The 72089-nt window shown below is 38.3% G+C and overlaps 4 protein-coding genes across 4 annotated transcripts; 3 read left to right on the top strand and 1 right to left on the bottom strand.

The window, feature by feature from the left end:
- Positions 1–40: 40 nt before the first annotated feature.
- Positions 41–8493, top strand: LOC140239031 (beta-lactamase domain-containing protein 2-like). The gene is made up of 8 exons (XM_072318928.1): positions 41–183; positions 973–1136; positions 1942–2078; positions 2587–2818; positions 4687–4877; positions 6190–6273; positions 7499–7666; positions 8308–8493. Exons 1-8 carry the CDS (start codon positions 41–43, stop codon positions 8491–8493), a joined length of 1305 nt encoding a protein of 434 aa, XP_072175029.1.
- A 4563-nt stretch (positions 8494–13056) lies between these two features.
- On the top strand, positions 13057–24538 carry LOC140239016 (beta-lactamase domain-containing protein 2-like). Its single transcript, XM_072318914.1, has 8 exons — positions 13057–13199; positions 16033–16196; positions 17086–17222; positions 18457–18688; positions 19704–19894; positions 22499–22582; positions 23527–23694; positions 24353–24538. Exons 1-8 carry the CDS (start codon positions 13057–13059, stop codon positions 24536–24538), a joined length of 1305 nt encoding a protein of 434 aa, XP_072175015.1.
- A 15090-nt stretch (positions 24539–39628) lies between these two features.
- Positions 39629–59948, bottom strand: LOC140238810 (uncharacterized). The gene is made up of 16 exons (XM_072318709.1): positions 59743–59948; positions 58736–58772; positions 57514–57995; positions 54815–54957; positions 52602–52744; positions 51419–51504; positions 49598–49691; positions 48569–48674; positions 47917–48006; positions 47446–47533; positions 46159–46299; positions 44618–44757; positions 43700–43912; positions 42696–42793; positions 42013–42131; positions 39629–40422 (listed from the first exon to the last, which is right to left on the bottom strand). The coding sequence occupies exons 1-16, from the start codon at positions 59852–59854 to the stop codon at positions 39734–39736; spliced, it is 2781 nt and encodes a 926-aa protein (XP_072174810.1). The 5' UTR covers positions 59855–59948; the 3' UTR covers positions 39629–39733.
- Positions 59949–60356: 408 nt separating this feature from the next.
- LOC140238935 (spermidine synthase-like) lies at positions 60357–71460 on the top strand. Its single transcript, XM_072318833.1, has 8 exons — positions 60357–60552; positions 62056–62176; positions 62736–62828; positions 64572–64725; positions 65431–65514; positions 66387–66532; positions 70139–70261; positions 71287–71460. Exons 1-8 carry the CDS (start codon positions 60422–60424, stop codon positions 71329–71331), a joined length of 897 nt encoding a protein of 298 aa, XP_072174934.1. The 5' UTR covers positions 60357–60421; the 3' UTR covers positions 71332–71460.
- Positions 71461–72089: the final 629 nt, after the last annotated feature.

Raw genomic sequence — 72089 nt, 5'->3', positions numbered from 1 at the left:
CTGCCAAGTCATTGTAATGTGGTAACTCCTTGCTGTAATCATGGGGCTGATGAGAAATGCTGCCCTTATAGGTGTGACAGCCATCTTGGTGGTGTTCCTGCCAAGGTTCTTTCAGACTCCACCACCTGTCATTACAGGGGGATATGTAGCTCCCGGATTCGAAGACGTCCTAGAGGCTTTCAGGTGAGTCGTCGTTAAAAGTCTATTCGTCTGTCTTCCTGTTCAAAAATGGCATCAAGTTCAATGAGATTATAATGTGTTTTAAAAAGCATCTATTAAGGCAAAACAAAGGTAGATTATTTGTTCCACTGCGAAACGATGATTAAGCAAAATCTACAACACGTCAGGTGCTTTCTCATCGTATACATAAACGCATTAAACTGACTAAAACTAAGAAATTAAAATATAAGTTGAGTTCCGTTCAAAATAGTATTGGAGGTTACATGTAGAGTGTTATACTATAAGCATTTTAGAAAGACATAAAAAAAACCAAAATCCAAAGTTATACCTGCCTACTTCTTGAAAATACCAGCATGTTGAGAACTATCTCAATCTGGAACTATGAATATTTCAAGTCAGAGTAATTAACAGCTTTGAAGTGCTTACATGATAGAAGGGCTGTGAAATTATCTGAAATGGTGAATGTAAGGGACAACGGGATAAATCAACTTTTCTTTTTCATTCTGATCATATAAAATTCCACTCCAATCAAGATAATGAAGTGCAACGTGATAGCCTATAGCATCGACTCTTGGCAGCTACACTATAAAGAGAAAGGAGAAAGGATGAGCGTGTAGGTACAGCATAAGAGATCGCTAAAAGCACAAACAACGACAAGGAATCATCAGGAACGGAAACATTGATATGTAAATGAATAAGGAACAGATAGTTCCGGACTTTATTTCGTAGTTGATCTTTCATTCAAATTATAATCTTCAAAAATAATTAACTCTTGTTCTATCTTTGACACAGAGTAAACTTTGAGAGTGGTCGAGATCCCCGTACAGGAGGAGCGGCATTTGCTGCCTATCATCGGGGGAAGAAAGTCGTTGACATTTGGGGTGGATTCGCAGATTACGAGAGCAAGCAGAAATGGCGGCAAGACACTATCTCCATTTTCTTCTCCTCAACGAAAGGTGAATTCCATCTTTGCTTGTTTTTTTTTTCTTATTACTTTAATTATTGTAAACGTCAGTTTCAGGCACGATGATTATGGTAAACCTGTCTTCAAACTTGCTAACAGAATGACAAGAAGCTTGGTCGAAAATACTCCACGAGATTTATCAACACAGTGACAGACGTGAAACGACACAAATGATCAGATACTCTTGTTCTTACTTGTGTAGCAAGGTATTGGAGCAGGAAATTTAGATAGAGTAGAAAAAAAAATCCCCGTGACCCCTCTTTCTGTAAGATATTTTCATTATACACAATCATGTTGAACCACACACGCATTCTAATTTGAATAAGAGAGTAGTATCGTTCTCACAGTCACACAGGCGAAGTCCGAAGATGGAACGGGGGGGGGGGGGTCGCCCCGACGTCTCTTGCTGCGGATGGAGTGATTTGGCAACATACCAATTTCTTATTATTCTGGCAGAATTTCACAACTTTAAGATGAACTTATTGTTACGCAAAGCTATTGATTTTCCATGAACATTGATAATTCTCACGGAGTATTTTAAGTTAGTTCTCTCCGGCCTTTTGTCTCAACTTTGTCCTGGGGTGGAGGTGCGGCCCCATACTCCCATGTAAAACTGTACCTCTGGACTGTTATTTATTTATTTATTTATTTATTTTTTTTTTTAGGTAAGCGTTGAGTTTTCAGTTTGCCTTCATTTTAGTCACTGGATTAATCCTCTATCAATAATCAAGGAGATTATTACTACAAGCCTTATTTCCCGTATTGTATCTATCGTTTCATTCTTTACCTCGATGTAGGAGTTGCGTCAGTGTGCATTGCCATGCTTGTTGATCGAGGTTTGCTGGACTACAACAAACCAGTGGCCCACTACTGGCCGGAATTCGCACAGAAGGGCAAAGAGAAGATTACTGTCAAACACATGATGGAGCATAAGGTCATTAAACTGTTTGTTTGTTTGTTTGTTTGTTTGAGTGTTTTTAATAAGGAAACTTGAACGGCCTGGTTATGGTAAAAAGACTTAAAAAACTGAAAGGGAAATTCCTAACGCATCTATAACTTAGTCTGATAAGTAAGAGTAAAATTCACTTGAAACAACAGTGACTGATTGATAGAAATCTGAGAGTAAGGTGAAATTATGTACAAAAGAGTACATTAAAATGTAACCCCGGCGCGGGGAGCTGTAACATAGTAATGGGGTCGCTGCTGCGGTTAATTAAAGTGTTAATTTATTTTTGAAACACACTTTAACAAACAAACTTAAAAGAATGTGCAATTGAGAAATGACACTAAATTTTACAATGTACAGGATAGTAATTTTCGAAGTGCTATTACATCTTAATGATGGAATCCATTCTTACGTGAATCACTTTTACATAATGGCATGTATGATACATGTATGTGATTGGCAAATGATTGCAAGTAGTTTTACTTACCGTTTTAAGGCGGGGCTTGCTGTATCCGCACCACCTGGTTTGAGCCTGGACTTGCTACAAGACGTTGCCAAGGCGGGTGAGCTCATGGCCAGAACAGAGCCACAATGGAAGTATGATGGCCACACCCATGGTTACCATGCTTTCACATTTGGACCACTAACCAATGAGCTTTTGCGGCGAGTTGACCCTCAACATCGAACTCTTGGACAGTTTTTCAAAGAGGAGATAGCAGGGCCTTTCGGTAATGTCGATTTAATACATGTTCAGTTAGTCAAATTGAGTTCTTATTCAGAAAAGGGACGAAATGGTTTATCGTAATTCCGAAGGTTCGTTGATTGGAAAATGAAAGAAGGTTCGTTATTCCGAAGGTCCGTTTTTCCGAAAAACAATCTCAATAGGTGTGTTTAGATGGTCATTAATCCGAAAATGAAAAAAAAAAAACAATTGTTAATACGAAAATCATATAAGGTTCGTTATCGTTATTCCGAAGGTTTGTAAATCTGAAATAATGAAATAAGGGTCGTAATTCCCCCATTGAGTATTTTTACCCGAAAATGAAATAAGATTCGCTGTTCTGAAGGTTTGTTAATCCGAAAATGGCAAGAGGGTGCTTAGGGTGGGATTTCACGGAGCACGCGAACGATTTGCGAAGGACGCGAATGACAAAATCCAGCATTCGGAAAAGTTTTTCTCCGAATGTTTTCCGACAATGAAGCCGAAAACTATTCTTGCGCAATTTGTGCGAAGTTTCCGCGACGTATGTGCGAATGTCGTGTGTATCATTGCTAAAGTACAGCATGTTACGTACACGAACAACACGCGACGGAAATGCGAACAACGCAAAATTTTAAATAATCATGGGAGAAAATGTACTCAAGGAGAGGTGGAAGCTGTCTTGAGTTGAATTTTTTTCTTTCCTCTTTTTCTCCTTTCTTTTTCTCTCATTTTTCTATTGTGTGCTTGCCTACATTTTTTTCCTAGGACGTATCTCCACTAGTAAAGCATATGATCTTTTTTTTTTCTTTTTTTTTTTTTGCAGTTCCTCCAACACATAATCTCTATACTTCAAATGAAATTTTACATACTTTAGATTAATTTCAACTGTATTCTGCGATTTTTTTTTGTGTATATCAAACATTTCTTTCTCTTTGCTAGTCTTTAATTTCTTTTGTTACTATAGTTGTTAATAATTGTTTGATGTTTAGGTGTATGCTACGATTTTTGTTTGTAGAAAACGAATAGGTCATACATCCCCCAAACGTGCGCTAAACGTTCGCGAGAATGTCTCAAAAGGTACGCGAACAGTTTGCGATTACGTCGTAAAATGATCGGAAAAACTTCGCAGATTTCGCGTAACATACGCGAGACATTCTCCAAAGTTTCGGAGTCTGTTTGGGGTTTCACGAACATTTTGCGAATATCGCGCGTGTCTTGCGAAGGTCTTGCGCCTATGACGAAGCTTTAAAGACACTTTCGAGAACAATTCACGAGCAAATCCCGACTAAGTGTGCGGAAAAGGTTCGCAAAAAATTTCAAACTTTTTTGAAATTCTCGCCGAAGTAAGAACGACATTCGCGAACAATTGACGACGCTTCCGAACCCTCACGTCTGTTTGGCGATCTTTTGCAGACTAAAATGCGAATGCTGGATTTTGCCATTCGCGTTATTCGCAAATCGTTCGCGTGCTCCGTGAAATCCCACCCTTACTAACGAACCTTCGGACGAACTAACCTATTTCATTTTCCGGATTAACGATCATTTGGAATGATGAACCTTCAGAATAACGAACTGTATAAACCTAAAAGTGAGGCGAGGAACGGTAGACAGTGTTAAAAAGAGGAAGAAAATAAAATGATTAAGTGAGATAAAGAAAGGAGAGGGAGAGAGAGGGAGAAATTTGTGTGATTTTTTTTTTAACGCTAGCTTGGTGTATCATGATAATCAAGTCCTCAGGACTCATTTACTGTTCAAACTTCAATCTCTGTTTTGTTGTAATCCTTGGCATTTAAAAGTACAATGTCCATATGCCTATACAAGCACCCTCTCGCACGAACACATGCACAATTATTGTTTGCTAATATTACAGTGTTTAAATCTATTTCCCTTTAGGTATAGATTTCCACATCGGTCTTCCATTCGAAAGCAACCACCGCGTCGCCCGCCTTCTCGTAGACCATCGCCCGGTATTGCTGCAATTCCTAGACAGTATACAGACTTCGGATGGAAGACAAGTTCTAAAGCACATGATAGCCACCAACTCCTTGGGAGAAATACTGGACAATTTGAATGAAATGGCAGATGTATGTACACATGAACGTCCTCGCCCCCCCCCCCCCCCCCACACACACACACACACACAATGTAGCAAAGTTCGAGGATGCAGATTGTATACAAGCGTTCTTGCCCCGCTCTTTGTTACACTCTCGACTTTTTTCTGTTCAAAAAAACTCGATGTGAGATCGTACTGCAATATTGTTATATATTATCTGGTCATATTATGTCGCAATACAAAAAAAAGCCTCCGACTGGATCGCCCTATACCAGCTAACCCCATCACTCCCGAGTCTCCATATTATTTGTTCCACTTACGTCCCTCCTCTCTTTATATACAGGGCGTTGTTTTATCTTAATTCCTCAAATTATCAAAGAACTGTTTCGTACACACGACAATATAATACATAATTCGTATTTTCCCATTTCCGTAAGATTTTTGTTGAACCAGGTAATGTATTATTGACATTCATTTTTTTTTTTTTTTTTTTTGGGGGGGGGGCTATTATGAGTTAAGAGTTGAGATGTCTGTTCTGTCTATTTGCTCTACATGTTCATCAATACATTTCGGTACGTCTTTTACTGGGCAGTGTATTGCATTTTCTATTGTGTTTTTATACGTCTTTCAATGTTTTCCTTTGTTGTTTGGTTAATTCAAGATGATGATCAGAAGAGAACATTCTTAGCGTCAACTTAAAAAAAAACCGCCACGAAAGTCATTTGCATGGAATATAAACTACAATGTGTAGAGGTTTAGTCATGCCAGAATGTATGCAATCACTCTCTGTATACCATTGCATTATAAGCGTTGATATAAGGCAGTCCTGTCCGACACGTGTGGACACGTAATCTATATTTGGATATGAATACTGCACTCTACCTGTATAATGCAGAAGAAAAAATGGGAACACACCCCACACCCGGTATGATTATGTGTGTACACACGCATGTACTATACGTATAATTATCTGTATTTGTGTGAGTATGCATGACTGTCAGAGAAATGATCATTAATAACACCTTGCTTATGAGCAATTACCCGAAAATGGAAAAATATAAACTAAAACTAAAGTAATTCAAACCAGACTAAGCAATACGCTGATATCATAATATACTTCGAGTAGATTTAAAACCAATACAATAATCACCCCTTGATATTGTTTTTATCATTACATCTTCCACTTCACCTTACATAATTACCCACTTTACTTCACAACGTAAACATCAAAATGATACGTATCTGTTGTGGAAAATTGGCTGACGGCAGGACCCAAACATTGCCAAATAAAATCTAATAACAAAGAAAAGAGAGCATTAAAAACCTTTGTGTTTTTTGGACAGTTCGGAGTCTTTAACGATCCCGCGTACAGAGCCATCGAATTGTCCTCAGCCAACGGTATCGGGTCTGCGGCTGGACTTGCAAAGGTGTGTATGATGGCGGCAATGCGAAAAAGGTGGTGCAATCTGCACTCTGTCGAGATCTTTAAAGGGGATGGCTAGTAACTGATCAGTGGGAATCAGTGGGAATGCTGGGGGATGATTGTTCCCATTCATGTGAGATTCATTTAAGAGTACATTATATATCTATTGTTGTGTGAAAATTATTTGCTTCAGAACGGTCTCATATTCAAGTAATGTGTAGTTTAATGCCCCGTCACTGTACAGGCATGCTAGCCTGGAAACATTAAACTGCACATTATTTGAATATGAGACCATTCTGAAGCAAATAATTTTCACACAACAATAGATATATAATGTACTCTTAAATGAATCCCACAAGAATTGGAACAATCATCCCCCAGCATTCCCACTGATTCCCACTGATCAGTTACTAGCCATCCCCTTTAAAACTAATTCATATAGGTACACTGGAATTCATGCTAAAGTGACCAGTATGAATAGGATAATCCTGTTCATAGTGTAAAATGCCACATTGGAAGTAATTACCTAACAACATGAGAGATTGCACAATTTTACCGAAGGATTTCCGGCTACCTTACAATTTCTGTAAGCGGGAAAAAAAAAATGTTCGAATAGAAAGAGCTGTTTTCGGTTTTATTATTCCTCTGATATATAACAATTCACTGATAAATGGATGAAAGTAATTGCATAAAACGTTCAAATTCTATATCCTTTTTATTTTGTAAGATTTTCATTTAACAATAATGTTATTTGTTTATTAATCTGTTTTTCCTTTCTTTTGATTATAGAAATTATGTTATATTGCTATAAGCTATTGGATATACGCAGTGTAAATTAATACTTATTACCATTATCGATATGATTTAGTATCATTATCACTATAATCATTATTTCTTCATCCTTATACTCTTTTCACAAAGCAGTGGCGCATTTCAGAGGGCAATCGTTAATATGTCAAAAGCAAAGATAACTTGCACCTCCAAGTGACTAAACACACCATCATGAAAAGTAAAGTGATATCATGATGATTAATCGTTGTCTCATTTTAACACAATTGTTTGTTGCGTCCTTCATTTTCTGCCTGATATTCAGTATTTCAAACTTCTCTATTTTGCACCTACAAATTACTTAAACAAGATGGAAAATTTGATCCAGTAACGTTAATGTATTACCTTGTATGTCAATTTCCGGTTTTAAATGAAATAATGTGATGTCCTTCTGTTTTCAGCTCTACGGAATAATTTCATCTGGTGGCATAGACCCAGTTACTAACAGAACACTGCTGTCGAAGGAGAGAATCGACGATTTTTTGAATTTCGAGCCTCCTTCTGTCGACAGAACTCTTGGTCTTCCCCTCTCCTTCAGTCGCGGGATGATGAAAATTGATCAATTTGTGGTATGTTGCTGTAAAAGATGATCCATGTTGCATATAAAATCAAACCTGTCTATAGCGGCCACTCATGGGACACGAAAAAGTGACCGTTAGAGACAGATGACTGCTATAACCAGGGTCGTTGGCTTTTGTCTCTAAGGAATAGTTTTAATGGTCGTATACGGAAGGTGGCCGCTATAGATAGGTGGTCGCTAAGGCAGGTTTGACTGTAACTGGTTTCGCATCTGAACACAATGACACTATACCACAGTTTTATATAAGTGATTTCTTTTACAAGTCAAGTCCTGAACGAAACACCTCGTTCCACACAATACCGGATCATATTTTCTCCTCTTTTCTGCAACTTGATTGGCTAATGTTTAAGTTACACAGCTTAATTTTTTTATAACCCTCTCACAAACAATTCTGCCTTAAATGATATCGTACATGATACCCTCGCTATTTTTATTTGATGAGTCAAAATAATGATATATAACATTACGATAACTATTTCACAGGTGAACATTCCTTTGCTATAAAAAGGTTAAATTGTGTAATTACCCTATATAAATTTCACACTTCGTTTAACATAACTGAACTCATGCCCGAGGATCAAGTTATGATTTGATACGTCAACTGACCTGGCATTTTCCTTCTTTTTGTAGGACGGAGTGACAATGTTTGGGCACCCAGGAGCCGGCGGACAACACGGCTGTGCAGACCCGAGGCATCAGGTTGGATTCGCCTACCTCAGTAGCACCATGCTTCAATATCTTGTCGGTGAAGATCCTCGGTCTAATCTGCTCGTCCAGAGTCTGTACAGATGTGTCCAAAAGCTTGAAAGTCATTAACTTTTGAGGGGTTTTTACTTTTAGAAAAAGAATGTTTCTCTCTCTCTTTTGAATATCGGAGAAGGTGTTTGTACCAATTCCCTTCATCATATTGATCGAAATATTTTACAACGTAATACGCAACCAACAGTAGATTGACATGAATCTTTAGGCATACAAGAATTTGTAAGAAGTATAATATTTGTGAAAATTACCAAGGCATCCATATATTGGAGGAGGAGTTCGGTAAATAATTATATAAAACGGTAAAAATGAATCATTGAATCAGTTTGAGACAATAACAACAACGGAATTACTTCGTGATTAAAGCTTAATGGTTTAAAGGACATGTTCAACTTGATAAGCATGTGTATTGAATGTGTGCAGCAATATGATGTAGAACACATCAGTGAAAGATTGAGGAGAAATTTGAAGTTCCGTTCAAAATTTTTGAAGTTGTATAGTGCCATCATCGCTGGATAAGAAGACTATTCTACAGCTTGTGATTTCACATGAGTACAACTATACAGAAAAGATTTCTAACTTTCCTCAAACTTTTACTCTGTTTGACTGATATTATTGAATTCACTCAATGTGCAGTAAATTCAGATGATTTTTTTTTCTTTAACTGACAATAGAATGCAAAAAAGAAGGTGAATTCATTAAGTAGTAGTAAAAAAATACATAAAATATTGGTAAATAGAGTAGGCTTAAGTATAATACGTCTAGAGAAAATCTATCTGAAAATCTCCATATTCAATGAATCATGAATGGTGTTTTGGAGTTATATGCCACTTCCATAAATCACATTATTGTATTATTAGAAAACTATAATAATACTGTAGAATAAGGAAACTGTAACTTAGAAGGTAAGGATAAGATATCGGTTCGAAATAAAGTAGATATCGGTCAGGCTTCGTCTTGTTTTCCTGTGCTTAATATGTTAATTCCCTAAGAGTGCATGCTACCACAGTGGTATTACATCATCTAAATCGGAGAGGGTTTTACCGTTTCTAGCTGCTCGGAGACAAATGCATATACACCATGTTCACAGAGTGCCCATTTTACACGCCTACGATGAGTGATAGTACAGTTAGGCGTCATTCGCAATAACGTAACAGTAACGTGACCCCGCAATAAGGTAACGTGCTTTTCGCTTTCCTTTACTCTATTGCAAATTGGATTGGCGGAAGGTAGCATCCGACATGACACACTTCTAACAAAATGACGCCACGCTTTTTCAGAATGGGATTGTGTCCCATGGAAATGTGTATGTACGTATACGTATATCTATACATGCGTAATATATATGTACATGTATGTAAGACCCAAAATTGTGTCCTTCTCCCTACTCCTTACTTCCCTCAGTAACTGTCCTTGCAGTGCATTATGATGCATGACGCACTGGTTTATTTGGAAAGTGGTCAGTCCCTACTGACCCATTCCACCCACCTCTATGTGCCCCTCTGTTTTAGACTACTGGCTAAACACTTGACCAAACATTCCATCGTGCTAACGACCACTACAACAGAGTAGTGACTTCATTCATAAAATCTCATGACCAAATATGGTGTTAGAACTTTCCCCTTCCCAAATTTGGATTGCCCTTCTTAGAAATATCTAGCATAATTAAATGTATTAGTGAATAATAATCTCCTCCTTCATTTTATGCAAAGTACCAAACATATAATTTATTCACAAGTTTAAGTATAAAAATCCCTGTAAAACTGTGTTCTTGGTTCTTGTTCAGCCCGACCACTGGTTCTGCCAGTCCTCTTGCCACCCGGCAGAGGGATTATCCGTGATACACTCCAGCCCCGATTGGGAGCACAACAGGGAGTGCCAAGTGTTTATATTGAGATTGTACTTTCACCAAGTTTCTGTACTGCGACAAATAAAATATACATTCTGGCTGAACTAGACTTCATTCGCGTCTCTTCATCATCATTATCATTGTGTCATCGTAAATGCTACTTAACTGTTATACGTTAGTAACATGACCACCCAGTGAAGTGTTACATTCTGGTGACAACGATACAGTAACACTCGACCACAAGTCCACGCTTACCACAACAATCGATCTAAAATAAAGAGTGTTACATGTATGATAGATAATGCATATATATATATAATATATATATGGTGATATGTATACACACATACATACATGTGTGTGTGTGTGTGTCTGTGTGTGTGTCTGTTGGAGTGCGTCAGTCTATAATGATATAATCCGTACTCCAGTGACACTGAAGGCTAGAAAGAGTATGATATACAGAAAACAGCTGCTCGTTATGTTACCTGAAACTAAAAGATCTATACATCGGCTTTGTAATAATGGCTGTGTGTCTCCAGACACGAATGGAATCAATTGCACATGCGTCGTCTCCATTACAATAATAAGCATCATGTCCTTTAGAATACACAGAATACACCATCAGCTGATGGTCAGGATACATCTTCCCCACTTCATAATCCAAGCTCTATCCATCAGCTGGAGAGTATTGTAATAAATACTCAAACCAGGTGGTGTCCGCAAAACTTCAATAATTGACCACCCATGCACCCTGCCTATAATCACATACACTCTACACATCACCCCGTCATGACATCATGTTCCCGTGTATTCACTCCTCACTGATTGGCCTCTATAATACTGAAAACTTGTTAAACTCACCCACGCTTACACAAATATTTTACATAATAACACTATCATGAATATTCAGTTTCAGTTCAGAGGATAGATTCATAGATCCCTAGATCAAGGATTAAATAATGATGGACTTTTTTTTTCTTCATACAATGCTAGAGTAGGGGCATACGTCATAGGTATAATTATCCCCCCCCCCCCCCCCCGAAATCGGAGGGGAAAAATAGTGATTATTCTAGGCCTGTGCATGCCTCTATCTTTGTCAGACTGGACAGGAAGTCTTTTTTGTTTGTTTGTTTGTTTGTTGGCTGGTTGTGGGGGGGGGGGGTTGTCTTGTTTTTTAGTTTACATCTGACAAGATGGCTAGCTAGCCCATATTAAGTTGCACTATATAGCTGGTCTTCCATGGGGTCCGGTTGGGTGTAAGGCGGGGCCACTTCACCCGCCGGGCGAGTAAACACCCTGCTCTTTGATTGCGATGAATACATTAAGAGATATTCCATGCATGCATGAGTTGCGACTCTCTCACACACGGGACCTTCATGTAACGTCCTTTTTACGAGGGACAGAGCTTTCTGCCTGTTACAAGAGGGGACAGTGTGATTACACACAACATTGCTCAGTGGGACTCGGGAATCGTCCCTTAGATCGTGAGGCATATCGACGAGCTGCTGACTGAGCTAGCTTACTGCCCAAACATTTAACTTTAACTTTTCAAGAAGGCACACTCTCACACGCGCACAGACACACAGACACAGACACACGCATATATGTATATTCTCATTAATGATAGTAATAGTAAATTTTAATGACAATCACAGACAGTGCAATTCATTGTAAATATTCTTTGCTGAAAAAAAAAAAATCACAGAAAGAACAAGCGACAAGAATGCGCATGGTGCAGCAAATACTAATTCTTTTCTAAGTCAGAGTAAAGTCCAAAGTGCATACTTTGCTGATGGAGCTTCGTCCTGTTCCAAGGCACCCTCCGGGCAGATTTTTTTTTTTTTTTTTTTTTTTTTTTGCTATGTACATGTATACGGTGTACACTATGTACCCCCCCCCCCCCTCCACCACCACCACCACCACCACTACCACCACCACTGCAGGGCAAATGCATTAGAGGAGGTAAGATTTTTTTTTTTTGTACAACAAACAAATCATCCAAGATGGCAGCAGAATTACATGAATTAATATGAATTAATTAGCGTACCTCAGCGGTTACAGCATCGATTTTGATCAAATTTTCGCGAAGTTTATATGATTTTCTATCAGTTTTTACATGGTAATATCATTGGGAGGGTATTTACGGCATTTTCGTGAAATTATTCCACGGCCGGACAACTTTGCCTTTGACAACTCGGCTGATCGTGGAAGTTAAATTCCACGATCAGTATAATTATAGAGAGTTTGCCGAGAGTTTCCTATGTACTGATTGTGGAATTTGTCGACACCACCTAAGGGATTTTGGATGCAGTTAACACGGGCTGGTGACAAATTTCAGTACATAGGGCCTATAGTTTCCTATAGGGAAATACGTGTTGGAAATCTGTAACCGCTTATCTCTTGTGTGAGGAGAGCTTCGCAAGCACAAAACTAACAAAAGCGTTCGGTCTAGACATGAAGCTATTGTATGGTCTTGATCCATTCAAAATCACGGAAGTGTGCATGCGGTCTGATATTCGGGTACCGGTGTTAAAAGATAATGTCTCCACTGGCAGAAAACACGATATGGCCATTTACTTTCTGTACACGGTATGTGTATTCTGCCAGGTAGATATTTTAGACAAGTACTGTACCTGGTGAAGTCAAAAAAGCCTGTTCTTTGAACGGACGATAATACAGCGGTGGTCCTGACACTCCGTTCTGGTCTTGATCGTATATACTGTCTCACAATTCTTGGAGTGAGGTTAAAACTGCCAAGTAATACTGCAATCATGGGACTGATGAAGAATGCTGCACTTATGGGTGTGACAGCCATCTTGATGGTGTTCCTGCCAAGATTCTTTCAGACTCCACCACCTGTCATCACAGAGGGTTATGTAGCTCCTGGATTCGAAGACGTTCTAGAGACTTTCAGGTGAGTCGTCGTTGAAAGTGTATTCATTTTGCTTCCTGTTCAAAATGAGCATCAAGTTCAATGAGATCATGTTTATATGTGCATTTTTTTTTTAATTCATATGACCGTCAACATAAACCAAAGGCAGATTATTTTATTCCACTGTGAAACAATGAAGCAAAATCTGCAAAAGGTGCTTTCTCAGGAATTAAAGCACGGAAACTGCCATCTCTCAATTCCCTTACAAAAAGTCCAGTGGTAATTACCACAAGTATTACAGGACAGTACCACAGGACAGTGACCACAGGACAGTACCACATAACGGTACCACGGGACCGAACCACTGGAATTGTCCCGTGGTATTTTGGGGCGTACCACAGGGCAGTACCACAGGACATTACCACAGGGCAGTACCACAGGACCAGTACCACAGAACAGTACCTCAGAAACTGTCCTGTGGTATTTTGGGGCGTACCACAGGGTAGTATCACAGGACACTACCGTAGGGCAGTACCACGTACAGGAACAGTACCACAGAACAGTACCACAGCTAAGAACTGTTCTGTAGTATTTTGGGACATTACCACAGGACAGTACATGTACAGGTCATTACCACACATCCGTAATGCATTTAAGCATTTTTTAGTACTAACTAGATCATACTTTGATAAATTACACTTTCATAACAATATTTATGATGTTGGGAATAACATAACATTATTACACAATCTTCAATAAAGTTCAAAGTAAGTCCCATCATTAATACTTTGACTTTTAAAGTCTTTCATGTTTTGTTCTAAAATCTATAAATTGCTTTTTTGAATATTCATGAGTTACCGGTACGTAAAAATTTGTACCACAGGAGTACCACAGTAGTACCATATGAAACGTCACATGCTTTCAGCACTTACACTACGACTGTAGACTGTAGGTAAGACTGTAGGAGTATACGACAGGTTAATGAAAAATCAATTGCTATAATTCACAGCATAACTCATCTATCGATTAATTGAGGAATATGTTGGGTGTTTTTTTTTCAGTCGGTTCTGCCTTAAGATAGTTCTCTGTGGTACTCCTGTGTGGTCCTGCTGTGTGATATTCTCCTGATATGATAGTCATGTGGTATAAAATGTTAAGAAAAAAAAAAAAGAATATCCTGTGGTATTTTTCTGGGGTACTTTCTGTTGTATATGTGTTTTTCCTTCGTGATGTTGTGTGGTATTGCTATGTGGTATTACTGTTTAATATTCTGCAGTTAATTTGCTGTGTGGTACTTCTGTGTGGAACAGTACCATAGGATCTTCCTGTGTTATTTTGGGACATATACCACCGGACTACCACAGGACAATATCGATAATGTAGTAAATTGAGTGAGGTAATTGTAGTCCTAATGTCCAAAAATAACACAGGACAGTTCCCCTATATTGTCCTGTGGTACTGGACCTGTGGTACTGTTCAGTGGTTATGGCCTGTGGTATTTTCCTGTGGTAATGTCTTGTGGTAATGTCCTGTGGTACTGTCTTTTGGTACTGTCCCAAAATACCACAGGACAGTTCCTGTGGTAATTTCCTGTGGTACTCTCCTATGGTACTGTCCTGTGGTACTGTACTGTGGTAATGTCCTTTGGTACTAGTACTCTCCTATCAGTGATACTATCCCAAAATACCACAGGACAGTTCCTGTGGTACTGTCCTGTGGTAATGATCCTGTGGTACTGCTCTGTGGTAATGTCCTGTGGTACTCTCCTGTAGTCCTGTGGTAGGCCTACTGTCCTGTGTTACGTCCCAAAATACCACAGGACAATTCCTGTTGTACTAGCTGTCCTGTGGTACTGGACCTGTGGTAATGTCCTGTGGTTATGTCCTGTGGTACTCTCCTGTGGTACTGTCCTGTGGTACGTCCCAAAATACCACAGGATAATTCCTGTAGCTGTCCTGTGGTATTGTTCTGTCGTACTGCCCTGTGTGGTACTGTCCTGTACCACACATCAGTGATTGTGCTGTAATATGTTTTTGTTGTACATGCATGGTACTGAGAAGTACCACAAGGAGTACTGCACGAGCCTGTGACACTGTACCACACAGTTCCTATGGTAACATTTATTTGTGTGGTACATTGTGTGGTACCGACCAGTACCAAAGGGAGTACGATACGAGCCTGTAATACAGTACCACACAGTTCATGTGGTAACATAATTATAATTATTCATGTGGTACATTGTGTGGTACCGACAAGTATACTACAGGGAGTACCCTACAAGCCCAGGGTACAGTACCACACAGTACCATGTGGTAACATTGATTGTGTGTAGTACATTGTGTGATATCGACAGGTACCACAGGGTGTACCACAGGACATTTTTGTTAGACAAAGAAATAAAAAAAGAATGAGTTCCGTTCAAATTATTATTGGAAATTACTGTCACGAAGAGTGCTGTATACAATTGTAAATTCTAAGCATGAAAAGAAATGTAGAAAAACAACAACTAAATTTATAATCATCTGCCTACTTCTTGAAAGCACCAGCATGCTCGATCTGGATCTATAAATATTTCAAGTCAGATTAGTTAACAGCTTTCAAAGAACAATAACGGATTGAATCATCTCTTTTCATCCTGATCCTATAAAGTACACTCCAATAAAGTATTAGACTTCAGAAGCTATAATTTTATACACCCAAGAGAAAGGAGAAAAGATCACCATGTGCAGTTAGAAGAAATAGTTAAAAGCTCAAGGAAGCAGACACTGAAACGTAGGCATGTGAATGAGTAAGAAACAGAAAGACGTCGATCATATTCCGTATAGTTGATCTTTAATTCAAATATAATCTTGAATGAATTAAATATTCAATACAGAGCGAACTTTGAGAGTGGTCGAGATCCCCGTACTGGAGGAGCGGCATTTGCTGCCTATCATCGGGGGAAGAAAGTCGTCGACATTTGGGGTGGATTCGCAGATTATGAGAGCAAGCGGAAATGGCAGCAAGACACTATCTCCATTTTCTTCTCATCAACGAAAGGTGAATGCCGTCTTTTTTATATATCTAAAATCATTGGACACGTTACAGTGTCATACATGATGATTGTGGTAGACCTGTCTCGAAACTTGATACAGAAATGGGAAGAATCTTGGTCGCAAATATACTGCGGTGAGATTTATTAGCACAAAAACAGACATGAAAGGACACAATCAATGATCAGCTGTGTGTGTTCTTACTTGCGTAGCTAGAAAAACAGGTACTTTCATTATACACAAATAGTGCTGTGCCAAACTCGTATTCTGATAACCTAGTTTGGGGTTCCTCATTGAGATGGAACGGTCATTTTTATCAACTTGGCATGTTTTCAAAGTCTGAAGATGGGAGGGGTAACCGGAGGAGGAATTCACAACATTAAGGTGAACTTCGTTTACGCAAAGCCATTCATATTCCCACATTGATAACTATCAGTATCAGTTAGCTCACTCCGGTCCTTATCTCCTTTTAGTCAGGGGTGGAGCTTCAGAATGTTCGACATTGTAGAAATCAAGACGAGGGAGGGACGGAGAGGATGGAAAACTTACTGAACCTCGTGGGGTCAAGAAACAAAGCCCTTGCCCATTTCCGCCCCTTCTTTCCTTTGAGCCGGGACCCGGAAAATGGTGGAGTTCATACAGTGCCCATGGGTTGTCACTTTATCAGGTTTTGGGATACATGTACCTCCAAGCCCACTACCCCCCCCCCCCCCACACACACACACACACACACACACAAGCACGCACACACTTTTTTTTTTTTTTTTTTTTTTTTAGGTAAGCAAATTGTTTTCGATTTGCCTTCATTTAACACTGGCTATATCCCCTAACAACTAAAGGAGATTAGCCTTATTTCCCGTATTGTATCTATCGTTCCATTCTTTCCCCCGATGTAGGAGTTGCGTCAGTGTGCATTGCCATGCTCGTAGATCGAGGTTTGCTGGACTACAACAAACCAGTCGCCCACTACTGGCCGGAATTCGCACAGAAGGGCAAAGAGAAGGTCACCGTCAAAGACATGTTGGAGCATAAGGTTATTAAACTCTTCCATACTGAAACCTGAAGTGTCTGCTTAGAGGGATTGTACAGTTTTGGTTGGGATGGGGCTTGATATTTTTTCTTTTTTTTTGTTTTTTGTTTTATGAAGAATTTTGAGATAATGAGAAACCTCTCATGAAATATGATGAGAATGTATCATTCTAAGAGGAATGCAAAATCTATTCGATGAAAATTGGTTTTGAAATGGCTGAGATATTTTTAAAAAAGCAATCCAGGACCCACCTTTTATTAGGATCGCTTTGTTTTACTTTGTTTTTTTGGATGTCTCAGCCACTTCAAAACCCACTTTCTTCAAATGACGTTTGTATTCCTCATAAAATTGTATGCTTTTCAACATCTCATACCTGGTTTCTAAGTATCTCGCAAAAAAAAAAAAAGTTAAAAGCTAATCTCATGTCAACCAATACTATACCATCTCTTAAAGGCAAAAATCTAAAAGGGAAATTCCTGGAACATTTAAAAGTTGGTGTTTAATTAAGAGTTAATTATATAGAAAGAACAGTGACAGATTTATGCAAATCTGATGGTAATTGAATTTGTAAGTTAAAATTGTACTGTGAAATTATATGCAAACGAGTACATTATATTTGTTTTTGAAACACACATTCGCAAACAAACTTAAAAGAATATGCAATTTAAAATAACACTAAATAACTTCAACTTTATTTTCATTTCTATTGAATAAACAGGGAAAATTATATATAAAATGTATTAACAGAACATATTTGTAACAATTTCAAAGGAAACGTACATGTGATCACGAGTAACAACATAAATTCATTTTCTAAGGTATATACATATGCTAATAAGAATTGGAATTGAAATGGAGGGTCCCACTAAAAAGCAAAGCTTGTAGGGTATGGGACCCTCGGAAAATATATACACAAAATCAAAGAAACCAATGTCAACTGACATGAAATCAACTTAAGAAGGGAAAAAAGAAAAAAAGTAAAAAAGAAAAAAAGAACAAAAAAGGAGAAAAGAGAAAAAAAGAGACTATGGTACAACACGCGCCATCGTGGACACAAGCAGACTGGACTTCATGATGTAAGTGTAATGATAAAAATGATAAATTTTACAGTGTAGATAGTAATTGTCGTGCTATTCTATCCTAACGATGAAATCCATTCTTACGTGAATTATTCTCATAAAATGGCATGTTATTGTGATTGACACATGACTTCAGTGGTTTTACTTACCCTTCTAAGGCGGGGATTTTTGTATCCGCACCACCTGGTTTGAGCCTGGAGTTGCTACAAGACGTTGCAAAGGCGGGTGAACTAATGGCAAGGACAGAGCCACAATGGGAATATGATGGTCACACCCATGGTTACCATGGTTTCACATTTGGACCACTAGTCAATGAGCTTTTGCGGCGAGTTGACCCTCAACATCGAACTCTGGGACAGTTTTTCAAAGAGGAGATAGCAGAGCCTTTCGGTAATGTCAATTGATAGTACGTTCAGACAGTCAAATTGATTCCTTATTCAGAAAAGGGACGAAATGATTTATATTAATTCCGAAGGTTCGTTGATAGGAAAATGAAAGAAGGTTCGTTATTCCGAAGGTCCGTTTGTCCGAAACACAATCTCAATATGTGTATTTAGATGATCATTAATCCGAAAACAATTTAAAAAAAGTTTGTTAATAAGAAAATCATTAAAGTTCGTTATCGTTATTCCGAAGGTTTGTGAATCTGAAATAATGAAATAAGTGTCGTAATTCCCCGATTGAGTATTTTTACCAGAAAATGAAAATAGGTTCGCTGTTCTGGAGGTTTGTTAATCCGAAAATGAAAAGAAGGTGCCTACTTACGAACCTTCGGACGAGCTAGCCTATTTAAATTTTCGGATTAAGGATCATTTGGAATGATGAACATTCAGAATAACGAACTGTAACCTAAAAATGAGGGCTAGGAACGGTAGGCAGTGGTAAAAAGAGAAAGAAAACAAAGTGATCGCACGAGACACATCAAAGGGCCCCTGAAATCCAAATGCATGTTGATTTGTGTTGATTTTATGATACCCTCAACATCACTTTCGCGGGGAAATGTATATCTAGAAACATTCAACATATTTTTAACGAATTTCTCTTCTATTTTTCTTCAGATTACTTGGGAACGCCAACAAAACAAAAAAAAAAAATCCTTCGAAACAAATATTCCTCAAATGACCTCATCTGTCAATTATTGCTACTTTGCTGAAATGTTTAACAAAAGACATTGGTATACACCTTCCCCTCGACTCAACATAACTTGCGTGTTCCCTCACCATGTCTTTTGTTAGTCACATTCACAGAAACATGCAAGTTATGCTGAGTCGAGGGGAAGGTGCATAATTCCAATGTGTTGTTGTTGTTTTTTTGTAATACATCAATATGCCCTCACAAGCACACCCTCTCGCATGAACACATGCACAATTTCTTGCTAATGCTGATTAAATATCCTTTCTTTCAGGCATAGATTTCCACATCGGTCTTCCATTGGAAAGCAACCACCGCGTCGCCCGCCTTCTCGTTGACAATCGCCCGGTATTGGTGCTACTCCTTGAGAGTCTACGGACTTCGGATGGAAGACAGTCTGTAAAACACATGATAGTCACTAACGCCATACTAGAAATGATGGACAATGTGAATGAAATTGCAGATGTACGTATACATGAACATCCACTCCCCCCCCCCCCACACACACACACGCAAAATGTAGCAAAGGTCGAGGATGTGAAGGTTGTATACATTAAAGCATTCTTTGCCCCGCTCTAGTCACACCAAGGAGGCTTTATACATGGACTTCCCGCTGGCTGTGATTATTCAAACAGTTGTCAGATTGATGTACAAAAGAATTCCACAAGTGCACTTGTGCCTTTGATGATCGATGTTCGACGCCGCCGTCATGCAGAGCAATCTGAGGATTAATTTCGAGCGTTGTCATAATGTTGGCCATATTTTGCTTATTCATTTATTAAATGAAATGAAATTTCACTTAATGATAAAGCATGTAAAACAAAAAGTCAATTCCGTCAAGAAATTTGCGTAAAAGTGTACATCACAGCAGCTGTATCACGACGTCGTGAAAAAGTTTAAACCTGTACCATCCTGGAAAGCTGGTTTAATCACTTTTCCGCCTAATTTCCATTTAAGGAAACTAATATTGAATAATCTTCAAGTATACTTCTTTATTGATAGATATATCACATTAGTGTCCGGATATGCTCAGTCGAGTAATTTCAAGTTTCATCTTTATTTCAGCATTTTTCGCTCAATTTCTATTGGCGCATCCTCGTGTCTGTACCGCCTACCTCTTATAGGAGGGATAGCGAAAAGTAATTACCATCACAAAGAGATAGCTTCCTTTGAAAGTGGCTGGTGATTTTGAAATGGACACGAGTCAATAGATTGTCTTCGTATCTACGCGGCAGATCCTGTTTGGCACATGTTTCAAATATTTTTGAGCGGCGGCTTCGAACGTGGGATCAAAGCGAATAACACTGTTGTTACTCCATCTCTTGGACCTCCTTGGTCACACCCTAGATTTTTTGTTTCTTTTCAGAAAACTCGATGTGAGATCGTAACGGGTCGGTGCAATATAATGCTAACCCACACAATAGTCATTTTGAGATATTCGATGTTGAATGTTTGGAAACTCCATACATTATACATTAATAAAACATGAATGTATTCATTTTTGCCATCTTATTGGTTGAATTCAAATATGATATTTTCACGGAGGATAGAGTGAAGAGAAGGATTATGAAAATGCATGTAACTCAATTTTGACAGAAGTGCGGATTAGCACGCACCGACCCCCTCTATTGTTACAGATCTGGTCATATTATGAGAACGAAATAGATGAAAATGAATGAATGAATGAATGAATGAATGAATGAATGAATGAATGAAAGAATGCATGCATGCATGAATGCATGAATGCATGAATGTCGCAATACAAAAAGCCCTATACCAGCTGACTCCATCACTCCTGAGTCTCCATATTTGTTCCACTTACGTCCCCAACCCCATCCCCCCGCCCATCTCTCTTTCTATACAAATATATTTATACATAAGTAGTATTTTCTCATTTCCGTCAGATTCTTTATGAACCAGGTTTTATCGACATCTATTTGTAATGGTTTGTTTGTTTTTGGGTTGTTTTTTTTTTGGGGGGGGGGGGGTTACTATTAGTTGAGATGTCTGTTCTGTGTTATGTTTAGTTCTCATTTGCTCTACTCTGCATGTTCATAAATACGTCTTTTTCTGGGCAGTGTATTGCTATTCATATTGTGTTTTAATACGTCCTTCGATGTTTTCTTTTGTTGCTTGGTTAATTTAAGATGATGATCATCACTGATAGCGCTTAACTGCCGACAAGAGAATATTCTTAGCTTCAACTTCAAAAACACGAAGAAAGGCATTTGCATGGAATATAAACTCTAGAGGTTTAGGCATGCCACGATGTATGCATTCACACACACTCTCTATACACCATTTCATTAAAAGCATTTGACAGTTGACATTTTGAAGTTTTGGTAATTTCTGCAAAACAGTTTTTGTACAGTGGATATGACTATACATTGTACAAAGGAGTGAGCTAACCATGTCGTACCCTCATAAGTTTCCATTGATCGTGTGAAAAAGAACAATGAAGAAAAACTGTGATCAGTTAGAGATACGAGAATTTGAGTCTCGGGCATATTGCGCTTGAATGAAAAACTGGAAACTTCAAAATTTTATGTACAAACTATATCGTAAGTTGTGAGGGGATGACATGCTCACTTTGCCATTTGCATGTTCATAAAGATTGCTTAAGAACTGTTTCCCCCCCCCCCCCAAAAAAAAAAAAAAATAATAATAATAAAAATAAAAATTAATAAATAAATAAATAAATAAATAAATAAAAATGAATGAATAAATAAATGAATAAATAGATAAATAAGAATAAATAAATAAACTTCGAAATGTCAAAACTTTCCTATTTTTCGTCCGATTTCGATAAAAATTATACAGTTGAACTCGTTTTATTTTACTCTTTCTTTTCAGACTAGCTTATCTTTGAACTTGATTTCCCCTTTAATTTTTTTTTTTTTTCGTCATAGCATCTCCCACTTCAGCTAACATATGTTTTATGACCCACTTTGCTTCACAAACGTCAAAATGATACGTATCTGACGGGGCAAACTGCCTGACGGTAGGGCCCCAATAAAGCCCAATAACAACGAAAAGAGAGCATTGAAAACGTTTCTGTCTTTTGCACAGCTCCGAGTCTTTAACGATCCCGCGTACAGAGCCATCGAATTGCCTTCAGCCAACGGTATCGGGTCTGCGGCTGGCCTTGCAAATGTGCGTATGAAAAAAAAAAAAAATGGCGGCAATGTAGAAAACGTAATGCTATCTGCACTTGATATGCTAAAGTGTTCAGAATGAATAGGATATGATTAATATCATGGTGTAAAGATGCCACATAGGAAGTATAGCTTACAACATGAGAGATGGTAAAATAATTTTTGCCGGAGGATTGTCGGATACCTTTTTTTTTCCTGTATAAGCGGAACGAAAAAAAAAATATCAAGTGTGTAAATAGAAAGAGCAATAATTTTTGGTTCTATTATCCCTCTGATATATGGATTATAAGACAATTCACTGATAAATGGATGAGTGTACAGTTGTATCAAAGTTTCAAGAAAATATCATTAATATTTTGTAAGATTTTCATTAACAATTAATTCATGTTACTTGTTAATCAATCTATTTCTTTTTTCTTTTTCTTTTCTTTTCTTTTGATAACATGATATAATAATGGTATACGCAGTTGAGTATATAGAAAATGCGCAGTGTACATTCACAATTATTATCAATATATTATTGTTATTATTATTATTATTATTATCATTATCATTATTTCTTCATCCATATACTCTTTTCATAAAGCAACGTAATTATGTAAAGCAAAGTAATTTTGAGGATAATCGTTAATCGTTAATGTGTCAAAAGTAATAGCTTGCATCTCCTAGTAACTAAATACGCCATCATGAAAGGTAGCATATGATTAGCCGTTGTGTCTCATTTAAACACCATTGTCTGATGTGTCCTCCATTTTCTACCTAACATGACATTGTCATATTTTAAGCTTCTCTATATATTTTGCCCCCACCAATTACTTAAACAAGATGGAAAATATGACCCAGTACAACGTAAAAACATTTACGCCTATGTGTGTATTTGTGTATGTGTGGGTGTCCATTTCCGGCCTTAAACCAAATAATGTGATGTTCTTCTGTTTTCAGCTCTATGGAATAATTTCATCTGGTGGCATAGACCCAGTTACTAACAGAACTCTGCTGTCGAAAGAGAGAATCGACGATTTTCTGAATTTCGAGCCTCCTTCTGTCGACAGAACCCTTGGTCTCCCTATCTCCTTCAATCGCGGGATGATGAAAGTTAATAAGTTTGTGGTATGTTGCCAATCAGGCCGTAAGATATGACCATATAACTTATAAAGTCAAACCTGTCTATAGCGGCCACTCAAGGGACACGAAAAAGTGGCCGTTATAGGCAAATGACCGCTGTAGCCAGGGTCGTTGGCTTTTATTTCAAAGAATTGGTTAAATGGTCTTATACTGAAGGTGGCCGCAATAAATAGGTGGCCACCAAGGGAGGTGGTTTGACTGTAACTGGTTTTGTATTTGAACACAATGACGCTATCACAGTTTTACAGTAGTGATTTCTTTTTCAAGTCAATTCCTCAACGAAACACCTCATATTCCACACAATACGGGATCATATTTTTCCGCAACTTGATTGGCTAATGTTTGTATTATTCAGCTTATTTCTTTTTTTTGATAACCCTCTCATGATTCTGTCCAAAATGATTTTTCGTTTTTGAGACCCTCGCTATTATTTGATGAGTTCAAGTAATGATAAAATAACATCAAAATAGCTATTTCAAACGTGAACATACCTTTGCCATAAAAGGGTATTTGTTACTCTTTATAAATTTCACACTTCTTTTTACATAACTGAACTTATGCCCGTGATTCTGATGTCTATATTTGAAGGATCGAGTTATGATTTAATACGTCAAGTGACATGACATTCTCCTTCTTTTTGTAGGACGGAGTGACAATGTTTGGGCACCACGGATCTGGCGGACAATGGGGCTGTGCAGACCCGGGGCATCAGGTTGGATTCGCCTACGTCAGTAGCATTATGCTTCATAATCCTATTGGTGATGATCCTCGGACTAATCAACTTGTGCAGAGTCTTTATAGATGTGTCCAAAAGATTGAAAATCATTAATTTTGAGGGACTTTTTACTATAAGTACAAATTGTCTTTCTCTATTTTCTTTTGAAAATCGGTGAAGGTGTTCGTACCAATTCCCTTTATCATATTTATCGAAATATTTCACAACGTACAATGTAATACGCAACCAACAGTGGATTGACATGAACCTTTAGGCATGTAAGAATTTGAAAAGACGTACACTTTGTAATTTCTGAAGTTATACTGCCATCATCGCTGGATAAGAAGATTATTATTCAACAGCATGTGATTTCACATGAGTACAACTATACAGAAAAGATTTCTAACTTTCCTCAAACTTTCACTCCTGTTTAACTGATATTACTGAATTCCCTCAATCTACAGTAAGTTAAGATGAACTTTTCCTTTAAATGACTATAGAGTGCAAAAAAAAGGAAGTGAATGTATTAAGTAGTGGTAAACAGTACATAAGATATTGGTAAGTAGAGTAGACTTAAGTATGAAACGTCTACAGAAAATTTATTTTTCTACAGAAACATCTAACTAAAGAACTACCACTGAAAGAAGGGAGGACGGAAATCGGCGTGGTTGAGTTATTTCTTGAAATATTTTGATAATGGCAGTTTGGTAATGCTATCTGAAAATCTCCGTATTCAATGAATCATGAATGGTGTTTTGTAGTTATATGCCACTTCCATATATCACATTACTGTATTATTAGAAAACTATAATAATACTGTAGAATAAGGAAACTGTAACTTAGAAGGTAAGGATAAGATATCGGTTCGAAATAAAGTAGATATCGGTCAGGCTTCGTCTTGTTTTCCTGTGCTCAATTTGTTAATTCCGAGTGCAGCTACCACAGTGGTATTACATCATCTAAATCGGAGAGGGTTTCACCGTTTCTAGCTACTCGGACACAAATGCACATACTCAATCCTTCACCATGTTCACAGAGTGCCTATTTTTTTCTTCTTCTTTTGTTACTGTTAATATGCTGGTTTTGTTAATCTTATTGTGTCCTTGTGTTTTCCAGTCTTTTTGTATGAATAACACCAATGCGCTTAGAAACGCCAGTATGAAGCGCCATATAAATGCAATTATTATTATTATCATTATCATTATTATTATCATTATCATTATTATCATTATCATTGTTATTATTATTACTTTACACGCTTGATTATGAGGTGTGATAGTATTAGGCGCCATTACGTAACAGTAACGTGACCCCGCATTGATAACGTGCTTTTTGTTTTCCTTTACTCTGTTTCAAATCAGAGTGGCGGAAGGACATGACACACTGATAACAAAATGACGCCACGCTTTTTAAGAAAGGACGATGTTAAATACATAATACGGATAATACATATATAATGATATATTATATATATATATATATATATACCATACATAGGCATTATATATATATATATATATATATATATATATATATATATATATATATATGTGTGTGTGTGTGTGTGTGTCTGTGTGTGTTTGTGTGTCTGTGTGTCTGTGTGTATATGTATACATGTGAAGAGTTTGTTCGCCAAAACCAATAAGTCTATATTTGCCAAATGGAGATATTTGCGAGTAAAGGTCAAGAAAAATAACAGAATAATAAAAAAATTTTTGCTTCTTTTGACCATAACTTCAAAAATGTACCTTTATAGTAGTGACCAATATATCATTGAAAAGGTATTATTTTGTACTTTATGACAGAGACCGTACTACAAAATCTTCAAAAATGAACTTATCGGTTTTTGCGAAAAAACTCTTCATTCATTATCTGTGTGAGTGTGTGTGTCCATAATATAATCCGTACACTTCCAGTACACCACTGAATGCTAGAAAGACTGCAGAAAACAGCTGCTCATTTTGTTTCCTGAGAGTAGAAGATCTGTAACATACGGCTTTGTAATAATGGGTGGTCTCGAGGCAGGAATGGATTCCACTGCACATGCATCGTCTCCATCACAAATAAAACACCATGTCCTTTAGAATACACAAAATACACCATCAGCTGGTCAGGATACATCTCCCTCACGTCATAATCCAATCTCTATCCAATAGCTGGAGAATATTATACTCAAACCAGCTGGTGTCCGCGAAACTTCAATAATATTGACACCCATGCACCCTGCCTATCATGTAGGCTTATTATAAAATCTACACTTCACGTCAACATTTTCCCGCTTTTTCACTCCTCAGTGATTGGCCTCTATAATACTGGAAACTTGTTCAATACACCCAAGCTTACACAACTATTTTCATAATACTATTATGAATATTCAGTTTTAGTATACTGTTACTGCTTCTCGTTTGATTTTTCGTTGTGATAGTTCGGTTCGTGAACATTTATATCATAATTTGAGTTAAATGTAAAGAAACCTGGGGCCCAACTGCCACATGTCTATGACAAATTTGCTCTCACCCAATCAAATGCAAGGATTTCAGTAGTTTGTAACATCTATGACAACTTGTCACTGATGACAAGTTTTATGAAACCGGTCCCTGATCATTACAACCGGCTACAAGTCGGTTGGCTATATAATAGGGGACTCCATCAGTGCAGGGAGATGAGTAGAAAACTCACCTCCCTAATCAGAGCAACGTGTGTGCTCTCCCTCTCTTTCTTTGAGTCTCTGAAGAGCTAAAAGAACCAGAGCCCTACATGATTACCCTTTGTTTTAGACAAACTTTTAACTGGTCCAGCATTACCCTATGACGTCCCAGGAGTCAGTCTTTAGTGCAAACTGTTTGTGAAGGCATTGAAGACATGCACTACATATTCCGTTATGTCTCATGAAAGCAAAATCCCTTTGAGCACCGTGACGTGAGTCCGTTTCCAGTAGGCCGTAAAGAATCATTAAAAGCTGATGCCTTTTTCTGGATTAGCTCTATTCTTAGCAGCCGAAAACAAAGCTAATCATTAATACCTAGTGCCATTTTTGGATTAAACTATTATTAGGAGCCAAAAACAAAGCTAATCCCTCTGAACTCTAGACTATTCTTGGCTTAAACTGCACAATGCAGTTGGGTGCTAATTGTTAATCCCATGATTATCTCCTGTTTTTGTCTAATAAACTGCGATGAGCCTTCGCTACTGGCGTCAATCAAGCAGCCTTCTACACAAGCGTTTCAAGAAAGGCAGTGGAGCGTATCAGCCATTTGTAAGGGAGACGGGGAGACTGACCACGGTCATGTTCCGTACGGCTAGCTTCGGGGGTGAAGACAATGGAGTGTTCGTGGTACCCACCTGCGAACAGTCGCTGGAGCGAGACATGCTGAGAATAATGACCGCACCTGCGTCATGTGTGTGTTTCGTAATGTCTTGTGCGCATCGGTGCATTTCTCCGGGTAATCACTAGAAGTATATTTACCACCGACTTACTATTTTCTGTCACATACGAGTCAGTCACAAGTCGACTTCGGCCGCCGATGAGTTTCACAACTGTGAGTCCAGATCATGTCCGTAAAAAGTCTGGATTTGCCCTTTCTTACACCTCTGCCTTGTTTTACACAGCCGCATACGCACACATGCATGGGTGAGTGTGTGTGAATGTGATTTTTTATTTTGATATCTCGTCGTCGTTATCTTGCATTCAGGTTGTGCACGTGTGGAAAACATGTCTCCTGTGATTTTATTTTCCGAGTTGTCTTAAGCATACATCACGATTGGAACCCTATAGTTTGCCTCACGGTTCTGAAGTTCTTCAAACAATTCTACAGTTGACAGTGTTGATCGGTTCCGCGAAACGCATTGCTTGTGTGAAGTACACGTACATGAAACACCTCAAGTCTGTGACATGATCACATTATTATCCTTCACAATACCATCGATGTTGTCATCTTCTTCCTTGAAGGAGGCTGGTCTTCTGGTCTGTCTGTGGCATTCATGTGGAAGGACGTGCTACAGGCAATAACCCCATAGTATCAAGGACTTCCACATGCATTAAATAGGGAAGGACAGAGAGCAGAAAATATATCAAGTTATAAGGTTGTATGACCCCTATCGCTATTCATCCTCATTCGACACCAAAAGTTATCGCGCACAATCTGACCACGGTATCGTGACACAATGACTGTGGCCCATTAAGGACTGGAGACGAATTGACGACACCAGAAGTGACCAAAAGACGCATGTCTCTTTAAAAACAAGATCGTTTCCCGAGCAGAGAGAGAAAAGATGACTGCACCGTTCTGCGTCCTTTGTGTCACTGGTGCTTTTGACAGAAACGTTATTTCAAAGGACCAAAGGCGAGCAGCTTTCGCCTGCACTTACACGTCATTACTCGCAAATTAGTCAACCCATCAGTCAAAGTCAGATGCATTAGGATAATCAGAAATTCTCCGAAGAACTGAATAAGAGCACAAGTTCTTGTTTGTCCCCTTTAGTGTTCATGCCAAATCGTCGATCATTTGAGAATCTACTCTCCTCTCTAAGTGCGCCGAGAAAACACAACAACACCATCTATTCCATGCTCATTTGAGGAGTACCAGCTTGTGAAAGTGTATCACGGCATCTTGTGTTGCATAGAAACCAGAGCCAGTTTCAAATACCTCGGAATAGCAATTGCAAGTCAACAACTAACTAACTGCGGTGAAAACACACGAGAGTAATTTTCCGGATTAAGATTCTTTCATACATATCATACGGTATGCGTATTCTTTCTTCGGTTTGTTTTGGTCAAGCTTTTAGGTTCAGTGTCGCGATAAAGACAAAATAAAAGCAGTTTTTATCAAGCTTAGGCAAGACGCTGTACTATGGCCGAGCTAACAAAACATTTTTTGAGCGAACTAAAGATCTAGTGACCACGTTCGAACCAGCATCACATCAGCGAAGATAAAGGGATGTTCAGCGAAGACAGTTTATAAAAATGTAAATCGTCTATGTTGAGCTTTACAGTATCCATCTTTGCACAAGAAAAGTCATCGTTGCGCACCCTACGTCTGGAAAGTCATTAGTCTGCTTCTGGTACCTACTGGGGATAGTTATTAAAGGACTAGAAACAACATAATGCTATAATGCTTTAACTAAGGAAACTAAACGTTGATTTGTGAACTGGATTATGTCTTAAACTCGCCGATATCACCTCAAAAGACTATCATCACTGATCATAGAACACTATGAAATACAGCATGGTCGATGTCGAAAATTCGCCTGTCAGCCCTTCTCCCCGCATATCGTTTTTGGGGGTGGGTTCCTCTCGGACGAGCGTCCGAGCGGACGTCGAAGAGAACGGCAGCGACCTGAACGGCAATGTCAACGACATCCAGAACGATGTCGGACAAACACAAGAACAATGTCAAGACAAGCTCAAGTCGGGGTGCACTGAGGATAAAGACAAGTATGTCGGCGCATCGGAAAAGGATGTAGATAATGACCAATTCCAGGGTTGCCATGACAACGGCAATATCCACGACATCCAGAACGATGTCGAACAAACACAAGAACAATGTCAAGACGAGCTCAAGCCGGGAAGCACTGAGGAGAAAACCCAGCATGTCGATGAATCGGAAAAGGATGTTGATAACGACCAACTCCAGGGTTGCCATGGACACAATGTGACTCGAAGTCGAAGGTGCTCCAGTGACAGCAAAACAGAAGACAGATGTCTGACTGCTGAGAGCAGGTGAGATTCTCTTTATTTTATTTTTTTTTTGGTTGTTTTTCTTAGTTTTTCTGTTCTCCACCTAACAAGGGTTGCGTTTTTGTACAATTAAACACATATACTAAAAAACAAAACAAAAACAAAGAAAACTAGAACTACTTACAAAACAACCCTTAGTAATAGGTTAGGAGAATGTCCTCCACAAGTCCCCTCCTGTGTACTTTATTTCTGCATCTCCTTTTTCCTTCTGTGTTTAAGAGGGAATATGATTCTACTTTCATCTTGTCTTTTTAGTTTGTTTTTTTCTCTCTCTCTCTTTCTCAATATTGGAAACTTTAGGATTAGATATTGTATATCAAGTAAAGTAAATTTTGTGCAGATCGGCTATCGTTTCATCTCTACCCGACTATCGGTGAGACAAAGCAAAGATATAAAAAAGAAAAGGGAAAAAGCGTACAGTACGTAATATCAAGAGAAAAAAGAAAACAGAGAGTAGATGGGGAAAAAAACAGACAGGAATATCAAATGCAGTGAACTCCCGTTATAACGAAGTCCTCGGGACTGGCAATTTTTTTCGGTATATAGAAATGACGTTATAACCGAACAAATAAACAATGAAAACAAAAATAACCGTGTCCGGTATAACGGGAGTGCACTGTACCAGGTATAATTATTACATGCAAACATACGTACAAAGGCTAGCAAAAGACAGAATGCACGTCTTGACAGGAGCTTAATTAGCGATAGACTATACCTTGTACTCGTTAAACATTGAGTTCAGAGTGTATGGATACTGACTTACACCACAGTATCATTTCCACAAATTGCAAACAGCCACTGCTTGAAAAAAAAAATCTATTCCCAGCGTTACCAGGGTTCGACATGCAAAGTGTACTCTTTCTTTACTAAGCAGACGTTAAGACGTTTTCTGGCCGACCTCAGATGAGCAATTTCGTTTAGGTCACAAGTATTAGGAGAGAATTACGATCTCGAGTGCTTCAACATCGTTGTTGAGAGAAATCAAATGCGTAACGTGATATGAATTGACAATGATTTCATCCACCGTGACAATATTCGGGAAGCTGCAAGAGTTTGTTGATGTTGCCTTGATAGTTGTATTTTCATCCGGGTTCATCGCACGTTACCATAACGGCACCATGCATCCTAATGCGTGAAAACACCAAACTACACAGTATGAATTTCTGTATATGTTTGCCATTTCATGAATATGAAGAACGTGATCTTTTTCCATTACTCTTATTTGAGAAAGAGATTAATATTGCATTCGGATGTATTTAATTCTGTTGTTAGGATAGCAAAACAAAACGAAATGAAATGGGAATCATATCGTTTCCAGCGAAGAAGCGCACAATGCAGCAGGTGGGCAAATTCGTTTTGTGTCACAGTTCACCTGCACAACTTGGAGAGACTATGATAGATGTACTTGATTACTCCTTAGCTGCGGTTGTATCTCACGAATCAGTTTGTTGGGATAATGAAGCTTTATTGCTTCACTTTGCATTAGAAGGAACGAATACTCAGTACGAGAGTGGCCGAGACAAAAGATGGGGGGGGGGGGGGAAGCAAACAAAGAAGAAGGCGAAGAAGACAAACATACTGTGACATACTTAGAACCATGACGGGTAGTGATGAATAGGACCAGTCTCAGAAAGAATCGATCGAGTTATCACAAATTCACGCTATCCCCAGCCAAGGTCGCCGGGGAGGAGTAGTATCACCCAGGTGTCACTGTACTCAAGAAAGGATGGTGGTATAAGATGTAGGAGTAGACGCGGTATACATGTAGTTCGGTGAACTCTTTGTGCTTTTCACGGACCGGGACAGTGTATGTTTACATTGATAGGTCCTTATAATGGTTATGATTTTTGGTGTTTTGAGTGGGTAGCGGGCGCGTCACCTCTCACCTTCACCCACTCCAGGAAACCCTGGTTATCCTTCGTTGTTCGTCCCTGTATATGTATGTCATACTAAGAATGTCTTTAGGATGATTATGTATCTCAATGTTCGTCTCAAACAAACAACGTAAAACATGATCTCCCTTTAATTCTGTCTCTCCCTATATTCTCTCTCTCTCTCTCTCTTCGAAACTAAGGAGGGAGAAGCGAGAAAAAAAAAATCAGTCGTCCCATAGACACAATTGCACATTGCAAATCATACAAAAACAAAAAAATGAAAAATATCAATGGATTTTTTTTTCGTTTTATCTACCTTTAGAGGACTTTGCGAAATTCGTCCAAAAATAAAAGCAACAAACAAACGAACAAATTCAGCACCAAAACACTCCCCAATTATAATGCGAAACCGTTCGTCTTCACAAAAAGCCGTCAAAAGTTAGGTTCAATAAAAGGTGCGCGGATTGACCCTCAACCTATTCTATCCAAGTCTACCATATGTTGTCTGTGCTACTTTATAGAGACGCTCGATCCTATAATTATGAACTAGAAAACTTTTGGAATTATCAATTCGCACTAAATTGCCAACAGAAAAAGATGCGTGTCACTTAATAATCCCATAAGAATCATCAATATTTTGATTGTAACAAATTAACTGAATTTACCAGTAAGGCTTTGCACGATTTATGCTGGGTTTTTTTTTTTTTTTCATTATTGTTTTTGTTGGATTTGTAAGCATCCTATACCAAAGCCATCGGGTATGCAAACAAGACAGGAGAAAACAGATAATAACACAGTACAAGAGAAAGGGTGAAAGGAAAACCACCAAGGTATGGTGTATTCAGTCTGACGCGTACATGAATAGAACTGACAAATAAGACTTCGATGAAATATAAACATCTTCACATCTTGTTCTTGTCCTCAGCAAATCTCTCTAGTAAAATGCTCAGTATTCCTTTTTCTTCGTACAAGAATGAAAGAGAATGGAAAACAATGATTTTTTTTTCTATCATACGAGACAAAGGATGGGCGGAAAACCATAAAGTGATGATGCTTTCATAGTCCGATGACCCTCACTTGTATTGGGCGGGCTCTTGTGTCATTAAGGTTTCAATGAAAATATAAACATTCATATATACGGATGCACCTATAGACCCGTATGTTTGTCCTAATCTTTTGGTGACGAATAGACGGACGATAACCTAAGAATGTAACAGTCACTAAAGCAAAAACTTGTCTGGAAACGGTCCGTCCCAAACTCCACCCACTCCATCCAAACTCGTTTCAAAGAAGAGGAAAAAATAATCTCTACAATGACATGTCGTATTATGGAAGCGCGTAAAAGACCGTTCCAATGAATCCAAATGTATCCCAAGACACGCAGAGACACAAAGACATGAAGTCATTAAGGTCATCAATGGCCATTATTTATACATTTATATAACCATCATTGTGGAAGCTTTACCATGATTGGCAATAAAGGGAAGGTATAGTTTTGATTGAGATGGGGGACTCGGATTTTGGGAAGTAAAAAAAAAAAAAAAAAAAAAAAAAAAAAAAAAAGAAAAAAAAAGAACACTTATGAAGCATAATAGTGTTAAGAGTAATTCAAAGTTTATTTTGATGAAAATCGGTTTTAAAAAGCCCGAGATATAAAGAAGGGAAAAGGGAAAACAAAGTGATCCTAATTAAGGGTGGGTGGGGTACCATCTTTTATTAGAACCTCTTATGTGTTTTTGGTTATCTCAGCCATTTCGAAATCAATTTTCATCACGATGAACTTTACATTCCTCCTATCTAATAGTATGCTTTTCACATTCCATTTCCATAAGAGGTTTTTCATTATCTCACGAAAAACAATCCTGAAGCCACATTTCAAACAAAACTATACGATTCCTTAAATTTTTAGCTTCATTTTCTTTTCTTTTTTTTTTGTCTTCTTGTTACAGTTTATCGTTGTTATAACTAAGACAATGATCACTACCTTTTATAATCATCATTATCATTAGCCCATAGATGATGCGAGGAATATGTCGAGTATGTTGGATGCAGTTCAATGGGAAATTTTTTTCCTATTGAATTTGCAGAATCTGTGCGGGTAGTTTTGATGTCACAAGACCGATGTGGTTGCCGGAGCTTTAGAATCCCATAAATTTCTAATCTTATCTAATATGCATGGTTTGATTAAACTTCTGGCAACCTGTCTAATTCTGCTGTTTATAAGGGTCCTACTGAAGTCTGTGTGGAATAGCATGGGTTTTCATGTTAACATTCTTAACCTGTTTTCTATCTACCCCTTTCTGTCAACACTCCCTAGGCCGTCCTCGTCGTACAGTTCTTCCTCTGGAAGCTCCTATTCGTCAGACTCAGAATCGGGCTCCAGCTCCTCTTCCAGATCCGGATCCGGTTCGGACGATTCTTATACCGACTACGACAGTGACACGTTTACCGGTTCTTCCGTTTACTCGGATACCGGAAGCGATTCGGGTAGCGACTCATCAGATGGCGAAGACGTGAGCAGCGAGAACGGCAGTCGCTCGAACTATACCTCTGGTAGTGACTCGTCGTCGGATAGCGGATCGGGATCCCAATTCGGATCTGAGTCAGAATCGGACTCAGAATCGGACTCAGAATCCAGAAACAGCATCGGCAAGAGTGAAGACGGTTATCACACTCCAGCGAGCAAAGACTCCGGAATATCCATGAAGGACAACACTTCGCTGGAACCAGTGAAAGATACAGCTCAAGTGACGCAGAGAGTGCAGCAAGGAGGAGTGGATAGTTTGCTAGTATTCGGTAGGAAGAGAAACTCTGACCAACGGACTTCGTCTGCATTATGCATCATTCTGTGATGAAATTGACTGTATACAAGACTAAAATGGCGCCAGTGTCAATGACGTAATCGCTGCTGGCTCGTAAAAAAATAAAAAATAAAAAATAAAAAAAGGAAGATTAAAAAATGGAGAAATGGAGAAAAATATCACAACATCCATGATTTTCTAAAGGTTTCGGGTGTGTGTGTGTGTGTGTGTGGGGGGGGGGGCATTGACGCTTAACCCCTCCCTTCGCAACCCCCCCCCCCCCTCCCCCCCCCCCCCCCCAACTCTGACACATGTTCCGCGGTCCCTGTACGGTAAACAATTCTGTACTGTTTGTGCCCGAATATGAAGCGTCGGTGTATGTCTATTGTTTCGATTTCACAACTACTCATGGCTGTGTTAAAAAAAAAAAATTGCATCAATTACCGTTTTTTTTTTTGTTTTTTTTTTTTAATGTAATTATGTCCAATAACTGTATTTAAAAGCTGCCAAAGTTATATCATCAAATCTATTATAAAGCGTACACTGTATAAATAACGAGCATGTTGAAATTATGGTACGGTACGGCGCTTCACATTGTGTTTTGTGTTTGTATTAATTTGCTTGTTTTGTCTTATTGCAAGTGCTCTTTCCTTCTCCTCTGCATAATTATGTTTGTGTGGCATACTGAATGTTGCGTAATTAATAATTCAAGAGAATGCCAGCCCATATAGAATGGTAGAAAAGGGAGACTTAGTACCAGATATTGGAGAAAGTGCTATGATTTGTGATTTTAACACTCGACCTATAATTGTACGAAAGTCCTAGTCCTGGTATTCATTGGACTACTTCCCTAACTTTTGTACCGTATCTGGACCAATCCAAAGTACAGTACACACTCACTACATAGTGAAAGGCTAAAACAATAATTCACAGGTGTAACACATCCACGTAGTATTATACTTGAATGACAACGCAGAAAGTGCATATTACGAGTAAGCTGCATGCATTCACTCTATGAATGAAGTACAACTTGTATCTGAAATGCCTGAAATTTTCAACGATATGTGCCAGAAGAGATATTTTTCATCACAAGTTTCGGGTCTCAACAGGAAATAAAAGGAGACTAACAAAGCACGCAGTTCAATCATGACCCCTCAGTGCACGGGATTGTGCTGAACAGTTTCGCGAAACATAAATATTTGTTTTTGTTTTGTTTTGTGGTTTGTTTGTTGAAAATGGAGAAAAAATTGCAAATTCTCATTCAACTCCCATATTGTCAATCCAATGAACAAATGATTGTACCCAAAATGCCTTGAGGACTGTCCTAGAATAGAATCAAGTCCAAACGAAAAAAAAAAAAAAAAAAAAAACTTACACAAATGCAATTCATGCTGGAAATACATTGATAGTATTTTAATACTCGGTGTCAAATTCCCATACCAAATTCATTCCCCGATTTCTCGTGTCATTTTTTGCAATGATGAGCGGCGACCTCACCCCCCCCCCCCCCCTTCTCTTCCTATTTCTCTCACACATCAGTATACAATTACTACATACATTGTACATTGGCCCCCTTTGGCAGAGGTGCAGGCCACACGAAAATACGTGTAGTTCACTGTACAGAGTACATTATGTACACGTGTAATATGCAATACGAGAGTGGTCACTTCTGTATTGAATTCAATATGTTTTAATACAAGGCTTAGGCTGTTAAACAATATGAATTACTTGAGAAAATGATATCTTGCAAAACTAAACTTAATAATCAACACAGTGGTGACTGGTGATTGAATAAATATCATCACACTGTAATTGTTTTATTTGAATGATTGTAAATGAAATAAAATGAAATGCAATGTTACATGTCTCCCTATTGTCATTGAAAGACTGGTGAATCTGTGAGGAATGAACAATTCTCTTGTGATCCTCTACATTAATATATGGTACGTAGACCGATATATATCCTGCTCCAAGTTTATCCTTAAGCAGTTGAAATAAGAGAGCTGAGAGAGAGATATTTTGAAAGAAAGGATATCTTTGATTGAACATGCCACTTTGCTATTCCGTTTCAGCTTTAATACTTTTCAAGCCCCCCGCCCCGAATCGATCCAAGCTTTAGAAAACACAAACATAACTGAGCAATCATTGCCTTTGAAGGTCTTTCTATTTGTTTCCTTATGAATGATCTTTTAAAAAAGTCTGAAACCTTTTATCTATTATACACAGGGTTTGAAAACATCAATAAACATCAATATTAGACACATCACAAATCATCTTGTAGCCACAGTATACATCCTCACATCATAATAATCAAGCATGAAAGTCACGCCCAAAAATATGTTTCAAACTTGTTTTGTGAAACAAGTGTCACTGACAAATTAATGCTTTAATAATTATATTCAAGTCCAGAAGGATGGCGATGACAATACAGGGGAAGCAGGGTGCATGTCACGTGAATTCTCTAGATTTGATGTATAAATAAAATACAAGTATCATCATTCCAGCTGAGACTTCATTCTTTCATAAATGATAAAAAGTTTCACTTGTACAGTGCACTCCCGTTTAAAGAAAAAATTTAGGTTACATCAAAATAAAAACCCAGGACGCAAAACTATCGAACCTATGTTTTTTGTTTTTTTTTATTGTTTATTTGTTTGGTTATAACAAAATTTCCATACAATGAAAGAAAACTGCCAGTCCCTAGGAGTCCGTTATAACTGGAGTCCACTGTACAGATCTCTCCAAAGCACCCACAATACATGTACCTACATTTTGTATACACACACATGAATAAACTTTGAGTGGGTATTGTATGCAGTATGTTGTTTTCTTGAGTTCATGAAGTGCTTTTTTCTCTCACTTCTCTATATCCTGGGGTCCGTTTCATGAATTCATCACAAAAAGAGCATGTATTTACACAAATCTCAGAATGGCCATGAAGTTGCTCATATTAGCTACAATGTACGGGAGACTTTCAAAGAGAAGTAAAATCTATTTCATGAAGTTTCTCATCAGTGTGTCTCACGAGCAAAAAGTCTCTGATAAGACTTCCATGAAATGCACCCCTGACATACATATCGTACATTCTAATTTCCATATTTCGTATGTGAGAAAAGTATTCACATAGAATACAGCAGCACTGGAATTTCATCAAAACTTTACACTTCATGGTCCCATAGATCTGTGGATTTACACCTCCAACATGCTTCACAGATAACTGAGTACACAAAACTCGAAACAAGCCTGCCATGCAGACAAGACAAATGGAGCAAAGAGAAAGTGTCTCATAAATATTCACACGTTAAAAATAAATGCTCACTGTACTGGCAAAAAGAATGAGAGCAGTTTCATAAGCATTACAAATTATTCATTTTCAAGTGTCTTGTATTCATGCAAATTATTTGAATGAATTCCAAGGAAGACAATCTTTAATTTAATTCTTTTCAATTTGAGACTAACTCTTTTCACTTCAATTGGATATAAGACAAGTGAAATTTTTGTCTTCAAAAATAAAGATGTGCAGAGTTACTTTAATTAGTCTCTCAGTCATTTTAACAGAGATGAAAAGCTAATTGATTTTTACCAATTATGAACTGCTGACAAAATGGACTTTCAGCAGATGTGGCAGCACACACTTCTTCCTTTCAATGAATTTCACCAAAGCATAAAAAGCTATCATATCCCATATCCGTGTTTTGTGATTTGTATCAAGTGGCATCCGTAATTGTGTTACAGTTTAAGACTTGCAAAATAAACATTGGGACAAGATTAAAAGCGGCTAAAAATGCGTTCATGATTACCTAAAATTAATACAATTAAACCAGAGTGACTCAATACTCTTAGAAATACAATTCAGATGAAATTCACGCCTTGTTTGATTTGAAAAGATGTGCGACTGTATGAGTTAAAACAATTTTGAATTTCCAGCAAAACTGAGTTACCCAAATGTCAGCTTTTTACAAATTGAAATCATGTGTATTGGTTACCCTCTGTGTCTTATCAAGAAGTGGGAGAGTTCTCACAGCTCAAGTGCATGACTCTGATCATACATGTTGTTGTCATGGCGACATCTGGGTAAATATGTTACGGTAGGCGCAAAGCAAACTCACACAGCCATTCAAGCGAGCTCTGTGAGCTACTCATCCAAGGTATTCAGAAGGAGGTCTATTTGCAGACTGTCTTATTCAACATGCACTTTGACCTCACACATTAAAAATTTTTTTCACAAATCAATTTATTTACTTTTTTGTATAGAACTGGCATGCTGATGGTATTTATTATAAATCCTGAGAACTTGTCAAAATGGGGTTACAGCAAGTATAATCTTATTTGAAAATAAACCACTCCTGCTAAGTGTTTTGTGCATGTGGAATAAGATATCAAAATTTTTCATGTAAACTAATTCTAGGGTGGTAACATAAAATGGTTTTGTGTGAGGAAAAAAAAACAAAGGATTGCATTATCATACCCAACCACAGACTAAAAAATGGAAAATGGTTCTCACAAGAATTTGTGAATGATCAACTTCACAGTTTCCATAGTTACAAATTGTATTTGTTCTCTCTTGATTTCAAAATATTCAAGATAAATAGGTGATCTGCTGCAATAGTCAACTCTGAACGGTCACTGCTGAAACGTGTGGACCAGGCTATCATAGTCCAAGGAATGAGAATTGAGTGGGCTACATTGTATCATGGCTGCTATCTCCAATCAAAACAAGGACAGAAGGATATACATCTCTTCTAATTGTGAAAAAGTCCTCATATCAAGTTGAGAGAATCATATGACAGCTCACATTATATTCAAAAGAGATTTTCTTTTCAAATTGTAAATGAGGTAAGCTTTACTTTTTCAAAATTCATTAACAGCATAATCAAAGCTTCGAGGGCAAAGAGCACTAGTCGGCAGCAGCCCCAGCAGACTGCCTTCTTTTCTTCTCCCTCCTAGCTGCCAGAATGGTCTCTAACCTCCCCCCGAAGCTCTTTGGCCTCGGCGCACCCGCTCTCGGAGTGCCGCTCATCCTCTTCTTCTTCGACTTCTCCTTCACTGGCGTCACTGTCCCTCCGCTCTTCTTCACTTCTTCCGCTTTCCTCCTCTCCTTGACCTCATCACTTTGAGGTGCCTTCTCACTCTTCTTGGGGGTTTTAACACTCGTCTTCCCAACACTGTCACTTGTTTCAACCTTTGAGGCTACGTCCTCTTTGACGGGCTTTGCTCCAATGTCGCCAACGTTTTTCTCTCCACTTGGTGAGGATATTACTTTCCCATCTTTCCTTTTCTTATTCCTCTTTTCAACTGCTGGTGACATCGTCCTTTTCTTCCCCATCCCCTCTTTCTGTTGGTGATTCTTGACGTTCCCTTTGCCGCTCTGCGCATCCCGTGACTTCGCCCCGCTCACCTGTCCATTCGGTTTTCCCAGCGACGGCGATCGTTTCTCTGCCGCCTTTTGCTTCTTCCCTCGTGGAGTCGTCTTGGGATTGGAGGCAACTGCTGGTGAGTCAGTACTGTCCCTGCCGTTCTGCACGATCTCCATGGGCTCGGTACTATCTGCATCTTCCTGGGCATTTGTTCCCTGCTTGGTTGCATCTGATGTAAATAAAGAGATGGTAAGTGAAAATTTCACTGAGAAAGGCACTGTACAAAAGATGCTGCTCTCTACACAAATTCAGCAATAAATTCTGAAATTGTGAGATACCCTCCTAAAAAAACTAAAAAGATTCATGAGAAGCTCTCAGACAAACAAAAAACACACAAACGGCAAAATTGAGAAGGAACAACCACAGGTGCATGCATCAACTATTTCTGTGCCTGGGAATTCAGACAATGCATACACTGCTACGGGGTTTTCTGAGCCAAATGGCACTCAGAACACGCAAAGGGTTAAAATTAATGGGCTCGGTACTATCTGCATCTTCCTGCTTGGTTGCATCTGATGTAAATAAAGAGAAGGCAAGTGAAAATTTTACTGAGAAAGGCAATGTACAAAAGGTGAAAAGGTGGTGAAAAGGTGTTTTTATTGGGTAATATCCATAGCTGCCTGAAGGCTGAATTGCAGACAGTTTACATGAATCGGTATGAAGACATTGACATATGTGACCTTGCATCACAAAACGAACACAAAGTCGCCAGACATGAAATTTTAGTTAAGAGCATATTCTGAAAGAGCAGACTTTAAGCTTTAAAACGATGTATAACTCAAATCAGTATGGATTCTCCTAACCTATCTAAATATCGGAGAGAAAGCACACAGTCGGGAAAAGTGCGAACTGAGAAAAGAGGCTCTGAAGTGCGGTGTCTATTCAAGCGCTAAATCTTTACCAAACCATGCTGGCTGTGCGATGAATGGGACAAAAAACAGGAAGTAAACCACCAGAGTAACAACAATGAAGGGATTATCAGATTAAACTGAAATTATGCATGCCTTATTAACACATTCTGTCCATAATTAATGCCAACTTTCAAAGCAGTACAATTATCCTTTCAAAGGTTATTAGAGTTGATAGTGAAGAGTGTGTACAAGGTTTTTAAGAAATGAAAAGGGGACTCTAAAGACACACCTAATCACACTATTCTACCAAAAAACTTCGAGATAAACTGCTAAAAAACACACTTTCCTACCCATTTTATGATAATAATAATAATACATACATACAATTTCTATAGTGCCGTTCTCCACTTTGATTAAATGCTCAAGGCGATCCCAAATTTTAGCATGGTGTAGAAGAAGACTTGCTCTTTCAGAAAATATGAAAAAGTCAAGAGCAGCTAGTGACCAATTTCACCTATTTTCAGTCCTCACACAAAATCAGTGTGTGCGACTTTTTGTTCGTTTTGTGATGCACGGTCACATATATACAAAAAATAAAAGATGCATGGAGTAAAGAATAGAAAAACAGAAATACAGACAAATAAAAAGATGCCTTTGCACAAAACGTGAGATACCATTCTCAGATGAGAAGCACTCAGACAAACAAACAAAATGCAATAGAGAAGGAACAACTACAGGTGCAAATACATACATGTACTAACCTCTTCTGTGCCAGACACAACTTGTATACTGCTATTAGTTGTTGTTTGTGAGAACTGGGCACTCAAAGCACACAACAGATTATAATTAATGAGCTTGAAAGTTGGGACTGGAACTTGTTGCATGACTATGAAATGAAGATAGCTTACCAGAAACTTTGTTGGAGATTTTCTTTAACTTTGCGATGAAGAACCCATCCATATTGTGAGTGTGTGGGTAGATTCTCTTGGTCAGCTTCAGCGACGGATGGAAGTGACGTCCCTTGAATCTATAGAAGGCAAAATGAAATTTGATATGATAAACACACATGCTGTGAGGTGTTCAAAGTACATGATCATGTGAGCCCCCCTTGTTTTTTTCTTTCTTCCAAGGGAAAAGGGTATTCGTTTTCTTAATTCATTCATTCTGTTTCCATTTACAAACTGTGTATGGGAAGGATCACCCTACAGCCATAGCAAGAGTTGATTTTCGAAGGGGTCCGTCTATGTATAAGTAGGGCATATTCCAGTTTAACTTGACATCTTAGCATGCTTTTTGTGGTTACCATGTACATTGCTCTAAAAAGCAATGTGCATATGCATCGCGATACATACATGTTGTCAAAAGATCATAGGGGCAGATGAGACAAGAGGGCAGCATAATCAGCATAATTAGGATGAAACACTGTCTGACAGACCCAGCTGTAGTTGCAGCAGTGGTTGTTATCGTTTTGCTCCCAGCCTTGTTTGAAATCCTCCGCCTTCAAGGCACCGTTTTGTCACCCAGGTTACACTACTACAAATTCAAAACGGACCAATCTCGGCAACATGCTGCAAAGCAGGGCACAGCTTACCTCGAAAACCCATCCTGGCCGAAATCCACCCCTGTGGGAACCAGCTTCACGTCGCGCTTCTTCAAGGCGTAGTCGACCACCCATTCATTCTCCTCCACCTATATGTGAGACAAGGGGAAAGGTGTTGTAGATGCAACACATTACAGAATAAACATACTCAATACATACTCTCGTGTGAGCAGAGGCTATAAAATGCAGGAAAACCTCATTAATAACAAGGTTGCCAGGACTGCCAATTTTAACTCATTACAACTGGTACTCGATATAAATGTACTACATAAGAGACCACTTCAAATACGATGGATAATCAGGACTACAAATTAACCTCGTTTAATGTGGTACCTTGTAAACAAGATTGTTATAATGGGGTTTCCTTGTAGTAGTAGATCTTACATACCAATCTGAGGTAAATCAAATGTGATGGGTACTTGGTGCTAGTAATGAAATGCAAATTCACACCGAGTGAAAATCGGAGTGTATTCAGACACAATAGAAAGTTATAACTGATTGAAAGGTAGTCACATGATTGACCACATGAATAATGGTCAGGCGACTTAAGAATACTGGTGTCATGTGGAAGATGTGACTAATTTCAATAGAGAAGCAAGGTCTCTGCACAAGAGATTTATGTCGAAACCTCAGAATCTCTACCAATCTTGAGGGGAAAAGTGAAGTGAAAAAAGGGAAGTCATATCAAGCAAACTGAAGAAACCAATCACACTTTGATCATTTTTTGAATAAGTGTAACAGGTAGCAACATGCACAAGACAAGCTACTCATGTCAATATGAAGGAAGAATGTGAGACACTCACACAAGACAGCCAAGTACTTAGTCTTATTTGAGCAATGAGGAAAATACATGTGTGTAACATGCATCTCAAGAGGTAAAAGACTGATTCCTAAATCATTAAGGTTTCTACGCACTCCTATGAGGACATGAAAGATATCTAAGTTTCACAAAGCCTCCGGTAGAATCAAAAGGCAACTTCGTAGCTTGGCTTTACCATGATGGAGCAGGTCGAGTAGACAAGGTAGCCACCCGTCTTGGAGTGGGCATCGATGGCGTCGATGGCCGCCAGGATCAGCTCCTTCTGGAGGTGGGAGCAGCGCTGGATGTCCGTCTCATCCTTGCTCAGCTTGACCGCCGTATCCTTGGAGATGACCCCCGTCCCGCTGCAGGGGGCATCCAGGAGCACCCTGTCGAATCCTCCCATCACCTGAAAGGGATTGAGGGAAGGTGGGAAAGGGAATGGAGGAGGAGCAAGGGAAGGAAAAAGTGGAACAGAAATGGAGGATAAGGAGAAGGGAAGAGGATATTGGGAAGAGAGGAGAGGGACAGGAGAGATGAAATGGAGAATTGAGTTACAGAAAAGATGGAATGGGGGAGGAGAAGGGAAATATTAATGGTAGGAGCATAGAATATGAGAGGAGATTGAGGGTGAGATTAATAATAGGAGGATGGATTGTGAGAGAAGAGGGAGATGGAAGAAGGATGAATGGTGGAAAAGTTGGAATAAAGAGGAAAACAGAGATTGAGAGATGGAGGGAATAGAAAAGGAGATGGGAGATTGAGGGGGAGACCAACGATAGGAAAAACAGAATTGGAGAAGAGAATGGAGATGGATAAGGGATTGATTGTAGGGTATTAAGGGAAAAGAGGAGTGGAGAAGTGGAAAAAGGAGGAGCAATGTGGTTGTCAAAATCTGAAGATATAATTTTACCACATCCTTCTTATAACTGTGGTTGAGACCACCTACATAGGTTGCATGACAATGTGCAACAATCTTCTAATTTTCTTCTAGTTTTTACATAAACTTGAATCCGGCCAGTTAGTTTACCATTAAATCAAATAGAAGAGTGGGGTTTCCCCACACAGAATGCCCTGTAACTGTGAGGGGTAATATTCTCCGAGTATCACCTACCTTGGGGAAGGACTTTCCATCCTCATTGCAGACAACAGTGTTGGTGATGCCGCAGCGGTGGATGTTTCCCACGAGGGCCTTCACTCTCTTCTTGTTGGCGTCGTTGGCAAACAACATCCCTGTGTTCTTCATCAGAGCAGCTGGAAAACAGCAAATTTGACCCAAAAAAAATCACAAATTCAAACAATTTTCCATCACATTGGTTTACAATTGAATACAGGGACATTATAATTTGCTTGGTTGAGTTTGTTTAACCCTTGCTGCACTTTGCTGAGCACCTGGCATGCACACTAACTGGAGTGCTTTGTTCCCCGATTGGCACAAGTGCCTGGAAACTTATTGTCTGCGAATAGCGATTACCTAATCCCCTTAATCCCTACTGCGTCACCCGTCCTTGCCCTTCCTGTTGGACTGAGGCACATTGCTATACCTGAGAGGGCTTGACTGCTTTACAACTAGGCTCAGATTGGATAGATTTCTGAATTGGCTGATGAGAAAGCTTGACACATATATGTACAGCTAAGTACCTCGGCACAACAAGGGTCAAGCGCCCACCAGCAATTACTACTTAGAGAGGAAAAGAGGGCATGTCTAATGTCTTCATTCCTCTACCACTATCAAATCTTACTGAGACATACAGTGAATGGAGAGTGCTATGCAGAATTAGCTTTGTCTAGTTGCACACATGAATGGACAGCTAAGCATCATCTCCTGTATGCTAGTGCACTGTAGATGGCGCTCTTTATGTCATCCAAACAAATGGCAATGCAAGCAATTTTTCATTGTAAATGCTTCTATCTGCAACTAAGAAGGGGGGATATCAAATAGAAAGCACTTGCTTCTCTGCAACTTTTTAGAAAATATCTCGTGGGATGAGAAGGTCAAAACTTGCCTTTCTAATTAAAAAACAAAATATGCTATAAAAAAAAGGAGCATTGGTCACGATTGCTGCGACTATCAGAATAATGATATTTGTGATTTGTGTGGCAAATCAGGAGCTCATGAACGTGCCAACTAGGCCCTGTTGCTTGAAAACGTGCAATCAAACATAAATCAGATGATCAAAAACTTAAATCGTGTATCGGCTAATTAGAACGGAGTATTCAGAGATTTACTCATGTTAGATCTTCTGACTTAATGTTGATCTCAACTTTTATTTTATTTTTTTTTTCAGGGCGCTGAATTTAGTACAATGGACTCCCATTATAACAAAGTCCTTGGGACTGAGAGTTTTCTTTTGTTATATCGGAATTTTGTTATTAACGAACAACTAAACAATACAAATACATATAGCTGATAATGTTGCGGCTTGAATGTTTACTTCGTTGTTAATGGAATTTTGCTATATCTGTGTCCATTAAAACGGGAGTGCACTGTAATGGGTCAATTTACCAAGCATGCCACAGGAAATAAGCCAGCGACGTAAACATGGTGAAAAATTGATAATGCAAGGCGGCATGTACCTTCCTCATGTTCAGTCACCAATGACACTCGTAGAAAGGGTCACATTTATCTCCGTCACGTCCTGTGCAAAGTCTTACCTATGTAGGTGGTCTTGCTGCCCGGCGAGGCACACATGTCCAGAATCTTCTCACCCTCCTGAGGGGCGAGTGCCATGACCGGCAGGAAACTGGACGCCCCCTGCAGGACGTAGTGACCGGCAAGGTATTCTGGTGTGGCTCCTGCAGAGATATAAGACAGGGGAACAAGTACAGAGAGAAATAACAATTGACAAGATAGAGTCAGCGGACAGTAAAATAGCCATCATCATTTGTTTACTCTGCTCCCTTTGAGAGCTGATTAACTAAATGCTCAATTACATGTACTTCTTATCAAAATTAAATAAATAAATAAATAAATAAAAATCCATACTTTGATATTGTTATGACCTTTCAACGTTGGCATTATGGCACTAGAATCAGACTTATTATCATCACTAAAATGTAATGCAGTTAATATGTTTCACTTGATAATTTTCAGTTGTTCCTCACTTTATCATGACAAAGATGTAGAACAGTCAAACGCGATACACTGCTGGGCAGGAGTCATCAGAATAATTGAGCTGGGAAGATTGCAAAGTCTTTATTTGATTAGAAGTGACTGAGCCCTCAAAGGAATTATGAGACTTAAGTGATTTCCTGAACTTCTGTAAACACATACTGGTAGTATGGATGTGTTCCTTTATCTTCTTTTTTCCCCCTTAAAGGGGATGGCTAGTACCTGATCAGTGGGAATGCTGGGGGATGATTGTTCCAATTCATGTGGGATTCATTTAAGAGTACATTATATAATTATCTATTGTTGTGTCAAAATTAATTGCTTCAGAATGGTGTCATATTCAAGTAATGTGCAGTTTAATGTTTCCAGGCTAGCATGCCTGTACAGTGAAGGGGCATTAAACTGCGCATTACTTGAATATGAGACCGTTCTGAAGCAAACAATTTTCACACAACAATAGATATATAATGTACTCTTAAATGAATCCCACAAGAATTGGAACAATCATCCCCCAGCATTCCCACTGATTCCCACTGATCAGTTAATAGCCATCCCCTTTAGAGATAGGAAATGCAATTTTCAAATGAGCAATTTATTGCATGTCTGATCTAGACAGAGAAAGAGAGAGTGAAATATGGATTTAATAGCAAAGATGGGACAGAGAATGCAATTTTAGTTCAGTTGTCTGTCTTTAAAAGACTCAGCAACACAAGGTCGCTTGCCTTGATTCAAGGCTGATTAATTTCAATCATGTGCCAATGGGCTGAGGGATGCAAGAATGGCTGTGCACAGAAATGCCTGGTACCAGTCTTCCCGCTTATCACACTTACCAACTGGGACCGATGAGTCGTAGATGACCAGTCCAACTTTTGACCATTTGCCTACGGGGTCAAGGTTTACCCCTCTGTTAATCAAGGCCTGAAACAAAGTAGGAATAAAGTAAAATCATCCAAATAGAATATATTTTATCGACACAAAAATTCACATGAAATAGAGGATGGTGCATTAAATTTCTCCCTGCAAACTCCATGGGCATAGAATGGCCGAGCATCCATTCAAAAGAGAAATAACTTTAGAATCAAAGCAGCAAAATCAAAGGTGTACAAACGTGAGAATTTCAGAAAAGAAATGGGAAAATTGGAAAAAGACTAATTCCTGTGTGAATGTCAGTGAGTTACCCCGTTGAGAACAAGTCCTGAGAATACTTGGGCAAGTCTCTATGGGAAATGCGTGTTATAGCAAAATCAGCGCATCCTCAACGGGTTAATATGAATGCTCTGTTTTTTTTTATGGGCTATCACCTGAGCCAAGTCTCTCCTCCTGGTCTTGAGTGAATTGGTCCTGATGGTGACTGGGCGGCTGACCTCATTAGCTTCTAGGAACTCTATCAGCTGAAAGGATGAAACAATGCGGACAACACAGAATGAGTGCACTGAGAAAATGTCATTTAGATCTACACAATCAAGGAGCTTTTGGTAAGAAACCAGATTAGAATGCTGGTGTGTTGGAAGGTCAGGCCCCATGCACTTTTAGCATCTTGGGGAAGCCAACTCTTGAGGACGAGTCCCGAGTATACTCGGGCAGGTGTCTACGGGGAAATGCATGTGTATCAAAATCAAACCGTCCTCAACGGGTTAAGTGTATGTGGCAGCATACAACATAGCATATCTACCACTTCAAAATCCTTGTCTTACCAACTGACATTCTTTGCAGTTGGGGTTTCTGTACGAATAACTTTGATGCTACAGATGTATTATCAGGGTGCAATCATTCCCACCATTTCAGAATTTTTAATTCAGATGTGATATGCTTTTATTCATGGTCATGGTACCATATTTCCCCGCCCCTTTCTCTCTGTCTTACACCATGTCTGAGCAAATAGAATAATGATACATGCAACAGAAATTCAAATGTTGAATCTATAGTGAAGTTAGTACTGAATGCTTCACATACCTCAGACAGGGGAAATAAGTCCATGATCTTTGTGATGAGAAACTCATTGTAGCTGTAGTAGGTCATGAGGTCATTCCGTAGGACCTGGATGTACTCCTGACGTGGTCTTCAGTGAGTGGGACCAAGGAGAAAATTAGATAAGAGGTAATGATACATTCTTGCAATATGCAATATGTTAGAATTGTGTATATTTATGTTAATGAGTTCATTCTTTGGCTTCATTTTGTGTGTTTCTGACGACATCTTGGTCTTCATTCACGTCGTTCATTATTGCTAAAAACTTTTCAATGACAAAACAGCATTAAAAAAAGCAGGAGTAATGTGTTTACATGTGATTTCAAGAAAAATAAAGAAAAGCTTGAAAGTGATCTCATATGCAATCACAAACCTTGCTTCTTTTTTTTTTTTTTTTTTTTTTTTCATTGCAATAAACCATATGAGACCGCAACCTCCAGATTGTAAAGGGTTTAACGAGTGTAAAATGACATCCCCTGTAACGTGTTCCCGGGTAGTAAAACACATCAGATAAGCCAGTTCAGAGTTAGCTCATGGGCACATTGGTCCGAATGACCTTTCTTTTTTCTCAGTCGGTTAAGGGGCTCTTCACTCGTTTTCAGAGCGACATAATGCATAAGCTTTACGTAACGATTTACACATTTATGGTATTCATCAATCCTGCTTAAACAAAGAATAAACTCGCATAGACCAGATGACCAGAATGATCTGTCAATTAACACTTGGGAAAGCATCCATTTCATTATCTTATATTGAATGTAAGAACAACCTCTTTCTATCGATACTGCCAAATACCACTTTTGCTGTCAGGTGGATGTGCTGGCAAGCAGCATTTATAAGGATTACATGAATAATCATTATACATAGTAATACATCACAGACGCTTATCCCAGTGACTTTAAAAACCAACTTGCCTGTTGGTCCGAATGACCTTTTTTCTGCTCATGCGCAGAGTGGAACTCCGAACTGGCTTATAATCCTTCCCAACTGGGCTTCCTTCCCATCTGGGCTTACCTTCCCTCTTCTCTGCGGTTCTTGAAGTCCGCTAGTACGTCCATTATCTCCTTGATTCGCTGGTGAACTAGGCTGAGGTCAGTTGGCTGGGACGGTGTGAAAGGTCAAGGAACTTTCATGCCACTGCAATGGAACATGATCACCTGTGTCCCGACAGCAATTTAGAGGCAGGGCAGGTCGATGCACTCTCCACACTATTTTTGCCCATTTTATTTCCACCCGAGAAGATGGCGGGATAGCTCATATCCAGCTACAATAGCTGGGGTGCAGTTGGAGATACAGAGCAATCAAATATGCCAGTAGTAACAGACTAGAAGGCAGGGTGCTACAACCTTACTTGCCTGCTGGCCTTGGGCAATCATAACTCATTGCTGGGCCAGTAAAATGAGTAAGCACTTGCACATGAAAAATGAAAAGAAATGTATGGGGCCTTTGCCCAAATGCTCATTCATGCAAGCAAGGGGACATACAGTTGTACTTCATGTTGTATCTACTGTAATACTCTGTAGACCAGACGTAAGGAAAGCTTAAACATACAACTTGGTCCTCTACCACCTGTCTTTTGTTCATATCACTCATTAACCCTTCATCTTTTCGGGTTATTGTTTCATTCTAGTAATCTGTGATACGGCATCGATTGTGATGTCTGCCAGGTGTAATGAAGTCATGTGACGCTCAAATGGGCTCTAGCTCTGGCAGTAAATTGTGTCCTTGGTAACGATATTGCAATAAATTGAAATAGTTAGAGAACATTCACCAATGGTAAAAAGCAAAAGCGAGCTACTACAAACTTCATCAAACTTTATCGGCTTCCTTGGTACTGATAGCTCTGTACTCTATCAAATAAGTGTGACAAGGATCTTGATGTTGGAAGAACTGATGTGTCTAGCACTATGGTTTGCCAGGCTCTCCTAGACACAGCTTTCATACACCCACAATACTATACCTTACTTGTTCTGTAATGATGCTTACTAGCAAAGTGTTACAGCGGACAATTCATCCGTCTTAAAGTCAAAACAAAATAAAAAAAAAATAAAACACAAGAAATGACAACAAATCAAACGAGAGAAGCACTCTGAGAGTGCAGACCTCCGCCAAGCATGCAGCTCATTTCCACCACTGATCTTGTTCTTCCATAGAGATATTAGCAACTTCCACCCATATGTACTTAAAGCATTGTGTGCTGAAAGTTGCCCAATTTCCCAATATAGAAGCCTTTGTTACATCATAAACCCTCAGCTGCACTGCACGCCTCGCCTCAGCAAAAACTAGAGCACACACTTTAGTGCACGCATGCAAACCTCAAATACGCGCAGCCTGCACTCCCAAGTTCATTGACCCAACCTGCCAAAATATCAAAAATCCTTCATAAATTCCCCCCAAAATTCTTGGATCACTACCAAAATGTAATTATCTGTTACTTGTATCATTCTAAACCTTTCCTGCAAGTTTCATCCAAATCCGTTTCCTACTTTTTGAGTTATTTTGCACACAGACAAGTTAACTAACTATTAAATAACAAACACACAAACCAACGGTAACGAAAATATAACCTCCTCCCTTGGCGGAGGTAATTAAAACAAACAAAACGGAACAAAACAAGGTGACAACAACTTTACACTTATTTCTATGAAAAGTGAAGTCATGTTTTGATGTAACATTAACCCGTTGAGGATGAGTCCCAAGTATACTCGGGCAGGTGTCTATGGGAAATGCGTGTTGTCGCAAAATCAGCCGGCCATCAACGGGTTAAAAAAAGGAATCATGACTTTGGTGCTGTGCACATTGATATTTCTAGACATTTAGATTTGCAAAGGATATCTTCCTTCTCTATCTCCTGTCCACTGGGCAGAACAAATGTTTCTGTCTGCGAGATGCCGATTTTCATCTCCTCATCTGCTAATTTCCTGCAGAAAATGACAACAACAAACGGTAAGAAAATTCAGTCATATGTCATCGCACTGTCAAACTCTCTGAACATTCTGCAGCATTTCATTATCAAAGTTCAGTACATAAACATTATTTTACAAAACATTAATGGGATGGTACAGTATTGGGTGAGATGAGGACTTAGCTTTTAACTTTTTGCAAGATAATAAGAAACCACTAGTAAAATGCTACCGGACTTACAATTCTAAGAGGAAGTCAAAGTTTATTTAATGAAATTGGTTTTGAAATGGCCGAGATATCCAACACAAAATAAAACAAAGTGATCCAAATGAAAGGTGGGTTGCACCTTTTATTAAGATTGCTTTGTTTTACTTTGTTTTTTATATTTCAGCCATTTTAAAACCGATTTTCATCAAATAGACTTTGAATGCCTCTTAGAATTACTTACTCTTTCATACATATTTTATAAGAGATTTCTCATCATCTCACAAAAAAATATGAAAATCTGAAGCCCAATCTCAACCAAAACTATACCATCCCTTTAAACTCAATAAATGTATTCATAACATTCTGTGATGTCATCCAGGGAAAGAGGCTTCTCACATGGCCTTAGTATGTTGATTCCAGAGTAAAGGAAAACACATAAAATGCATGGTTATCAACTGTACTTTTATGTTCTCGACTTCGCAACAGAGTGTGGTTGAAGAGGATGAGCAGAGACCAGGTCTTGCCAACCATGGAGGAAACAAGATAGAGGATCTAGCTTCTGCAACCTCCATCATTCATTTTTATTGTGATGCATTAATCGACAGAGAGCCATTGCTATGGGATGGACTAGCAGGCATCAACCTCTTAGCTGCTGGTACACATCAAGAAAATACCAGCTGTGCTAAGGGCCAGGTACCATACACCCCTAACATGTAGAAAGTTTTTTGTATGCTGAATGGCAAAAGCCTCATGAATTTTGTGTGTAAGCTACAGCATGTATTATAATATAAACACAAGTTGTGCATACAATGTATACAGTGTACAAACAGGCCTCTTCTTTTACTTCCCTGTGGATGTAACATAGATATTAAACTGATATTGTTTAAGAATAAACTAGGCTTCTCACTGATCTCGTTTGATCTTCTTGTCCAATTTCTTCGACGCTTTCTCGATTGGAAGCATCTCTTCATCATCGTCACCTTCCCCATCTTCATCCTCGCCATCGCTGTCATCATCTGAGTCTAGACCACCTGCAAACTCATCATCAGGCTGAGGACAGTGAGATTGGGAAGACAGGAAAGAAAAAAAACAAAATGATTCGACTGATCTTTCTGCACTGAAATATTCCTCTACAGAACCACATAAACACTTACACATACCGGAAGGGAAAAAGGACCACAAATTAGTCAATTGAACTTACAATAACTACTTGGAATGAAAATGTGTTCACAACATTCATGTTTTGATCACTGTATTAGATGAAATTTATTTGCCAATTACTGAACACACCTTGAAACTATTAACTGAAAAGGCATCAATGGATCCTTATTTCTTAACCAATAAAATCAGTTTCCATGCCTCTGTGTACTTTGACAACACAACCAACTTCAGCCCCCTCCCCCCTCCCACCATCTCCCCAGTCCAGGCCACTGACGGGTCAAAACTGTGTATTGCATTGCAATAACATCTACTACCTTGTGAAAGGTGAGTGGGATTGTCTATTAAAGGACAAGTTCACCTTCATAAACATAAGGATTGAGAGAACGTAGCAATATTAGTAGAACACATCATTGAAAGTTTGAGGAAAATCGGACAATCCGTTCAAAGGTTATGAATTTTTGAAGTTTTTGTGCAGTAACCGCTGGATGAGAAGACTACTGCAGTGTGTGAATAACTTAGATGTCACATGCGTACAACACTATAAGGAAAATATAAAGAGAATTTCACGACATTTCATCTTTTGAGAAAAGTACACATTCCCCCGACTCGTTACCGACAAATGTTATGGGTAATATTATTCCCCCTGCCTTTAGAAAGAGGCAAGTCAAGTGCTCTTTTATTATGTGAAAAAAGTGAAAATACAGTGTATGTTGAATTTTCTTTACATTTTCTTTATACTGTTGTACGCATATGACTCACAAGCTGTAGTAGTCTCCTCATCCAGCGGTTCCAACAAAAAAATTTTAAAAATTCATAACTTTTGCATCGATTGTCCAATTTTCCTCAAACTTTCACTGATGTGTTCTACTAGTAATGTTGTTGCATTCTCTCAATCCTTATGTTTATGAAGGTGAACTTGTCCTTTAAACACTAACATGTCACAAACAAGTTTGGAGTGGGGAGGATTAATTGAATGCCAATAAAGAAGCCTGGCAAGTAATGGGAAACACAATTCATTTATTTGTTTTGGTTTGTTTGTATAATGTTTATTCACAACTCAATACTACCTCAAAGTACATGTAATAGTGAAAGGTAACTGCACTATTTTGTCCCTTGATTCATAAAGTGCCACCTTCACGTATGTTCACCTACATCATCCAGAGTGCTGTGTTCATGTTTGATACCTTACAGTAGAGTGCCACATATCACTTTTTTTTTTGCATGCTACTGGCATATGGTCACAGTCTACACCTATTAATCTTGGATTGTGGTACATGTGTGACTGGCGCCACTGTTGAAGTATGCCACAATTTCAAAGCTTGCCAGTTTTTTGCTTGTTGCTTGCTGACTAATCTAGATGGAGGGAATGGGTACAATATTGTTTTTGTGTCTACAGTAGACTGCTTGATATCATAATCTATGCTAGAGGCACTCAAACAATGCAAACTTACATTCCCTTGTGCTCTTATTAATGTCATAGAACTATGCACACATTATTCGAAAAATAAACAATCTCACACTTAAGTCCATTCACCTGCTCCTTAATCTAAAATGGACCTTGCTTTAAAAATTCTATCAATATCTTTTCACAGCTTTTTGGTCAATCCTGAACAAATAAACATACCAACAAACAAAACATGGCAGCAAAAAATATTCTAAAAAATGAATAAACTACCTTGGCAGATCTACACTGTAAACCAAACTTATGTGAATCTTGCAAGGAGCCAAAATTCCCAAAGTAAACTGCACACGAAGTGTTTGTCTGTACACAAAACACTGAATGCTTGTGCATGCGGTGTATTCGTTATTTTTTCATGTTCAGCAATTTGTGAAAGTTTCATGTAGCGAATAAAGGCCGAGTATTTCTAGTTTTACCATAAAAATACATATTCACAATGGAAATTACAATGCAAACTGCTTTCCAACATCCTACTACCACACAAAGACATTTCATCTCACCATCTCATCATCTGGCGCCTCATCTCCGTCATCTTCATCATCACCTTCCTCATCATCCTCATCAGATGAACCCAGAGCAAGCTTCGACTTCTTGGTGGGTTTCAACCACTCCTTGTTCTGGTCAGTGAAACCTTTATCACCTCCTATGAAGAAAACAATATTTTCATGTTGCTAGCCGTTTAAAATAAACCACAAAAAATGAAATAAACCACAAACAAATTCAAACAAACACAATACAGCTATAAATTAAGCCAATAACAGTTTTCATTTGTACCCCTCACTGTCCATCATACTGTGTGCTCCAATGAATACATGTCAAGATGTTTCTTCTTTCCCATGTCTGCATGCATAACGAAGATAACACTATTACAGGGCCCTCTTTAGAGCAGCAGCATCACTGAAGGGGACTACACCTGTACCCTAGATAAATAATGTCATATTGTATCCATTAATAACTTTTTCAAAGTCTGCACCCTTACCCCTACAAGTCTAAGCAAGCCATTGGTGAGTTCAGGTTCATATCACAGTGCACACTACAGATTTTTTTTTTTTGCATTTGGGCAATTCCACGCCAAAGTGGACATGACATCTAAAATTTCAAATTCATATTTCCCACACAATTTTGGTATCAAATGAAAGCTTAAAGTGTGAATTTTATGGATTTGAGTAAAAATATTTAGTTTTATAACATATTCGGGGTCAATTTTTCAATTGTTTTACTAACCTTATTAATTTTCAAAAATGCATAAATTATGATACAAATGTAGCATGGCCTGTATTCAATATTTGAGAAATAAATGTTATGAATTGTTATATTTAGAACTTAGTAAATATGAAGGAAACAGTTTATTTAATATTTTTACGGTTTCCACGATTTGTTACGCTTCAGTGACTTCCTAAAGGTGACCTTGTATTTTGTCCTTCCGTTACCATAAAAAGAGGTCTTTTTAATATTTTATCAAAAATAGTAATATAAAAACTAAAAAATTTTCAGTGCAAAGCAAGTTTAGGTAGGCCTATAACTTGGCACCCATCCATCCATGAAACCCGTCCTCTTTGATTTATTATAAATAAATTAAAAATGTCCTTCCGTTACGGAAGCTGGTAACGGAAGGACAAAGTTGTGGTAAGGGAAGGATTTAGAGTCTGTTTTTAGCTATTTAATGTCCCTAAGATGAGAACAAAAATGTGTCAGAACCTACTGTAAGTACCCTTGACTAAATTCAAATAACAAATGAAGCCACACCTCTTTCCTGAATTTAGGTCGACCCAAAATTGGCTCAATTTTGTAATTTTGTGTACAAACCCTATGGAAATAGTGCTCTTTCATAAAACTCATAAACATCTGATAATTTTTTTCTTTTGATCACTTTGATTATTTGACTTTTGCCTAACTATGGTTAAAAAGTGGTCTGTGACAATTTTCTTTAAAAAAAACAACAAAAGAAAAAAACAAAGAAATACAAAAGAAATTCAAGAAACAATACTAAGTAAAAGAACTGAGATTGATTTTACAGTTTTTATCACTACATTTGTTAAATACCTCAAAATGAAGATCCACACCAAAAAATGTCGGTAAATTGCTTCACAATAGTATTCTATGGGCTAAAATATAATTTATTGAATAAATTTCCATAATCAATTCATATAATTACGAATTAGCAGTATTTTGAACAATCTATACTATGGTCTCGTGTAGATTACTCTTCAGGGTGATGTGTGCAGATTTTAATCAGTTCACAGTTCAGTTCACTTCAGTTTATATTTTATTTTCTCACGGAACCGGCTTCAGTCAATGGCTGTTCTTCAGCTGGTCCGTCATGATTATGCAAACAGTGTACGAGATCGGGGGGGGGGGGGGGGGGGGGGGGGCTGGGGATAAGCCCCCAAGACCCCCCACCACCCCCTGCCGTGAAATGGGTCCATAAGATTTGGCTATTTGGGGGATTAAGCAAAAGAAAGAAAAAATATCACATTGGACTACAAGGATTAATGTTAAAGTTGGAAATAACATCCTTCACTGTATGCACACAAGCTCTTTGTCCTTCCGTTACCATACATTAATGAAAACAATGTGTTGTAATTAAAAACCAAGTTGACATGTTTCAAAGTTGAATACATAAAAGTAAAGCTAAAACTATTTGGATCAAACTGTACCTGCCACATATGAAAAAATTATTAACCTTAGAGAGGTTTAATAAAAACTAGCCATAACCCATCTTCCCCATACACTTTGCACAGACAATCTGCATGTCCTTCCGTTACCGTCCTTCCGTTACCAAACACACATGGACATTATGTGGTCTAATTTAAAAAAAAGTAAACATATTAGAAAGTCAAATATATTCCATTATAGCTAAAACTATGGCAATTAAATTGTATACCAATAAATTAAGATAGTTCCATAAACTTCACAGAGTTTTGATAAAAACTAATTTGCCTGAAAACCCATGTCCATTTTGATGTCCTTCCGTTACCGACCTCATTAATATGCATATTTCATTACTCTTTAGCAGGTATGACAAAAATTTTGGTGGAAATTATAGTCTTTGGCTCTGGTATTACATCTATAAAGTATAAAATGCTGTATCCATCAAACTTTTCTTAGAGTACTTTTTTAAACTGTGAAAATTCTGTCTGAATGTCCTTCCGTTACCGTGGAATTGCCCATTTCTGAGATTTGAAGAATCATGGTTTACCTTGTTTTCCCTTGATGTTGAACTGGATCTCATCATCATCACTGTCATCTTCATCCTCGTACTCGTCCTCTTCCTCATCATCATCATCTTCCTCTTCATCTCCTTCATCATCACCATCATCGTCGTCATCATCATTTTCTTCAAGGTCTGGTGTTCTGATGACTTTGGAACCCTTCCCTGGTGTGCTACCCTTAGCTTTCCCACCTCTTGTTGGTTTTCTTTCAGGCTTTACAGGTTCTTCATCCTCCTCATCTTCATCATAACTATCGTCCTCTTCCTCAGCCAATGACACCTTTCCCCTATTCCTGCTCCCCTTGGATTTCTGCACCAGATCTTGTCCCACATCCTCCTCCTCCTGTTCATCAAAACTGTCTTCAACATCATCGTCTTCATCAGAATCGTTCATCCTTACCAACGGAGCCCTTTTGGGACCCTGGGCTAGTCTCTTCAGGCCACTCTGCTTATCAGCCTTCTTGGCAGCTCTGAATTACGATCATTACACGCAAACAAAAGAATCCTGGTAAAATAGATAGAACATAGAAACATCCTACCCCCCCCCCCCCCCCCCCAAATGGAGAGATAGATAGTAGAAACAAACATTTGTAGAAAAAAAAAAAAGATAAATTATTCAAAGCAGAAAAAGAAAAATACCTAAGGGACACACAAATGCACTCTGCTGTCACATACAATGTAGTACATCAATGTAATTCAATTTCTGTAATACAAATTACAATATAGCTTTATTAATTTTGCCACTTTTTCTTTCTTTTTTCTTGTGTAGATTAACATTTTAAAACACATACAATGAATGCCACAATAAGACATGCCTTCTTTCCTTTTCTCTCTCTCTCAAATTTTTTACCTGTATACAGTAAAATTCTTGCTTTGAACTATCAATTTTCATTCCTGCACGATATTTCAAATGTTCAAATGTGTATATCATCAAATGTGAAAACCATATTTTTAGCAATTTTGCTCTTCTCTAACTCAGAACTACCATGGAATCTACATGGTTAACAATAATCATAATACAGACCTATGTATAGTATATGCAGGTATACATTAATATAATATACTGAATACAGGAAAGTTGTCCTAACAGTCCACCTAACTATGCCAAAAAGGTGTAGTACAGATAAGCAGTACATGCATGTGCAGACATTCTCAGAAACAATTTGTTTACCACTTTTAAAGTTTGAAATAATTTTTACAATGTTCATACCTCTTTCTTGCTCTTCTGCTTGCATTCTTTGATTTGCCTGAAAACAAACATCCACTTGTATTTGTAAATTATTTCAAGGATTTATTTTGTGAGAGGCGTTGTTTAGATGATACATGTGTTGAACCTTTCTCCTTTTCCTGGGGTGGAGATTGTCAAAACCTTTGCATAACCTTGTTCTAGTGTAGACTTTAATTTAAATAATAAAATTAAATTTACGATACATCCTGTGGCAATAAACAAAAAGATATAATTTGTTGCATCGTCATACATTGTATAATGTCAGGCCACTTCTACTTTTGGGTCCACAGACAAACTTCTCCATATATAGATTTAGTGTTCTAGGCCATACAGCCTTATCTGCAACATCTACTTTACTCTGTATCAGTGTGTACAGTATGTATTATAGACACTAATATTGTAATTTGTATAGGCTAATGTAAATTTAGAACCTTTACAAGACAATCCACACAATCACTTTTTCCTTTTTTTAGATCTACACTACAGAATAAACATTAATGTGTACTGTTTAGAAACTTTAAAAAAAACACTGCATGCATCATGTGTGTGCATGAAACCAGGCACACAGAAGCAGAACCGTAAGATGGTTGGTTGTTGAAACTCGTGAAAGTTGAAACAGTGAAAATTTAACTGATCCCATGTAACGTTAGAACCCCTAGTTCTACCGCCCTACCATCATGACCACCTAACAATCATGTTAGAGTTTTCTAGATTAGATTGTCTAACGTTACTTGACAACTGTCAAAAGCAGAATCCATCACTCAGCAGATGCATCTAGTAAAAATTTACAGAAATCTAGACCCAATTCCTATTCCTATCCTATTCTTTCTTTCTTTCTTTCTGTCTTTCTCTCTCTCTCTCTCTCTCTCCCTCTTTCTTTCTTTCTTTCTTTCTTTCTTTCTTTCTCTCTTTCTTTCTTTCTTTCTAAAACCTTGAGAAGATTGTGATACATATTGCATACATGGATATAGGTACATGGGACTATTTACCAGCTTCGGCTGAATTCTTCAGGTGGCGTGGAAGTAATGGTTCCTCTTGTTTCCGAGCCTTCCGACCAGGTCCCCTCTTCCCAAGTTCGGATCTGTCCTTCTTTCTGCCCATTTCGTTGAGTATAAAAGTTGACAATCTTAAATTTCGTATGAAAGAAGAGCCAATATATCGGTCACCTGGCCAGAGACAGATCACACTGCACTACATAGTCTAATTCACACACACACGAATTAGCTACACGTAACCCACTGTTAAATGTCGACACGAATGTGCACACGTGCGCCGTAAACCATGTGGTATGATGTGCATGGCTTGCCACAGCTGCTACACAAGCACTGCTACAGCAGGGAGGTGTACTCACACCTCCCTGGCTACAGTATAGTATACCTCCATCGATTCGCCGCCGTGTCGTGTCCGTCGTACGTGAGCAGCTAGCTACATAGTATAGCTGGATTCACTCTGTTCCGGGGTTACATTGACATGCACGTGGGTGAAGACGACGTAAATTTACACATCAATAGTTCGAAGAAATCTGTGTTTATAGCAATTTTAGTCGTGCAGAACTCTATCTCTTCTCATTTGCATTTCGTGGTTTGATATTGAACACTACTGTTGAAGTTTTTGCAGCCGTCGTAATTTAAATCACACAGCGTTCTAAACAGCAATATCTAGCCAGTCATGGATGCATTCAAGGAGGGCTGGTTCAGCGAGCTGAGCCCGATGTGGCCCGGCGAGGCGGCGTCGCTGGAGGTGGAAGAAGTTCTGTTTCACGAGAGATCTAAATATCAAGATGTTCTTGTGTTTAAAAGGTAACCATTTATACAGATCTAGTTCTCATTATTGGAACCACTTGGTCCAGAATTGCAAGTCTTGATCAATCTAGGTCTAGTCAAACCAATCCACAATCTAACGTTAGTGTATAAACACTTTTAGATTAGATTCTATAAAGTAACGTTAGACAGTCTATAGAACTCTACATAAACTATTTTATAGCCGATTTGTTGTTGTTTTTTTTTTTTTCCTTTCTTTTCTCTTTCCCTTTTGTAAAGTGATTCAGTTTTCGATATGTGTGTGTTGGGGGGCGGGGGTTGGTCGGGCAAGAGGCAAGACCCCAAGCCAAGCAAAGGGTTATACTATACCTATATTGTAATTGTATTAAAATGGGATCGTAGCTTTGCTTGAGACCTATACCTGTAAGCTGTACCTTCTTCACAGGTTTCTAATATTTTTTGGTGAGATAAAAAAATGAGAAACCTCATGAAATGTGAAAGAACATTGTAATTTCAAGAGGAAATGTTTATATTCAATTACAATTGGTTTTGAAATGGCTGACATATCCAAAATAGAGCGATTGAAATAAAAGGTGGGACCATCTTTTATCATGTTGTTTTACTGTGCTTTTGGATGTCTCAGCCATTCCAAAACTGATTTTCATCAAATAACCTTTGAATTCCTCTTAGAATGGTAAATTTCTGCTCTGTAGGCCTACTACTATTTCATCATTGGAAGTGGTTTCTTGGTAGGCCTATCTCTCAAAAAATTAAAAGCCCAATCCTCATCTCCACCAATACTGTGTCCGTCTGTACCATCCCTAGAGCTTAATGTGGATGATACCCCCCCCCCCCCTTCCCTTTGGCTTTGCTTTGATCGCATCTAATTTCCTGTTTTCCATGGCCTCAAAAAAATACAAAACAAACAAACAGAACAAAACACTAGACTAGACAAAGGCGCTAGTTAGACGTCTATACTTGGATAGCTTGGTACCGGTAGTTAGCATGGTTAGTATTGCTAATCCTATAATTAAATTGTACATGTAGGCCTAATGATGTAAATTGTCAAAGGGTCTGTTTTGATGGTTTTTATTCAAAGAAGTCTATCTAGATTGTATTTTGTTAGTTTTGTGCAGTAAAAAAAAAACAAACAAACAAACAAAAAACCCCACACCTGTGTCCAAGGTACTGGTAGCAGGCAGTCAAATTTTGATAAACTGTAGACAAGAACTTTCGTGTGCATGTTATTTCGTGAATCTTGGCTCTCGCAAAATCAGAACTTCCCTCGTCATAAGTATGTGGTGTAATTTGATATACTTATTCCAATTTTAAAGCCAAGAGATTTTTTCAAGTCAGAATATCCCAGAGTAGACTGAGGGTAGTCTATTTTGCAAGTATAAGAAATGTGCTCGGAACATGCCTCTTCGATCTTCTATACCAAGACCATGCTCACTTTTATGAAATAAAATAAAGACGGTACTTCAAAGTTTGTTGTCATGTTTACTTTCTCTTAACTCTGACATCTCGTCTTGTTCTCAACAGTAAAACCTACGGCAATGTGCTCGTCTTGGATGGAGCAATTCAGTGCACGGAGAGAGACGAGTTTAGCTACCAGGAGATGCTCGCGTTCCTTCCACTCAACTCACATCCCAACCCCAAAAAGGTATAAAACCTATAGTGTCAGATAATAGGCTTTCAACCAAACTATTCTCTTTTATTTAAATGCAATAAGATGAGGAGTACAAGGATTTTATCTCTTAATAGAACTGGTGCAGATTAAAAAAGAAAGAGAGATTTGTGAAAGGAAAAGGAAGGGATAAGGATTGTGAAGTGAAAATTCAAAAAGCAGTAACTAAGTAAAGACAATTTCCCAAAACAGCCAGATATAGGCAACATAATCCGCTGATATGGTAGCTTCCAGGCTTCTAAGTCTTACAAAGAAAGACTTCTTATCTTTATTTACTCTCAGACTCAGACAAAAAATAAAATGATTTCAACGATGTTTTGACACCCCCCCCCCCCCCACACACACACACACACTCACACACACAGACATCAGAGTGCTATTGAATACCGGTACATAAATTATAAGTCGCATTCCATTTGTCTGTAGAGTGAATGTTGCATCTGTGCAAATCATCATTTGATTTTATCAGTCTTTTTTTTTATTTTAATGCTTTTTCTTCCTCATTTTAATGCATATATGCCATTGCAATTTGCAGGTTCTGGTAGTAGGTGGTGGAGATGGTGGAGTGATTAGGGAAGTTGTGAAGCATCCAGCAGTCGAGTCTGTTACACAGTGTGAAATCGATGGGGTAAGAACAGATAATTCATGATTATTTTTTGGATTTTTTTTCCTTTTATTTTTCAGTAGAATTGCTGTAGAATGTTAAGAATCACAGAGATTGAAAAACAATGAAAGAAAATTGTCTCCGGATATGGTTATTCATTTATTCATTTCAATCAAGCATTTGGTACCACATTGTATATATATATATATATATATATATATATATATATAGTTTGCTGAACCATGAATTTTTCGTTCCTTTAAGAATTTCTTTGGAAAGGGAAATTTGATGCCTGTATTCTCATAAACATTAAAAAGCTGATTGTTAACATTGACCAGAATTGCAGAAATTAGTATAAAGGCAATCCAAAGGTAGGATAATGTCGACTTTAAAGATAATAAAAAGTTTTGGTACCTCAAAAGCTTCCCTGAATTTCCTTGTCTTGGTTTGTGTTTCGGGTTAAAGTACGTTGTCTGTGAGAATAACTCGCCCCAAAGTGCTCTCATGTCTTAGTAATCATGCAATAATGGTTTCGTACCAGAGCCGACGCTGGACAGCGTCGATAAATATTGTACGAAACCACTGACTGCGACCAGCAGCGTGCAGCCCATTGTACGCATAGCTTACTGTGACCAGCAGCCCCATACGCAGAGCGTAATGGGGCTTCGCATTGTAGCATTCAGGATCATGACAGAATTAGTATCGCGGGTAAATGTCAACTTAAAATCCAAAAATTTCTTCGATTTGAAGACTTACCAATTAAGTTGAAGTATTGAAAACAGGCTTCGAACAACGTTTGGTTCTGCCAATAGTCCCTTTCTGTTCGAATTGATGACTGAATGTGACTCGGTCGAGAGGACCTTGGGAGAGCTACATACACTTGATACCATGGCCAGCGCATGCGCACACAAACATCTTATCCGTTCATGGATTTGAAATTTGTGCGCATGTGATGTGTTCGCAGGCACTGGCTGTAGTATTCAGTGTACTGTATGTAGCTCTCCTAAGGTCCTGTCGACCGAGTCACATTCAGTCATCAATTCGAACAGAAAGGGACTATAGGCAGAACCAAACATTGCCCAAAGCCTGTTTTCAATACTTCAACTTAATTGGTAAGTCTTCAAATTGAAGAATTTATGGGATTTTAAGTTGACATTTACCCTGCGATACTAAATCTGTCATGATCCTGAATGCTACAATGCGAAGCCCGATTACGCTATGCGTATGGGACTGCTGGTCGCTATGCGTATGGGGCTGCTGGTCGCAGTTAATTGCATGATTACTAAGACATGAGAGCACTTTGGGGCGAGTAAGTCTCACAGTGTTAGTTATATGAAAGGTACTTTAACCTGAAACACAAACTAAGACAAGGAAATTCAAGGACACTTTTGAGGTACCAAAACTTTTTATTATCTTTAAGGCATAAAAAGCAGTATGAGGTTGATAGACCTTTGTGCAATAACTATCAATCATATAAAAGTAATTACAATAAAAACCTGTTCATCGTTTCCTCTTGTGTAATTACATTCAACAGTTCCAATTCATCATTTCTTTTAATAGTATTACCTACACTGTACTCTTAACATTTGGGGATCCTATCAGTTAAAAAATGGCAGACATTTATGTGTAGGTATCAAACTAGGTTACACACATTAAACATCATTTAAACACTGCAAATAAATGATGGGCTCTTTCTCTTTCTCCTTTTGCTGTTTTTTCTTCTTCCTCATCTTCTTCTTTTTCTTCATCCTCTTTTTCTTCTTTTAGAAAGTAATAGAAGTGTGCAAGAAGTATTTGCCGTGCATGGCAGTAGGTTACAGCAGCCCAAAGCTGCACCAACACATAGGCGACGGATTTGCCTTCATGAAGCAGAACAAAGGCGCATTTGACGTCATCATCACAGATTCCTCAGACCCGATTGGTGAGATATACTTTGAGAGTAAGCTCTTTCTTATAAACCACCATGTGCAGGCTTCAACTCGATTTTTGCGCTCACCAAGACGAAGTTATATGTTTTACATAAACCAGTGATTACGAACACACAGAAAGATGAATGGATAGACAGATAGATATACACAGGTGAATTGATTGATTGATTGATTGATTGATTGATTGATTGATTGATTGATTGATTGATTGACTGATTGATTAAAAGGCATTTTATTAAAACACATCTATTGCAGCCCACAGGGCGAATTGCGGGCATTTTGACATGAAACCAGTTTGAATACATTGAAATGTGTACTAATATAGATAGATAGATAGATAGAAAGATACACAAACAGATTAATAGTTGGGTAAATAATATGTGGGCAGAGAGATAGATATCAATATGCAACGCTGCACACTGGCACTGGTCTGACGGTCCCTGGCCAGTAAATATTACTGTTGGACCAGTAACTTTTTTAGGAATGGACTAGTAAAACCTGAAAAAAATGGGTACATACTGCCTTGCAGTATGGAAAGGTGTGACAGGAAATGTTTCAACTTATTGGTTTAGCTGAATGCACTTAATGGTGCACCATTGTGTGGACTTTGTGTGATTTTACCACAATCATCTTTTTCTTCTTTTTTTTTTTACTGTATTTATACTTTATTTATCATAATTTGTGTTTCGTTATTCCAGGACCTGCCAAGATGCTGTTTGAGCAGGAGTACTATGAGTTGATGAGGAGTTCCCTGAAGCCTGGAGGAATCATTGGTACACAAGGTATCAAAAAGAAGAAAAAAAAAAAGTAGCACCTTCTGGTCTGATTAACACCCAAAACTAGTTGACTTCCACAGAAACAAAACAATAGACTATACCAAGAGTGTACAGATGATTAGTCCTGACCTCTTTCTTCAATTGCTCTGAGTTTTTCTCCAGTTTGTCTCTCTCTACTAATGAAATTTGTAAGAGTGCAACTGCTGATCCATAATTCAACAAACATTTCATTTTTGTCTCGCCCACCGGAGGTGAAGGCGAGACTAAGGGATCCAAATGGCGTCCGTCCGTCGTTCGTCCGTCGTCCGTCACAAATGTTAAAGTCTTATAATGCATAACTTGGCAATTTAATGTTTCCAGGTTAGCGTGCCTGGTCAGTGACGGGGCATTAATCTGCACATTACTTGAATATGAGACCGTTCTGAAGCAAATAATTTTCACACAACAGTATATATAATTATATAATGTATTCTTAAATGAATCCCACAAGGAGTGGAACAATCATCCTTCAGCATTCCCACTGATCGGTTACTAGCCATCCCCTTTAAGATGTTGAGTAACAGGGATCAACAGCAAAACCATCACAAGTTTAGTAGGGAATGGAATAAAAATTATAATTAGTTTTAGAGAAAAAAAGCTGAAGAAATAGAATTGTGTATATTCCTTTTTCGGTCAGATTGTTTCACAATTATGGTTTATGTGTAAGGTTCTCATTATTTAAGCAATTTTCAAACAAGCGTGACCAAGTTTGATTTATGTGTACAGTTGCTATTTCTGAGTTTGTGGACAAGGATAAGGTGTATGTCAGCAAGAGATTCATTTCATCATTTTTCTTTTCCTCTATCCGCTCTCACCCCTCCCCCCATGGTACATTGTAGGTGAATCCCCTTGGCTCCATCTGTCGCTGATCAAGACTATGCAGACGTTCTGCCGCACACTCTTCCCAGTGGTAGACTACGCCGTCACCAGCATTCCCACCTACCCCTCGGGCTGCATCGGCTTCACTTTATGCAGCATGAGTCCCGTAAGCCACGCCCCCCCAGAGGGGATAGTTACACTAAGCCTTTGTAGAGTTTCGTAGCGCAGCATACCTCATATGCTGCATAGGCTGCACACTCGTGACCAGAAAAATACAAAGTAAAAAAAAATATATATATATATATATATGTTGTATTTTGCCCGGCAACCCCGGACCTCAGTTTCTTCACAATGTTTTTATTGATTTGCTCCTAGAATAGGTTCTAAAATTCTAATATTTATGTCATTCCCAAATGAAACAGACCAGACTCAGCCACTGTGAAAGTTGTAGCTAGAGGGTCAATATAACCATTGCTTTCTTGCTTTGCCATTTTTGTGACCACCTCCCATAGACATCTCCTGTATGAGCAAGTGTTTTTTTCGATGCCCCGTAGGTTGTTGTTTTCCATCACAATTCAGTCGAATTTGGGGAGAGGACCCATTCAGCTCTAACAGCTGCTGCTAGAATCGCATCTTGAACTCAAATATTTTATCCATCAAATGTAGTTAAAGGACAAGTTCACCTTCATAAACATAAGGATTGAGAGAATGCAACAACATTAGTAGAACACATCAGTGAAAGTTTGAGGAAAATTTGACAATCGATGCAAAAGTTATGAATTTTTAAAATTTTTGTGTTGGAACCGCTGAATGAGGAGACTACTACAGCTTGTGAGTCATATGCGTACAACAGTATGAAGAAAATGTAAAGAAAATTCAACATATTTTCACTTTTTTCGCATAATAAAGGAGCACTTGACTTGCCTCTTTCTAAAGGCAGGGGGAATAATATTACCCATAACGTTTGTCGGTAACGAGTCGGGGGAATGTGTACTTTTCTCAAAAGATGAAATTTTGTGAAATTCTCTTTATATTTTCCTTTACTGTTGTACGCATGTGACATCTAAGTTATTCACACACTGCAGTAGTCTTCTCATCCAGCGGTTACTGCACAAAAACTTCAAAAATTCATAACTTTTGAACGGATTGTCCGATTTTCCTCAAACTTTCAATGATGTGTTCTACTAATATTGCTACATTCTCTCAATCCTTATGTTTATGAAGGTGAACTTGTCCTTTAAATGTATCTTAAAATAGGTTTCAGTCCTGGTGAGAGTAGCTATTCATACACATTATTTGTCTTGTACAATAAAAAAAAAAAAAAAAAAAATGTGAAAACTAAGCAATTTCCTGTGCTGTTCATCACAAGAATTTAATCAGGAAAGACCAGACTACCTGTGAATGCCTGGTATTCGATGCAAACTGAGCGGACAATAATTTCCCTGTGAAACACTAAAATGTACTGGTAATCATTCTCAGTGCTTTTCCACTCTCCTCAGTACATGAATGCAAAATACCAGGGCCCAACTCAAGAAAAGTAGAGTCCTTATTCTCTCAAAACTCATCGAGCTGGAATGTGAATTTGCTTTCAACATGCTGCAGACATTTGTTTCATTTGAGATACACACTTTTGCAGAAGTTAAATACAGTGATCCGTATCAAACTTTCAGGTTTATAGTCTTCCTTTAAGGGGATCGTATAGTTTTGGTTGAGACCTAATTTCAGGTTTCTAACATATTTGGTGAGATATGGAGAAACCTCTTATAAAATATGAAAGATCATGTAATTCAATGAGGAATTCATTGTTTATTTGATGAAAATTCGTTTTGAAATGGCTGAGATACCCAAAACAGAGTGATTCTAATAAAGTGTGAGACCCACATTTCATTACGATCGCTTTGTTTTACTTTGTTTTTGGATGTTTCAGTCATTCCAAACCCAATTTTCATCAAATAAACTTTGAATTCCTCTTAAAATGGTATGCTCTGTACTATTTCATAAGTGTTTTCTTGATATCTCATAAAAAAGTTAAAAGCCCAATTCTCTTCTCCACCAATTACTGTACCATCCCTTAAATTGCTTGGGTCCTTGTGGCTTGTGAATTGTTTGGGAGAGGGAAAATCTATTGAACCATAAATAATCGCTCATGGAGCTACAATGTGCAACACTGGGTTATTTTTACTGGGTTAAAAAAAAAAGAAAAAAAAAAGAAGAAAAGATTGAAATGATCTATAGTGGTATTGCCATGGCTGTATAAACTGTTGTGTGTTATCAGAAGATGTTCGAGAGATGGAGTTCCAACTGGCTGTAATTATTCAGTCAGCTGTAAATTTTCTATGGATGGACAAAAGAATTCCACAGGTGCATTTGTGCCTTTGATGTTCAATGCTTGAAGCCGCCATCTTTAGGCGTTTTCACATCGGCCCGATGTTTTGAAATAGCGCGCTATTTTCTGACTTGGGAAATTAACCCGATCACAAAATAGCACGCTAAATGTAAATAGAAATTAGCGCGCTAATTGATGGAGAAAATTTTCTCGAGTCCAACTTGGGAAATTTCTGAAATAGCAGGATAATAAATGCGAACTAGGGCACTATTTGATAATGTTCGGGCTGATGTGAATAGGAAATGAAATAGCGCGCTAATTTGCGATCGCGAAAAATATCTCGAGCTTGGATTTTTATCGGGCTGATGTGAAAAACGCCTTTTGTGAGCAATCTGAAGATTCATTTTTGATGCTAACATAACATCAGGTATATGCTGCTTATTGGCTATAATTAAGCTGTAAATTTTATATGAATGGACAAAAGAATTCCACAGGTGCATGTGTGCCTTTGATGTAAGTGTATGATGCTTGAAGCTGCCATTTTTCTGAGCAATCTGAAGATTCGCTTTTAATGCTAACATAATATCGGGTATATGCTGCTCATTTATAAATAAAATCGAATGAAATTTCACTAATGATGAAGCGTATAAAACAAAGTGAGTACTGTCCCAAAATACATGTATGTGCTAAAGTGTAAATCTGAGCTGTATGTTGTGAAAGTGTTTGAAATTTTACCGTCTAGGAAAGCTAGTTTCATCACTTTCCGAATATTTCCAGCAAATGAACTTAAATGGTGTCATCCTCAAGTATATTTCTTATAAAATGATATGTCTGATTATTATACAGACACGTACAGCTGAGTAGTTTTGATATCTATTTCAGTAATATTTGAGCAATTTCTATTCGTGCACCCCCATGTCTTTACCATAATTATTCTCTACCACCCATTGTTTTTAAGAAGGGATAGCACAAAGTGATTGCCATCATAAAGACACATCTTTCTCAGAAAGTGGCTAGTCGTTGTGCAATGAGACGTGAATCCATTTTTAGCTCACCTGAGCCGAAGTCTCAAATGAGCTATTACATGTATAATTGCTCTTTGTTCGGCGTCTGTCGTGTGTAAACCTTTTACATTTTTCATCTTCTTCTTGGTGCAGCATAGTGACAAGGCATGTCATCCACCTGCTCCCTCAAATTACGTTCCATAGGCAGGAATTTGCTGTAGTTGTTGCTAGAGGTAGGGCAACCCCCTGGCGAGCTTTGTTGTTAAGGGAAACTTTTGTGAACAAAGCATGCATAAATTTGAATACATTACAGAACTGGTATATTCAAAGACCAGAGGAAAATGTTCGTGTCAAGCCCTGAATGAGAGCTACAACTTTAAATCCCTTCTTCTGCCCGAACCTGGTTTGATTTATCTCCTTTTCCTTGGCTCCCGTCCATCAGGAGACATCATTCAGGGATCCCATCTTTAAACTCACCTCCGAGCAAGTCAAGGAGATGGGTCTGAGGTATTACAATGCAGACATCCACAGAGCATCCTTTGTACTACCCCAGTTTGCCAAAGAGGTGGGTATGCCCTTGATATAAGGCATCTAGTTCAGCTGTAAAATTTTCTTTAATGAAGGAAGTGGTACATACAGCATTTTTGTAGTTTGCAAGTGTATGTCTGCATCACTGGAAAAATTTGCCAAGCCTGCTTTCTTTACCTGTCTACCTTCTTTTTCCGATCAACATTTAAACAGCAAGTGTTTCATTGATTGAAATTAGCAGACATGTTTACTGGTAGGACGTCCATCATAAGGTTGACAAGGCCATGTGACAGAATGTGTGCATCTGAAAGTTTGACAATCACATATGTACATATTTACCGGGAAATATTAGACAGGACCACACATCTAAAAGCATTTAAATTTAGCAGAGAAGGGAATGGGAGACATGCTGGTATAGCAGTGGTGTACCAAATCACTTCGACATCTGCACATTGTGAATGAGTGATGAGTGCCATGATCGTAAACAATAACATAATGTATCAGAATCTTATCAGCAAGGGTTATGATCATTGCCCAGAAAATGAATGAATTTGACAGTAATTAGTACTGATGATGAAATAACAGAGGAGGTAGAGGGAATTCTCATTATAACAAGGACCTAGAAACCATGACAATTACCTTGTCATATCAGGTTTCTCATTATACCAGGGTGCAAACACAGGAAAATATGAAGAATTTGGACTTGCAAAATCACCATATTATGTGAGGTTTTTGTCACACCAAACTTCTTTGTAACAATGTTCCAGTGCAGTGATAATGACAAAAATGATGACGATGGTCTAATCAATGATGATAATTATGTTTTTGTATCATAATATTAATGACACTAAAAGTAAGGATTATGATAATGAAGGTAACAGTGATAATGAAAATTATAATGGTAATGATAATTATGGTTACGATTGTGGTTTTAACAATAATTATATTACTGTGACGGCCTTGAAGACAGTAATGAAAACTTTCAAATGATCATACCAAGAATTGAAAACTTTATGGGAAACTGAATTATGTCTTGATGTAAATTTATTTCACTTCTCTTAGGCCCTTGAGGAAACTGTGGTTGAGAATGGCGACAAGACGGAATGACGCTCGTACGATGCTACACTGTACCTCCTCATTCATGAGGATGCCCTGGCACAAATCAAACGGACTAAGAACTTTGTGACATGCACCAAGGCCAAAGGAGTTCTCCAGCTGGGACTGTATCTCCATGTGGAAGACATTGTCTCTTCTTCTTCTTTTTTTTTTGTGTCCTTTTCTTGTGATTTTTTATATTACTTTATTTTTTTAACTCCCATTTTCAGTGGTATCAACCCCTTTGGTTTTCAGTCCAAGTCTTAGTAGTCTGTTCCTTGTTTGCTTGTTATTTTTTTTTTTTTTTTTTTGTAGATTGTCACGTACATTTACTTGCTTTCTTTATTTCTTAAAAGGAAAACCAAGTGCAAGCAGTTGTTGGCATTTATTTATCTTTACGGTTGTGGACCAGTATCGGCCAACAGTGTATACCTAAGTACTTCTTGCCCAAAAAAGTCAGTCATATTTATTGACGGAGAGGTTTATGTATGCAGTCATGGATCCAGGTTGAATTAAGAGCACAAATGACCAGGTGGCATACTTTTACGTCTACACCCCTGTGTTTCTCTGAATAATGTTGTGATACACAATTATGATTCTTGAACTGTGCTATGACCTTTGACATGTGCTGATCATCTCTACAGCTTGTTGAATGAAGTTATAGACAGCCTAAAAGAACTCCAGCTAACCGACTGGTTGATTACACATCACGTGACATGCTGTTAAAAGTACCATTGCATGCTATTGCTATCAGCCGTGCAATCTTGTTT

The sequence above is a fragment of the Diadema setosum genome, chromosome 15, assembly GCF_964275005.1.
Source record: "Diadema setosum chromosome 15, eeDiaSeto1, whole genome shotgun sequence".
NCBI classification, from domain to species: Eukaryota; Metazoa; Echinodermata; class Echinoidea; order Diadematoida; family Diadematidae; genus Diadema; species Diadema setosum.
Note: the sequence above shows the minus strand (reverse complement) of the source record. Positions and strands in the feature narration are given on the sequence as shown.

What these genes read in the sequence shown, in the direction of transcription:
- LOC140238810 (XM_072318709.1), bottom strand. Translation starts at nt 59,854, where the DNA reads ATGGGCAGAAAGAAGGACAGATCCGAACTTGGGAAGAGGGGACCTGGT. An exon ending in CGACTCATCGGTCCCAGTTG is followed by an intron (nt 46,300 to 47,445) that starts GTAAGTGTGATA and finishes ATATCTCTGCAG; the next exon opens with GAGCCACACCAGAATACCTT. An exon ending in GGCCAGGATGGGTTTTCGAG is followed by an intron (nt 42,132 to 42,695) that starts GTAAGCTGTGCC and finishes TGCCTTCTATAG; the next exon opens with ATTCAAGGGACGTCACTTCC.
- LOC140238935 (XM_072318833.1), top strand. Translation starts at nt 60,422, where the DNA reads ATGGATGCATTCAAGGAGGGCTGGTTCAGCGAGCTGAGCCCGATGTGG. An exon ending in CACATCCCAACCCCAAAAAG is followed by an intron (nt 62,177 to 62,735) that starts GTATAAAACCTA and finishes TGCAATTTGCAG; the next exon opens with GTTCTGGTAGTAGGTGGTGG. An exon ending in TACCCCAGTTTGCCAAAGAG is followed by an intron (nt 70,262 to 71,286) that starts GTGGGTATGCCC and finishes CACTTCTCTTAG; the next exon opens with GCCCTTGAGGAAACTGTGGT.
- LOC140239016 (XM_072318914.1), top strand. Translation starts at nt 13,057, where the DNA reads ATGGGACTGATGAAGAATGCTGCACTTATGGGTGTGACAGCCATCTTG. An exon ending in GGAGATAGCAGAGCCTTTCG is followed by an intron (nt 18,689 to 19,703) that starts GTAATGTCAATT and finishes CCTTTCTTTCAG; the next exon opens with GCATAGATTTCCACATCGGT. An exon ending in TGAAAGTTAATAAGTTTGTG is followed by an intron (nt 23,695 to 24,352) that starts GTATGTTGCCAA and finishes TTCTTTTTGTAG; the next exon opens with GACGGAGTGACAATGTTTGG.
- LOC140239031 (XM_072318928.1), top strand. Translation starts at nt 41, where the DNA reads ATGGGGCTGATGAGAAATGCTGCCCTTATAGGTGTGACAGCCATCTTG. An exon ending in ATTTGAATGAAATGGCAGAT is followed by an intron (nt 4,878 to 6,189) that starts GTATGTACACAT and finishes TTTTTTGGACAG; the next exon opens with TTCGGAGTCTTTAACGATCC. An exon ending in CTGCGGCTGGACTTGCAAAG is followed by an intron (nt 6,274 to 7,498) that starts GTGTGTATGATG and finishes TTCTGTTTTCAG; the next exon opens with CTCTACGGAATAATTTCATC.